We start from the raw sequence: 72,089 nt of genomic DNA on the forward strand, positions 1-72,089 counted from the left end.
CCACACCACTAGTCTAGTAGACTATCCACACCGCTAGTCTAGTAGCCTATCCACACCGCTAGTCTAGTAGCCTATCCACACCGCTAGTCTAGTAGCCTATCCACACCGCTAGTCTAGTAGCCTATCAACACAGCTAGTCTAGTAGCCTATCCACACCGCTAGTCTAGTAGCCTATCAACACCGCTAGTCTAGTAGCCTATCCACACCGCTAGTCTAGTAGCCTATCCACACCGCTAGTCTAGTAGCCTATCCACACCGCTAGTCTAGTAGCCTATCCACACCGCTAGTCTAGTAGCCTATCCACACCGCTAGTCTAGTAGCCTATCCACACCGCTAGTCTAGTAGCCTATCCACACCGCTAGTCTAGTAGCCTATCCACACCGCTAGTCTAGTAGCCTATCCACACCGCTAGTCTAGTAGCCTATCCACACCGCTAGTCTAGTAGCCTATCCACACCGCTAGTCTAGTAGCCTATCCACACCGCTAGTCTAGTAGCCTATCCACACCGCTAGTCTAGTAGCCTATCCACACCGCTAGTCTAGTAGCCTATCCACACCGCTAGTCTAGTAGCCTATCCACACCGCTAGTCTAGTAGCCTATCCACACCGCTAGTCTAGTAGCATATCCACACCGCTAGTCTAGTAGCCTATCCACACCGCTAGTCTAGTAGCCTATCCACACCGCTAGTCTAGTAACCTATCCACACCGCTAGTCTAGTAGCCTATCCACATGTCTAGTCTAGTAGCCTATCCACACCGCTAGTCTAGTAGCCTATCCACACCACTAGTCTAGTAGCCTATCCCACACCGCTAGTCTAGTAGCCTATCCACACCGCTAGTCTAGTAGCCTATCCACACCGCTAGTCTAGTAGCCTATCCACACCGCTAGTCTAGTAGCCTATCCACATGTCTAGTCTAGTAGCCTATCCACACCGCTAGTCTAGTAGCCTATCCCACACCGCTAGTCTATTAGCCTATCCCACACCGCTAGTCTAGTAGCCTATCCACATGTCTAGTCTAGTAGCCTATCCACACCGCTAGTCTAGTAGCCTATCCACACCGTTAGTCTAGTAGCCTATCCACACCGCTAGTCTAGTAGCCTATCCACACCGCTAGTCTAGTAGCCTATCCCACACCGCTAGTCTAGTAGCCTATCCCACACCGCTAGTCTAGTAGCCTATCCACACCGCTAGTCTAGTAGCCTATCCACACCGCTAGTATAGTAGCCTATCCACACCGCTAGTCTAGTAGCCTATCCACACCGCTAGTCTAGTAGCCTATCCACACCGCTAGTCTAGTAGCCTATCCACACCGCTAGTCTAGTAGCCTATCCACACCGCTAGTCTAGTAGCCTATCCACACCGCTAGTCTAGTAGCCTATCCACATGTCTAGTCTAGTAGCCTATCCACACCGCTAGTCTAGTAGCCTATCCACACCGCTAGTCTAGTAGCCTATCCACACCGCTAGTCTAGTAGCCTATCCACATGTCTAGTCTAGTAGCCTATCCACACCACTAGTCTAGTAGCCTATCCACACCGCTAATCTAGTAGCCTATCCACACCGCTAGTCTAGTAGCCTATCCACACCGCTAGTCTAGTAGCCTATCCACACCGCTAGTCTAGTAGCCTATCCACATGTCTAGTCTAGTAGCTTATCCACACCGCTAGTCTAGTAGCCTATCCACACCGCTAGTCTAGTAGCCTATCCACACCGCTAGTCTAGTAGCCTATCCACACCGCTAGTCTAGTAGCCTATCCACATGTCTAGTCTAGTAGCCTATCCACACCACTAGTCTAGTAGCCTATCCACACCGCTAATCTAGTAGCCTATCCACACCGCTAGTCTAGTAGCCTATCCACACCGCTAGTCTAGTAGCCTATCCACACCGCTAGTCTAGTAGCCTATCCACATGTCTAGTCTAGTAGCCTATCCACACCGCTAGTCTAGTAGCCTATCCACACCGCTAGTCTAGTAGCCTATCCACACCGCTAGTCTAGTAGCCTATCCACACCGCTAATCTAGTAGCCTATCCACACCGCTAGTCTAGTAGCCTATCCACACCGCTAGTCTAGTAGCCTATCCACACCGCTAGTCTAGTAGCCTATCCACACCGCTAGTCTAGTAGCCTATCCACACCGCTAGTCTAGTAGCCTATCCACACCGCTAGTCTAGTAGCCTATCCACACCGCTAGTCTAGTAGCCTATCCACACCGCTAGTCTAGTAGCCTATCCACATGTCTAGTCTAGTAGCCTATCCACACCGCTAGTCTAGTAGCCTATCCACACCGCTAATCTAGTAGCCTATCCACACCGCTAGTCTAGTAGCCTATCCACACCGCTAGTCTAGTAGCCTATCCACACCGCTAGTCTAGTAGCCTATCCACACGTCTAGTCTAGTAGCCTATCCACACCGCTAGTCTAGTAGCCTATCCACACCGCTAGTCTAGTAGCCTATCCACACCGCTAGTCTAGTAGCCTATCCACATGTCTAGTCTAGTAGCCTATCCACACCACTAGTCTAGTAGCCTATCCACACCGCTAATCTAGTAGCCTATCCACACCGCTAGTCTAGTAGCCTATCCACACCGCTAGTCTAGTAGCCTATCCACACCGCTAGTCTAGTAGCCTATCCACACCGCTAGTCTAGTAGCCTATCCACACCGCTAGTCTAGTAGCCTATCCACATGTCTAGTCTAGTAGCCTATCCACACCACTAGTCTAGTAGCCTATCCACACCGCTAATCTAGTAGCCTATCCACACCGCTAGTCTAGTAGCCTATCCACACCGCTAGTCTAGTAGCCTATCCACACCGCTAGTCTAGTAGCCTATCCACATGTCTAGTCTAGTAGCCTATCCACACCGCTAGTCTAGTAGCCTATCCACACCGCTAGTCTAGTAGCCTATCCACACCGCTAGTCTAGTAGCCTATCCACACCGCTAATCTAGTAGCCTATCCACACCGCTAGTCTAGTAGCCTATCCACACCGCTAGTCTAGTAGCCTATCCACACCGCTAGTCTAGTAGCCTATCCACACCGCTAGTCTAGTAGCCTATCCACACCGCTTGTCTAGTAGCCTATCCACACCGCTAGTCTAGTAGCCTATCCACACCGCTAGTCTAGTAGCCTATCCACACCGCTAGTCTAGTAGCCTATCCACATGTCTAGTCTAGTAGCCTATCCACACCGCTAGTCTAGTAGCCTATCCACACCGCTAATCTAGTAGCCTATCCACACCGCTAGTCTAGTAGCCTATCCACACCGCTAGTCTAGTAGCCTATCCACACCGCTAGTCTAGTAGCCTATCCACATGTCTAGTCTAGTAGCCTATCCACACCGCTAGTCTAGTAGCCTATCCACACCGCTAGTCTAGTAGCCTATCCACACCGCTAGTCTAGTAGCCTATCCACATGTCTAGTCTAGTAGCCTATCCACACCACTAGTCTAGTAGCCTATCCACACCGCTAATCTAGTAGCCTATCCACACCGCTAGTCTAGTAGCCTATCCACACCGCTAGTCTAGTAGCCTATCCACACCGCTAGTCTAGTAGCCTATCCACATGTCTAGTCTAGTAGCCTATCCACACCGCTAGTCTAGTAGCCTATCCACACCGCTAGTCTAGTAGCCTATCCACACCGCTAGTCTAGTAGCCTATCCACACCGCTAGTCTAGTAGCCTATCCACACCGCTAGTCTAGTAGCCTATCCACACCGCTAGTCTAGTAGCCTATACACACCGCTAGTCTAGTAGCCTATCCACATGTCTAGTCTAGTAGCCTATCCACACCGCTAGTCTAGTAGCCTATCCACACCGCTAGTCTAGTAGCCTATCCACACCGCTAGTCTAGACACCAGTCAAAGGAGAGAAAATTAGTGGGACCCTTTTTACTCCCCCAGGTAAAGTAGTCAAATCAAACTGTATTGAACCTTTTTCTGCAGTGGGCTAAATCAGGGTCACACAGTGTTTCTTGGTAGTCTAAAACCAAATCTACTTTGAAACAAAAGTATACACCTCACACACACGGTTATTAAGAAGAGCTCTACCAGGCCAGATATGACTTTCATTCCATTTAGAGTTTGCATCCCAATATTACACGTTATATACATCACAGAAGACTGAAATATAACAAAACTGTTTGACATAGAAACACCAGATTTTCGTCAGTTTTTATTTATTTTTTATTTATTTATTAATTATGAAATTATGAATAATATCAATAACATTCCACCCATGAGGCCAAAGAGGGCGCTTTTGGTCATTGATGCAGGAAAGGGCTACAGAGCATTATAGCAAGGTTTAAATACACTTCATAGGGAATAGATCAAATACGGACCGAGCAGACATAGTCACATAGTCAACAAATACATTTCTCCCACTTACATTTATAATGCCTCCATTAGGTTTGTTTTAGTTGGGTGCAGGGACGGCTTGTTCAATAGGGCGATATGGGCGACGCACTGCCAAACGGGAAAAGGAAGGGATTTTTTTTCTAATCAATTATAAAAATAAATAAATAAAAAAAAAATTATATATTTTTTTTATAAATTTATAAAAAAATTATATCACGGCAACAGCAGTTATCAGTGTTCACGTCTGATCTGCCAGCCACTAAATGTCAAATCAGGCTAAAGTCGTGCTTCAAATGGCCCGCCCGTTTTTTGGGCGATTTCAGTCAGGTTGAAAATCGCCCAGAAGTCTCTCATAGCCTGTCATGTAAAATCTATTTTTTTCACATTTCAAAGCTTTCAATACATTCTCTATGGGTGTCTGTGTGCATGCACTTACCGCTTTCGTCATACGTGACGTAACGTTGAACGTAACTAAGACAATGGCGGCTATCAGCGTCTATGTTGCGACCTGCAGTGTGGCGTTATTTTATGTTTTTAATTTGTAGACTTAGTTTACAAACATTCTGCAAACATTCTGCTTTGGACTGATCTTCGGTTTTGGACTGATCTTGTTGATCGTGTACATACCCGCTACGAACGGACTAAATAATGAAAACGCTGCTGGCAGAGAGGTGGAGCCGGCCACCTTCACCCTGGTCAGAGCGGACCGCGATCCTGGTAAGAGAGCGACTGTACCCCGACATTGAACTGCTTTCTGTGTCATTGAACCTTACTATTGTTGATAAAACAAGTTTACTGGAGAACGGAGAAAAAGTAGAGACTTTTGGACAAGGTGGATAATTGTATAATATAAGGCAGTTTATTCAGAGGTAAAGATATCTGCAATCGCGTTCACGGACCCGTTCGTCAAACTCTTAGGGAGCTATAAATCAAGCCCCATTACTTACCATATCAGATAAGAGAAATTGCTGCAGCTACATATATTTTACATCCTGGCCCTACATAGTTCACTATTTGCATCACTTACCAAAATATTACATGTGGTCATATATGCTTGGAAAGTGGAGATGCCATAGAACGTCAAAAAAGTAAACATTGCTGGAGACACATTGCGTTTGCTAGCGAAGAGATTTGTTGTGGCAAATGAACTTGGGCTGGGAATTGCCAGGAACCTCACGATAAGATATATGCATCAGCATTGCGAGTCTCATGATTCTATACGTATTGCGATTCGATACTGTGATTTTATTGCGCACCATATGTCTGTTGCAGAGGGATCAGAAAGCCATGAGAACGAGTTTTGATCAGTCATGGAAATAAAAGTGCTGAAAACAAATTGGCTCCCAATGTGAAAAGATTGAGAACAAGCTATGAAGGAACAATAATGGTGTTTTGGTGCAGGTACAGCCAACTAGCGCTAAAATATTGCGATATTGTCAATACAGTATATCGTAAAGTATCACTATGTAACTCGATTTCTTTCACCCCAATCCCTCAAATTAACGGTAAATAACTGAATTGTTTGCCCCACATTTAGCTAAGATGATTTGCTAGCCAGCTAAAATGTTTTATTTAGTTAGCAGTCGCATCTACAATAGTTTACTGTCAATAACATGTCTCCAAAAATGACGTGGTGTCTCCAATTGTGTTGACATTTTACAATTGCAATGCGCATCCATGAGTATCCACTTTCTGTAGCTCAGCTGGTAGAGCATGGTGCTTGTAACGCCAAGGTAGTGGGTTCGATCCCCGGGACCACCCATACACAAAAATGTATGCACGCATGACTGTAAGTCGCTTTGGATAAAAGCGTCTGCTAAATGGCTTATTATTATTATTATTATTATTATTATCTGAAGAGAGCCCCGAAACATTGTGTGCAGACATTTTATGCAATAAATGAAGTAGGTTCAATCTAGTAGTTCTGATCTTCTGATTGGTCCTGATGAGTTGGGCGAGGTCCCCTCCAGGCTACTGTCACTGTTGCATTGGCTCTGAGTCGGGTTCTCTGTCTTCAAATGTTCAGCCTAAGAGAGGGGATTTTTGTGTGTGTGTGTGTGTGTGTGTGTGTTTAACAGTGATGATGTGTGTGTGTGTGTGTGTTTAACAGTGATGATGTGTGTGTGTGTGTGTGTGTGTTTGTGTGTGTGTGTGTCCTCAGAGCAAGAACTCGTGAGTTGGAAGAACTGAGAGGCCTATGGCGTGGGTGTTGTCCTTGGCCACCTGCTGACAAGGCTGACAAGATAGGACCCTTTTGTCCATTGTTATTGGATAGGAACATAACTTATAACCAGCTCCTGACCTAAATAGATCTTAGCACAACATTTTACTCAACATATCATATTCCATATTCACTATAACAAATATATTTACTACGACATTAGCAAGAACCGCCACATCCTCAGCCGGCTAATCCAGTGTGTGAAGTTTTGCGGAGTGTTTGAGTTAGCTTTGCGAGGCAAAGATGAAACTGAGGGCTCCACCAACCCTGGTAAGCCAACACTTTTGAGATCAGTCAATAAATGCTTCTGGTATTGACTTATATGCTGCCCCTGTCTTCATGTTGTTGCTGGACATATCTTTTTTAAATGTGTGTAGGTCACCTAAATCATCAGAAAAATTGCCCCTCCTGAGAATTTTTTCAGGAGCCGCCACTGGTTGGGTGACTGTAAAGCACTTGGTGACAACATTTCCGTGTAAAAAATGCCTTGATTGATTATGCACAGACAAAATTAAATCTGTCAGACGAATCAATGTCCTTTGGGGAGGTTTGATGACTCGATTAGGGCTCCCAAGTGACGCAGCGGTCTAAGGCACTGCATCTCAGTGCTAGAGGCGTCACTACAGACCCTGGTTCGATTCCAGGCTGTATCACAATCCGGCCGTGATTGGAAGTCCCATAGGCGTCATTGTAAATAAGAATTTGTTCTTAACTGACTTGCCTAGTTAAATAAAAAATAATAAAAACAATCCGTGAACATTACTACATTACCAGGGCATAATCACAACATGTAAAGTCATCTTATGCTTGTCCCCCCCCTATTAACACAGGGATGGGCAGCTGTGGTCCTCAGGGTGCCATGGTTTGTGCTTCGGTCCCTCAAACTATCAACTGATTTAGACCAGGGAAATCAAATCTGAGCAATCAGGGACAGTTACGGATCAATTAAGCTTCAGGGAGTATTGTAAAGTCCTCATATTACCATGCTCAAGTAAAATAACCTGTTTGTAATGGAGCTGGGACGATAAACCGAAAATGGTCGACGCTGACAGTACCAACCATTTATAATGGACACTTGACTGATATTGATAATCAGAATAAGTAGCCTACACTAGAGAAATGTGAAGTTTTGAAATTAAATAAGTCTGCTAATATCGGCTGCTGCTAACGGTACAATTGATAGTTCCTACATTCAAGGTGGTAATAGTAGGTCAAAGGGTAAACTAGTGTACAAAAGTAGGCTAACCGGTGCTCATTCATGTTATAAACGTATCGTTCTATTTATCTTTATTGTGATAATTCAGTCAATTTATCGTGATATGGATTTTTCGTCCATATCGACCAGCTCTAGATTGTAACAAACATTATTACACCCAGTGTCCATTATTACACCCAGTGTCCATTATTACACCCAGTGTCCATTATTACACCCAGTGTCCATGTCCCCCTTCCCTACTCTGTCCCAGGGCCAGGTCCATTCCCAGGAGTGTTGGACCTGCCTGTGATGTTTAACGGGGTGTCAGAGGTCAGAGCCTGCCTCCTGTCTAACCAAGGCTTCGTGTTGCTCTGTTTGGCTATAAGGATCTGCCTAAGCAGGTCACATACTTTGACCTGGAATACTTTGAGGAAGCTGTGGAGTTCCTCAGTGGAAGACCTGAGGTAAGTGTTTGGAGAAATGTCTTGTTTTGGAAGACAGTTGACCAGTCTCTGAAACCAGCCCCTATCCCCAAACCTTTCCTGTCACATTGTCAGACATATGGCATCTGGGGTCGGGTATATGATACCCTGATACCCTTCTTGTAGCTCTGAAGAGATTGAATGAATTCAAGCGACGTGGTTGATTCTCACCAGGCTCTTTCCAGTTGGCTATAGGTGGGCCTGCATTTTTACAATATTGCTTATGTAATACTTTCAGATCTATGAGAAGTGTCTAAAGATATTAGATAGAGGTTGATTTTGGACGGGCCAAATTACTCCAATGGTAGGGAAAGCTCTTGTCCTCATGACTGTTTATTTCATGTCCGTACAGTTCCATGGTTCTGGTATTGGTGTACTATCTATATCCAAGAGTGGAGACTTATCCCTCTCTATGGGATCTCATCTACCGGGCATTTCAGCTACCATCTCCATTAACGGCTGTAACTCCAATGCCTGGCTTCCCGTGCACTACAAAGGTACTGTTTATCATACCTCCTCTGTTACCTGATACAGTGGGGAGAACAAGTATTTGATACACTGCCGATTTTGCAGGTTTTCCTACTTACAAAGCATGTAGAGGTCTGTACTTTTTATCATAGGTACACTTCAACTGTGAGAGACGGAATCTAAAACAAAAATCCAGAAAATCACATTGTATGATTTTTAAGTAATTAATTTGCATTTTATTGCATGACATAAGTATTTGATACATCAGAAAAGCAGAACTTAATATTTGGTACAGAAACCTTTGTTTGCAATTACAGAGATCATACGTTTCCTGTAGGTCTTGACCAGGTTTGCACACACTGCAGCAGGGATTTTGGCCCACTCCTCCATACAGACCTTCTCCAGATCCTTCAGGTTTCGGGGCTGTCGCTGGGCAATACGGACTTTCAGCTCCCTCCAAAGATTTTCTATTGGGTTCAGGTCTGGAGACTGGCTAGGCCACTCCAGGACCTTGAGATGCTTGTTACGGAGCCACTCCTTAGTTGCCCTGGCTGTGTGTTTCGGGTCGTTGTCATGCTGGAAGACCCAGCCACGACCCATCTTACTGAGGGAAGGAGGTTGTTGGCCAAGATCTCGCGATACATGGCCCCTTCCATCCTCCCCTCAATACGGTGCAGTCGTCCTGTCCCCTTTGCAGAAAAGCATCCCCAAATAATGATTTTTCCACCTCCATGCTTAACGGTTGGGATGGTGTTCTTGGGGTTGTACTCATCCTTCTTCTTCCTCCAAACACGGCGAGTGGAGTTTAGACCAAAAAGCTCTATTTTTGTCTCATCAGACCACATGACCTTCTCCCATTCCTCCTCTGGATCATCCAGATGGTCATTGGCAAACTTCAGACGGGCCTGGACATGCGCTGGCTTGAGCAGGGGGACCTTGCGTGCGCTGCAGGATTTTAATCCATGACGGCGTAGTGTGTTACTAATGGTTTTCTTTGAGACTGTGGTCCCAGCTCTCTTCAGGTCATTGACCAGGTCCTGCCGTGTAGTTCTGGGCTGATCCCTCACCTTCCTCATGATCATTGATGCCTCACGAGGTGAGATCTTGCATGGAGCCCCAGACCGAGGGTGATTGACCGTCATCTTGAACTTCTTCCATTTTCGAATAATTGCGCCAACAGTTGTTGCCTTCTCACCAAGCTGCTTGCCTATTGTCCTGTAGCCCATCCCAGCCTTGTGCAGGTCTACAATTTTAACCCTGATGTCCTTACACAGCGCTCTGGTCTTGGCCATTGTGGAGAGGTTGGAGTCTGTTTGATTGAGTGTGTGGACAGGTGTCTTTTATACAGGTAACGAGTTCAAACAGGTGCAGTTAATACAGGTAATGAGTGGAGAACAGGAGGGCTTCTTAAAGAAAAACTAACAGGTCTGTGAGAGCCGGAATTCTTACTGGTTGGTAGGTGATCAAATACTTATGTCATGCAATAAAATGCAAATTAATTACTTAAAAATCATACAATGTGATTTTCTGGATTTTTTAGATTCCGTCTCTCACAGTTGAAGTGTACCTATGATAAAAATTACAGACCTCTACATGCTTTGTAAGTAGGAAAACCTGCAAAATCGGCAGTGTATCAAATACTTGTTCTCCCCACTGTATGGGAAAGATAACCCTCACACCCTCCGGGCACCTTGATTGCCGTGAAGCTATGACGAGGGAAGGGAACCAGGGTTCCGTGATCCCAATAGAACGTTCCAGTTCTAGGTTCCTCTTCGCCGCCTCGGAGGACGACAGAAACTGGAACAGCTGTCTCTTTGCCCAGCGGGCCGCCGCCCGGCTGAGGCATCATGGGAAAGATAACTTTGAGGTTGTGACGTACCCCAGGGCGGGGCATTTCCTGGAGGTGCCCTACATGCCCCACTGTCCGTCAGGCTTCCACTCTGCTCTGGGTAAAGTGGTGGTGTTTGGGGGAGAGGCTAAAGCCCACCATGAGGCTCAGTTGGACCAGTGGAGGAGGGTCCAGGAAACACCTGAAGGACAGCAGCAACACTGTCCAGAAATCTATGTTATAAAGTAAAGGGTAAAACACACAGGGATGGACTTGAACCACTGGGCCTGTCTGGGCTAAAGATAAGAATATGTTTCGAAACACACATCTACATTCATGTGGATGCTAGCATGATTATGGATAGTCCTGAATGAATCATGAAAATGACACTACATTATTTGCCATTCATTTCTATTGGGCACAAAATAATCTGAAACACAACCCAAACAAACAGCAAATGCAGCCAACAAATGTGTAGAGTCACAAGCTTGAGGTAGTCATTGCGTGCTATGAATATGGGACCAAATATGTAACTTTCTACTAGTCCCCTAAAATGGGGGGACTAGGTACAAAAAGTGCTGTAATTTCTAAACGGTTTACCCGATATGGGTGAAAACACCCTAAAATTTGATCTGACAGTCTGCACTTTAACACGGTAGTCATTGTTTCATTTATAATCCAAAATGCTGGAGTACAGAGCCAAAACAACAAATGGGTCACTGTCCCAATACTGTTGGAGTTCACTGTGTGTGTGTTTTAGTGTTTTATTGCCAGGCTGTAGTCTATAATAAATAGAGGCGCTATACAAGCTCCCGGTAATTTATTAGATAAACCACCAACGGTTCGACATCTCAGTGCCTTCTTCACAGTGTAACACTGAGTGCACATACAGCAGAACACGTGATAATGTGCCTGTGCGCTGTGCTCTCTCTTCAGAAAGCTACAGTATAAGAGAAAAGGAAAGATCAACACATACCGTGTACTTCCTGTTTCTGCTAAGAGAAACTGAAACTGTTTAGAATCACCCACATGCAGTCCGCCTGCTGTCAATGAATACGCAGGAAAATCACAAGGATACACAATGTGAGCAGGATATTGATTAGATCCATAGATGTAAATCAATAGAGTGATGTATCTCTGTGAATTAGATAATTCAATATGTATTTTCCTTTCACAATAGTTAGATTTAAAACACTTTAATATTAAGAGACAGGAAATGTCCCACAAGGTGCAGCTGTGTAATGATCATGCTGTTTAATCAGCTTCTTGATATACCACACCTGTCAGGTGGATGGATTATCTTGGCAAAGGAGAAATGCTCACTAACAGGGATGTAAAAAAATTTGTGCACAACATTTTAGATAAATATGCTTTTTGTGCGAATGGAAAATGTCCGGGATCTTTTATTTCAGCTCATGAAACATAGGACCAACACTTTACATGTTGCGTTTATATTTTTGTTCAGTATACAGTGCATTCGGAAAGTATTCAGACCTTCCAAACCTTCCAAACTTCTTCCATTTAAGAATGATGGAGGCCACTGTGATCATGGGGACTTTCAATGCTGCAGAATGTTTCTGGTACACTTCCCCAGATCTGTGCCTCAACACAATCCTGTCTCGGAGCTGTACGGACAATTCCTTTTACCTCATGGCTTGGTTTTTGCTCTGACATGCACTGTCAACTGTGGGATCGTATATAGATAGGTGTGTGCCTTTCCAAATCATGTCCAATCAATTGAATGTATCACAGGTGGACTTCAATAATGTTGTAGAAACATCTCAAGGATCTCAATGGAAACAGGATGCACCTGAGCTCAATTTCGAGTCTCATAGCAAAGGGTCTGAATACTTATGTAAATAAGGTATTTCTGTTTTTTATTTTTAATACATTTGCAAAAAATTCAAAAAACCTGTTTTCGCATTGTCATTATGGGGTATTGTGTGTAGATTGATGAGGAATTTTTTTTATTTAATCCATTTTAGAATAAGGCTGTAACGTAACAAAATGTGGAAAAGGTCAAAGGGTCTGAATACTTTCCGAATGCACTGTAAAATACTAAAATGTAAATGGCAAGGTTAAATGGATCAAAAAACCCTTTTAAACGAATGAAAAACATGAACACGACCTTTGAATTATCACTATAGAAATATCTCTCAATACAACTGTATGACTCACAAGGCCTTGCTGGTGAGGTGCCACTTCACCTTAACAAAAGGCCTAAGATAAAAGAGCTATGGTGAGTTTGCGGTGAAGGTCTATTATTATTACTAGTATACAAGTGAATGGTGTTTGGATATTACATAATATAGTATTGAACGGTCAGGGGTTGGAACCAGTTCAGGGAACAGAATTGAAAACGTGAAAAGAACAAACTTTTTCGAGGAAAAGAATCAGAACTGGGAAAGGAAGTGATTTATACTGTTCCGGAACCGAACGGTTATTTTAAAAGCATGGGAACCGGTTAATAACGTTATTATACGTTCCAGACATTTTTTTCAGCCCCACAAAAAATGCAACAATGCACCTATGCAAAGTCCTCACTCTGTAACGCAGAAACATATTCTAGTGTCTGTCTGCCAGCTGAACATTTGCCAGTGTGTATGCATGTATAGGTCACCTGCCCCTCCCCCTCCGAAACATAGGCTACTGTAGCCTACTGACGTTACAAGAGTGATTCAGAAATTAGGGAGAGATTTTTAATTAGAGAAGAACGGATTAACTTTTTCAATGCTAGTTAAGGATGCTATAGTTATCACGTTTCACATTGCATTTATTAACTTTATTAAGACGTGTTATTAATTCTGGTGCCACTCTGCATACACACGTTTGTTAGCTAGCTAGCTAGCTAGCTAGATAGCTCTGGTCCAACCATAGAGAATGATAGAGGCCTCTAGCGGCCAAAAGGCCATTGAGGGTTTCCACCATGCTTCCGCCATTTTAAGAGTAGTCAAAGTAGTCGACTGGGTGGGGATTCCTATGGGTTGTAGCCTCAGTGGCGCTGCCCATGCTGTCACAGACGCTATAATGGCACAGATATAAAGACGAGTCCTGTATTTATCTCTATGGGTCCAACATTAAGCCAACTCTCAGAGGTTCCAAGACATCCAAAGTTCCGCCATAGAAGCCGCTCCTCCGTAGGTATAATTCAGTGGGCCTAATTCAGATAATGCATGTCATCACAAGATGCCCAGCACTTCAAGCCAAGCCTCCTCCTCCACCCTCGCTCGCTGTCTCCCCACCCGCAACATTTCCGTCGCATCTCGTGCCCTACATTTGTCTGTCTATCGCGCATGTAAACGACTATAGCTTGCCCGCTCCATAGCAAGCTGCTCTATCCGCACTGAATGGTGAAGTAATTAAATGTGGATATACAGTGCCTTCGGAAAATTATTCAGACTCCTTGACCTTTTCCACATTTTGTTACGTTACAGCCTTATTCCTAAAATTGATTAAATTATACACAATACCCCATAATGATAAAAGCGAAAACACGTTTTTTTTTTAAATGTTGGCATGAGACTCGAAATTGAGCTCAGGTGCATCCTGTTTCCATTTATCATCCTTGAGATGTTTCTACAACTTGATTGGAGGCCACCTGTGGTAAATTAAATTGATTGGACATGATTTGGAAAGGCACACCTGCCTATATAAGGTCCCACAGTTGACAGTGCATGTCAGAGCAAAGACCAAGCCATGAGGTTGAAGGAATTGTTCATAGAGCTCCGAGACAGGATTGTGTCGAGGCACAGATCTGGCGAAGGGTACCAACAATTCTGCAGCATTGAAGGTCCCCAAGAACACAGTGGCCTCCATCATTCTTAAATGGAAGAAGTTTGGAACCACCAAGACTCTTCCTAGAGCTGGCCGCCCGGCCAAACTGAGCAATCGGGGGAGAAGGCCCTTGGTCAGGGAGGTGACCAAGAACCCTATGGTCACTCTGACAGAGCTCCAGAGTTCCTCCGTGGAGATGGGAGAACCTTCCAGAAGGACAACCACTCCTCAGGACAAGGCACATGACAGACCTTTGCATTCTTGGGTACAGGAACAATGGTGATTGAATAAGTCCGTAAACACACCAGCCAGCTGGTCTGCGCATGCTCTGAGGACACGGCTAGGAATGCCGTCTGGGCCGGCAGCCTTGCGAGGGTTAACACGTTTAAACGTCTTACTCACGTCAGCCACGGAGAAGGAGAGCCCACAGTCCTTGGAAGCTGGCCGCGTTGGTGGCACTGTGTTATCCTCAAAGCGGGCAAAGAACTTGTTTAGCTTGTCTGGCAGCAAGATGTCGCATTGTCTGGCAGCTCAAATGCATTAAGAAAGAAATAAATTCCACAAATTAACTTTTAAGGAGGTACATTTGTTAATTTAAATGCATTCCAGTTGACTACCTCATGAAGCTGGTTGAGCAAATACCAAGAGTGTGCAAAGCTGTCATCAAGGCAAATGGTGGCTATTTGAATAATCTCAAATATAAAATATATTTTGATTTAACACTTTTTTTGGTTACTACATGATTCCATATGTGTTATTTCATAGTTTTGATGTCTTCACTATTATTCTACAATGTAGAAAATAGTAAAAATAAAGAAAAGCCCTTGAATGAGTAGGTGTGTCCAGACTTTTGACTGGTACTGTTTATACTCTACATAGAGCTACTTGAACAGAGGCAGAAGGTAATAAGCAGATGATTAGTTGACAATAAAATCATAAATTAAACCTGGATTGAAGTGATCTTTGTCTCTATGCAACTGTAAAATACATTATAAGGTTGTATGGAAGACAGGGTTGCAGGCCTGGTCCCAGTGTTTCCTATTTAAGTGTTCCTCCGAAAGAATTCAGTTAACCAGCTGCACAATTCAAACCACCCCAGTTTCACAGATTATTGTAAAATAGACACGGATTGCGTATTGGAAATTCGTGTTCAGTACACGATTTTGTATACAGTGAATTTCAATCACAGATAAAGACAGCAGGCGCTACAAATACGTTTTTTGAATTACATTTTTGCATTTTGTCATTTTAGAAAATGTCCATAATATATCAGGCGCTAATAGTGGAATGATAGTGTTTCACAGTATTAACCTACTTACCAGCTTAACCAGTGTTGTGAAATTCAGTTATTGATTTCTCCCGAGAAAATAACCCCTAACCTTAACCCATAACCCTAACCCCTAACCCTAACCCCTAGCCTAGCTAATGTTAGTGACCTAGGTAGCCTACTAAACGTTAGCCACAACAAATTTGGAAATCGTGTAGCCTAATGTACACGAATGCGTTACTAAGAAAGAAAATCGTGGAATACTATAAATTGTGCCTTCCTGTATCATACTTAGCTAAAAAATATATTATATTCTACTGAGCAATTTACTTTATGTTCCTATTCTTATCTTTTATTATTTCTTATTGTTATTGCATTGTCCAGAAGGAACCTGAAAGTAAGCATGTGTATGGTGTATATACCATGTGTACCTTGAACATACGACTAATAACTTGAAACTATTAAAGAGGAATCTCTCATCTGCATGTTATATCGGGAGATATGGCAACACTTTTGGCCTCTGGAGTTCCTTGTAGACCACAGTGACCTGCAACATTTCAGTACAACGATTAGGGAAAGAATTGCCTAGGCAACAGTAGCTATATGCTGCTATGAGTACATTGAAATGCATAGTGACATCCGTTGTTTTAAAGCTGAATTGAGTTTATTTAGGCGGCCTATAAATATGTATATCAACCAATTTCCCGCACTCTCGTTCTTTATTCGTCATTAACAAATGAGACTATAGATAAAGCCTATGATATTGCCACGAAGGGGAGGGGCTCTTGCCTCTGGTGTGCTGCCTGAGAAATATTAGTCAGTTCCCCCACCAGCACAGCGAGTCTACCGAAAATACTGACCGACAGACAGCGGCGGGCTGTCGGTGACGCGCACGGAGAGAATATTTTATCAATTGGACGGAGAGACGGATGAACGCGTTGTCTCTTTTATTCCCAATAGCCTACTGGACCAGACTGATCCAGCCCATACAGCTGACTGACCGCTTGCTGAGTGACGTGTTCGTGGTGTAGTCTAAAATACTGTCTGTAGGCTCAATAAGAAAATCCTTGAAGGTATGTAGCTAGGCTAAATCTCATATATATTTTAGGACAAATCACTGCTTTTCAGTTGAACAAAATCCTTGAAATGGAAACGTGCTTGATAGGCTAGAAATGGGCACATCCTCTCCTCATTCAGATGTGTGGATGTGGAATGTCAATGCGTATGACTGCAACCTAGTCAGTCAATAGCCTGTTTGTGTTTTCATGTAGGTTTAAGTATTTTTTTTTTTTTAAACATGAATGTTTGACAGAAGTTTACCTCCTTGAGGTAGCCTTTTTCATCACCATGGACAGCTCGCGCTCATCGGTTGTGGCATTGAGAGATGTCACCAGACATGTTTTGGGAAGACAAAAATTAACGTGATGTAATATTTGGGCAATCTGAACATATGGAATTGTGAATCTATATTCTGGCCGGTTTTTCCGAACCATTTTTTTTGACTGTGTGGACTTGAATGAATGCCATTCTGTCTTGAAATTGGCCCCAGTCTGTTTACCTGCTGGGCAGTGGACTATTCAACACCTCAGGGCAAATCCATTCTCATGTCTCATTTCTAAAATATCTCATTTTCCAAATCAAATCAATCTTGACTTCATTGCAGATACTAGTGTATAATAAGTGGGGGCAGTATTTACTTATGACGAATCTTCAGCCTATTCACCGGCTTGCTATTCAATGGTTCTTAAAGATGTTATTTAAAGTTAAATATAATCTTGGGGTGAACTAAAATGGATGTTGGGAGTTGGGTACCGACCGCAGGAGATGGGACCGCGAATTTCACCCCGGCCAACCTCCTGCTGGATTCCCATAACGGGTCCGGTCCGACACCGTGGGATAACGGTGTGTCCAACAAGGTGACTCGGTTGGATGGCCAGCAGCACTACATCACAGAGCAAGCCTACCGGGACTTCACCACTACCATCCAAGTGATCATCCTCATAGGATCCCTGTTGGGTAAGTAAAGTATCCTACACCATCTCTCTCTCTCTCTCTCTCTCTCTCTCTCTCTCTCTCTCTCTCTCTCTCGCACTCTCTCTCTCTCTCTCTCTCTCTCTCTCTCTCTCTCTCTCTCTCTCTCTCTCTCTCTCGCACTCTCTCTCTCTCTCTCTCTCTCTCTCTCTCTCTCTGTCGCTCTCTCTCTCTCTCTTCTGTCTCTCTCTCTCTTCTGTCTATCTCTGTCTCTCTCTCTCTCTGTCTTCTGTCTCTCTCACTGTCTTCTGTCTCTCTCGCTTCTGTCTCTCTCTTCTGTCTCTCTATCTCTCTCTGTCTCTCTCTCGCTCTCTCTCTCTCTCTCTCTCTCTCTCTCTCTCTCTCTCTCTCTCTCTCTCTCTCTCTCTCGCTCTCTCTCTCTCTCTCTCTCTCTCTCTCTCTCTCTCTCTCTCTCTCTCTCTCTCTCTCTCTCTCTCTCTCTCTCTCTCTCTCTCTCTCTCTCTCTCTCTCTCTCTCTCTCTCTCTCTCTCTCTCTCTCTCTCTCTCTCTCTGTCGCTCTCTCTCTCTCTCTCTCTCTCTCTCTCTTCTGTCTCTCTCTCTCTTCTGTCTATCTCTGTCTCTCTCTCTCTCTGTCTTCTGTCTCTCTCACTGTCTTCTGTCTCTCTCGCTTCTGTCTCTCTATCTCTCTCTGTCTCTCTCTCTCTCTCTCTCTCTCTCTCTCTCTCTCTCTCTCTCTCTCTCTCTGTCTCTGTCTCTGTCTCTGTCTCTGTCTCTGTCTCTGTCTCTGTCTCTGTCTCTGTCTCTCTCTCTCTCTCTCTCTCTCTCTCTCTCTCTGTCTCTGTCTCTGTCTCTGTCTCTGTGCCTGTTCTTAATCTGTTTTTCTCCAAACAAATACAGGAGCGTGTCAACCTCAGTCCCTCTGACTGTAGCTGTAGCTGCTATGCCAAATACACTACATATACAAAAGCACACAGCACACAGCCATGCAATCTCCATAGACAAACATTGGAAGTAGAATGGCCTTGCTGAAGAGCTCAGCGACTTTCAACGTGGTACTGTCATAGGGTGCCACCTTTCCAACAAGTCAGTTTGTAAGTTTTCTGCCCTGCTAGAGCTGCCCCGGTCAACTGTAAGTGCTGTTATTGTGAAGTGGAAACGTCTAGGAGCAACAACGGCTCAGCCGCGAAGTGGTAAGCCACACAAACACACAGAACGGAACTGCCAAGTGCTGAAGCGCGTAGCATGTAAAAACACTCACTACTGAGTTCCAAACGGCTTCTGGAAGCAACGTCAGCACAAGAACTGTTCGTCGGGAGCTTCATGAAAGGGGTTTCCATGGCCGAGCAGCCGCACACAAGCCTAAGGTCACCATGGGCAATGCCAAGTGTCGGCTGGAGTGGTGAAAATCTAGCCGCCATTGGACTCTGGAGCAGTGGAAATGCGTTCTCGGGAGTGATGAATCACGCTTCACTATCTGGCAATCCAACGGACAAATCTGGGTTTGGTGGATGCCAGGAGAACGCATTGTGCCAACGTTAAAGTTTGGTGGAGGAGGAATAATGGTCTGGGACTGTTTTTCGTGGTTCGGGATAGGCCCCTTAGTTCCAGTGAAGGGAAATCTTAACACTACAGCATACAATTACATTCTAGACGATTCTGTGCTTCAAACTTTGTGGCAACAGTTTGGGGAAGGCCCTTTCCTGTTTCAGCATGACAATGCCCCCGTGCACAAAGCGAGGTCCATACAGAAATGTTTTGTTGAGATCGGTGTGGAAGAACTTGACTGTCCTGCACAGAGCCCTGACCTTAACTCCATCGAAACACCTTTGGGATGAATTGGAATGCCGACTGCAAGCCAGGCCTAATCACTCAACATCAGTGCCCGACCTCACTAATGCTCTTGTGGCTGAATGGAAGCAAGTCCCCGCAGAAATGTTCCAACATCTAGTGGAAAGCCTTCCCAGAAGAGTGGAGGCTGTTATAGCAGAAAGGGGGGGGGGATCAACTTCATATTAATGCCCATGATTTTGGAATGAGCTGTTCGACGAGCAGGTGTCCACATACTTTTGGTCATGTAGTGTAGCATTATATCACCATTCCTGGAAGTGGAATCAGGAGTTTACTAGTACTTAAAGCCATAGTCTGTAAGATTTCCATCTTGGTCCATTGTTTACATTATTGTTGCTGGGCTCACTTTTTGATGGTGTGCAAATCTTGCAGAATAAGCCTTTTAATTAGCAAAAAATACGATTTTCTAGGGGATGCATATGGTTAGGTGTGAGGTTTATTCATTCCCAGTTTCTAATATCACACATGGAGAGGCAACAACAATGTATCTATATTTAGCTGTTAACACCTTTCCTTCTATTCAGACATACACTATTAAGTTTTAGAACACCTACTCTTTCAAGGGTTTTTCTTTATTTTGACTATTTTCTACATTGTAGAATAATAGTGAAGACATCAAAACTATGAAATAACACATATGGAATCATGTAGTAACCAAAAAAGTGTTAAATCAAAAATAAATTATATATTTGAGATTTTTCAAATGGCCACCCTTTGCCTTGATGACAGCTTTGCACACTATTGGCTTTCTCTCAACCAGCTTCATGAGGTAGTCACGTGGAATGCATTTCAATTAACAGGTATGCCTTGTTAAAAGTTAATTTCTGGAATTTCTTTCCTTCTAAATGCATTTGAGCCAATCAGTTGTGTTGTGACAAGGTAGGGGTGGTATACAGAAGATAGCCAAGAAAATCTCAAATAAGCGAAGAGAAATGACAGTCCATCATTACTTTAAGACATGAAGGTCTTTGAACTTTGAAAGTTTCTTCAGGTGCAGTCGCAAAAACCATGAAGCGCTATGATGAAACTGGCTCTCATGAGGACTGCCACAGGAATGGAAGACCCAGAGTTACCTCTGCTGCAGAGGATAAGTTAATTAGATACCAGCCTCAGAAATTGCAGCCCAAATAAATGCTTCACAGAGTTAAAGTAACAGACACATCTCAACATCAACGGTTCAGTGAAGACTGTGTGAATCAGGCCTTCATGGTCGAATTGCTGCAAAGAAACCACTACTAAAGAACACCAATAAGAAGAATAGACTTACTTGGGCCAAGAAAATCACGAGCAATGGACATTAGACCGGTGGAAAGTTGTCCTTTGGTCTGGAGTCCAAATTGGAGATTTTTGGTTCCAACCGCCATGTCTTTGTGAGACGCTGTGTGGGTGAACAGATTATCTCTGCATGTGTATTTCCCACCGTAAAGCATGGAGGAGGAGGTGTTATGGTGTGGGGGTGCTTTGCAGGTGACACTGTCTGTGATTTATTTAGAATTCAAGGCACGCTTAACCAGCATGGCTACCACAGCATTCTGCAATGATACACCATACCATCTGGTTTGGGCTTAGTGGGACTATCATTTGTACACCTCCAGGCTGAGTAAGGGCTATTGTACCAAGAAGGAGAGTGATGGAGTGCTGCATCAGATGACCAGGCCTCCACAATCACCCGACCTCAACCAAATTGAGATGGTTTGGGAGTCGGACTGCAGAGTGAAGGAAAAGCAGCCAACAAGTGCTCAGCATATGTGGGAACTCATTCAAGACTGTTGGAAAAGCATTCCAGTTGAAGCTGGTTGAGAGAATGCCAAGAGTGTGCAAAGCTGTCATCAAGGCAAAGGGTGGCTATTTGAAGAATATCAAATATCAAATATATTTTGATTTGTGGAACACTTTTTTTGGTTACTACATGATTCCATATGTGTTATTTCATAGTTTTAATGTCTTCACTATTATTCTACAATGTAGAACGTAGTAAAAATAAAGAAAAACACTTGAATGAGTAGGTGTGTCCAAACTTTTGACTGGTACTGTATATATATATATATATATATATATATATATATATATATATATATATATATATATATACTACCGTTCAAAACCTTTGACCGGTAGTGTATGCTCTATATACAGTATAAAAACACCTGAATGTATATAATCACAGGTATAAAAACATCCATCTGTGGAGGTGATCAGTACCACTGCCCATCCATTTTGATGTCATCAATGATACTCGTAGCTGACATCTGCTTTTGGCCTGGGCATTAGTGTTATAGATTATCAATGTTTGCTCTTCCTCTGTATAAAAGCCATTGAGTTTGGTAACCAGTAACCACGGTGCACCATTATTGCCCAGCAAGCATTTGAAAACACCGATGAGGCCTTGCGCCAGTGATCTTTACGAACAATAGAGAGAGGGATGAGGAGAGAGAGAGAAGATAAATAGTCCAATGACCTGTGTTTTTAAAGGTATCTCTATCCTCATCAATGACCTGTGTTTTAAAGTAGCCCGATGAGCAATGGCGTGCGTTGCTCCGATCATGTGCTATGCAACATCAATAAACTTGGTTGATACACATGGGGGGTAGATCAGCTTAATATTGCAGATAGATTGTAACTTCCATCAATGTAATTGTCTGCATCACTTCCAATCCCCCATGTTTTTAAAAAATATATATACAGTGGGGAGAACAAGTATTTGATACACTGCCGATTTTGCAGGTTTTCCTACTTACAAAGTATGTAGAGGTCTGTAATTTTTATCATAGGTACACTTCAACTGTGAGAGACGGAATCTAAAACAAAAATCCAGAAAATCACATTGTATGATTTTTAAGTAATTAATTTGCATTTTACTGCTTGACATAAGCATTTGATCACCTACCAACCAGTAAGAATTCCGGCTCTCACAGACCTGTTAGTTTTTCTTTAAGAAGCCCTCCTTCTCCACTCATTACCTGTATTAACTGCACCTGTTTGAACGTTACCTCCTGAACTTCTTCTACTCTCAACCTCTCCGATCATTTTCATGATGTCCATCCGGTTTGCTTCTATATGCCATATCTTTCTAACTGTGCTCCTTCACAAAAGCTCCCAACCTACAACCCATACACTTATTATGGACACAGCGTGCCTACATTATTAGTTATCTTGTTATTGTTTGTTGTTAGTTGTTATTAGTCCCATCCTTCAACTCCATTCAACACCTCCCATCTATCTTTTAACACCATCCATATAGGATTTCTATTTGCCATATATATTTCAACTGTACTGTGATGTCTTACAAAAGTTATGAACCTTTCTATTCTCATTGTTTCTACAGATTGTGAATTGAAAATATATTTTTTTGCTAATAGTATTATTATGTTATTGATCGATTGACTATGACTTTTCAGATCACCCAGTAGTGCTATCTGCAGAGTTAGCTCCAGGTAAATATTGTAATCCTTTAGCCATTCCTGGACCTGTGTCCAAAAACAAGCTACAAATGGACAGTACCAAAACAAACGATCTAATGATTCTGTCTCTTCGCAGCAAAATCTGCAGAGCTGGGAAGATTGTATCCCCCATATAAATAACATTCTATTGGTAGCAAGAATTTTATATAATAATTTAAATTGAAAGATTCTAAGTTTTGAATCCGGTGTCGTTTTGCATATCAGTTCATAAACACTATGCCATGGGATCGGTACGTCAGAAATCTCTTCCCAACTATTTTGCAATCTATATGGGATGGCTGTCAATCCTTTGGTCCTTAAATGAAACTGACATACCTTTCTATTTATCACAGTTTTCCTTAACCAATTATGTTCTTTAATGCAAGGCCGACAGACAAGTTCCTTACTTTCTCCTCCTTCCACTTTCCTCTTCCATTTTAGTTTTTTTGTCAATTAGTATATTTGAGTTTAACCACAATATTTGTTGCATTATTTGTTCTGTCGTTTCTGGAGGATTAAATTGAAATTGCAACCAACTTTCTATGGCTTGTTTTAGAAATAGTGATATCTGGGAGATGATTTCCTTTTCAAATAACTGAAAGTGAGTGGTTGTAATCTGAATAAATGGAAAAAGGCCATTCTTGAACATTGGGTGAGACAATCTTACTAATTTGCTAGGGAACCAGTTCGGATTTAAGTATAACTTTTGTATGACTGAAGCTTTTAGTGATAGGTCTAATGCTTTAATATTTAATAATTTCTGTCCTCCGAATTCATATTCATTATATAAATAGGCCCGTTTAATTTTGTCTGGCTTGCCGTTCCAAATAAAATTGAATATTTATTTCTCATATAATTTTTAAAAAACTGTTCGCTAGGCGTAGGCAAGACCATAAGCAAATAGGTAAACTGGGATAATACTAAAGAGTTAATCAGGGTGATTTTTCTACAAATTGACAGGCACCCACCTTTCCATGGTAGCAAGATCTTATCTATTGTACTAACTTTCTATTATGTTTGATACACTTGATAACCAGAAATCATCTGACATTTCTCGAATGTAGTGACTGATTTATATGCTCTGGTCTAGCCACTTATGAAAATCCAATTCACAGCAATCGTATGGTATACTAATCAATTGACACAGATATGACTGACTCGAGAACTCTGTGAATATAAGAGAAGATCTGGCTTTGAAAGTGTCCTTCAGTAGGCTAAAGTGATTTTTTCCAGGCTCAGGTTGGTGTGCATCTAAAATAATCTTATTCTGTCTATTATGATGGTTATCTCATTCACACCAGTTATACTGGACAGACAGCTGCTTTCATGTATCTGGCTGTCTGAGAGCTCGCTGTTGATCCATCAGTAGACAACATGGCAGTGTTTATTCAGTAGACAACGGAACGTAGAGTACATTCAGACCTGATTCACACATTGGCAGCTCATCCAAAGATAGCATATGTTGCCATTGGAAACACAGTGAGCTCAGTTACTTCACTTCACTTGAGCAGCGTAACAGAATTAAGAACATTAAAAACACCTGGGTCCGTATTTATCAAGAGTCTCAGAGTAGGAGTGCTGATCTAAGATCCTTTTTACCTTTTTAGATCATAACTAATCAGATTATTATGGACAGGGAGGACCTGATCCTAGATCAGCACTTCTATGCTAAAACACTTGATAACTACGGGCCCTGGTTAGGACCGACTGGGCTTTTTGACCTGACCATCAGTCACCCTGTAAATAGACTGTTTCTAGTATTAGTCACTACCAGTACCAGTGCTCTCTGCTACATGGCGTCATGGACTGAAGTTCCATATAGGTTAAATAGTATAGTAAACTGACTGGCTGACTGGCTGACTGACTGGCTGACTGGCTGAGTTTAACTGACTGGCTGACTGGCTGAGTTTAACTGACTGGCTGACTGGCTGACTGGCTGAGTTTAACTGACTGGCTGACTGGCTGAGAGACTGACTGGCTGACTGGCTGACTGGCTGAGAGACTGACTGGCTGACTGACTGGCTGACTGGCTGAGTTTAACTGACTGGCTGACTGGCTGACTGGCTGACTGACTGACTGGCTGACTGACTGGCTGACTGGCTGAGTTTAACTGACTGGCTGACTGGCTGACTGGCTGACTGACTGGCTGACTGGCTGAGAGACTGACTGGCTGACTGGCTGACTGGCTGAGAGACTGACTGGCTGACTGGCTGAGAGACTGACTGGCTGACTGGCTGAGTTTAACTGACTGGCTGAGTTTAACTGACTGGCTGAGTTTAACTGACTGGCTGAGAGACTGACTGGCTGCCTGACTGAATGACTGACTGTCAGAGGAGGCTCTGTCAGTCTGGAGTCAGAGGAGATGGGAGAGAGGGGGTGGAGGAGAAGATTACTGAGTTACTGAGTACTGAAGAGTCAATAGGGGAATGATCTTAGTGCGCATCCCAAATGGAACCCTATTCCCTATATAGTGCACTACTTTTGACCAGGGACGCAACCATAGTGTCCTTCAGCAGCACTCTAATCAAACTGAGCAAAAGTTTACTAGAAAACTGACTGACTGGCTTTTAAGGCAGAAACAATTTGAGGTTCCTGGAAGAAGAAGAAAAATAAATAATTTAATGCCTTTGAGGCCTTCAAAGTCTGTTAGTGAGGGCTTTTAAAAAATCGGAGTGCAGAGCTGTGCCTGTGAGGGCCTGAAAGACTTCTGTCAGCTTGGCGAAGAGAAGATCGTGTGTACCTGCTGTGAGGGCCTGAAAGCCTTCTCTGAGATGGGGAGAGAGTGAAGGAGAACTAGAGTTACTGAAGAGTCAGATAGTGAATGGGGGAAAGAAAGATGTCTGCTTATTTCAGTTGCACTCAGACCATACAGTCCACAGACCACTGTTCCGAGACTGAGAGGTGTCCCGCAGCTGCCAGCCTATTGAGACATCATGAGGATGATGCATAGAAAGGAAAGGTCCAGCTCATCGGCCCCATCCTCCTGCTCTCAGAGACATTTAAAGACATACCATACAGTAAAAGGTTATGTATGGATAGCCATTTTCAAGACAAGTCTCAATGCAACAGACCAGCAGTGCATATTGGAGCCGATTCTGACCCGAGTTGAGCGCACGTAAATGGAACGTAAATCCCTTTTTATGCACTTTTGTTTCTATGTGTATTAGTTTGGGGTGGAGAACTAATAAATGAAGGTGTCTACAGATACGCCGTGTTCTTACCTTGACTTACCGTGAAATGTCAATGAATAACCGTTTATTTGAGCCAGGCGTCTACTTCCTTAAAGCACACAGCTTTTGCTCATTTGTATAGTTAGCTTAATTCCAGCATTTGAATCGCTTTCTTCATTTCCTGCACTAATGTGTTATCATTTACAGACTGTGTCACGTTTCTTTTGTCGTAGTATGCCTCTATAAAAAAATCAATCAAAAAAATATATCTTTAAGTGTTCATTTTAGGCAGTTCTTCCTTTCGCCACTAGATGGCGATTGGCTGATTTTCTAGGGGTCTGTACTTTTTATTTATTTAACTAGGCAAGTCAGTTAAGAACAAATTCTTATTTACAATGACGGCCTACACCAGCCAAACCCAGACGACGCTGGGCCAATTGTGCGCTGCCCTATGGGACCCAATCACGGCCGGTTGTGATACAGCCTGGAATCGAAATTGGGGGTCTGTAGTGACGCCTCAAGCACTGAGATGCAGTGCCTTAGACCGCTGCGCCACTCGGGAGCCCAAGTTGATGACTGTTTCTTTTGCTTGCCAGTTAGCTAGCAGTTCTCAGCTGTTAGCAGACAATGGCTAGCAGTTTCTTACTAGCGATAAAAACTGAAGATTGCCATAATTATTTTGAGTCATTACTTAATTATTTATTGTAACAATATTTTTTTTTTGTCATTTAGCAGACGCTCTTATCCAGAGCGACTTACAGTTAGTGAGTTTTTTCTTTTTCATGCTGGCCCCACATGGGAATCGAACCCACAACCCTGGCGTTGCAAACACCATGCTCTACCAACTGAGCTACATCCCTGCCGGCCATTCCCTCCCCTACCCTGGACGACGCTGGGCAAATTGTGCGCCGCCCCATGGGTCTCCCGGTCGCGGCCAGCTACGACAGAGCCTGGATACGAACCAGGATCTCTAGTGGCACAGCTAGCACTGCGATGCAGTGCCTTAGACCACTGTGCCAGAAGCTTGTAAACAATTAATGGTAATTCATGGTAACCTTGTAAACAGTTCATTTAGACCCAGCGTTTATTTGAAACGGTGTTTATTTGCTGAAATGTGTTGCCCAGCTATTAAAAGGGACAGGCGGCTATTTGAGACTCTGCATTTAATTGAAGTTTTACGGTAATTCCCTAATAATTCCACCCCCTGAATAAGGTCTAGTGAACCTACCGGTTCCAAGTGGAAAAAGCATCTACTTTATTTTTTCCAATAGAAATAACACCATTCTCCATGCACTGTAATTTACAACTTGATAACAGCTATTGATAAGAGCTAGGTAAATGAGTAATCCGTTTGGATAAGGGAATTGTGAATATAAATGACACTTGTTTTAGATATATTTGACCTTATAATTGCTGGAGACATGTGAAATATGTCTTCAATTATATTTTCATCCTCTCCCTGACCAAGTTTGTAATGCCTACATGTTTCAAGCAGACCACCATAGTCCCTGTACCCAAGGAAGCCAAGGTAACCTGCCTACACGATTACCGCTCCATAGTATTCACGTTGATAGCCATGAAGTGCTTTGAAAGGCTGGTCATGGCTCACATCAACAGCATAATCCCGGATACCCTAGACCCACTCCAATTCACATATCGCCCCAACTATTCCCTTCACAGAACAGCGCAAACTGGCTCTAACCAGAATAGAAAGTGGAGTGGGAGGCCGCCGGTGCACAACTGAGCAAGAGGACAAATACATTAGAGTGTCTAGTTTGAGAAACAGGCACCTCACAGGTCCTCAACTGGCAGCTTCATTAAATAGTACCCGCAAAACACCAGTCTCAACGTCAACAGTGAAGAGGCGACTCCGGCATGCTGACCTTCTAGGCAGAGTTGCAAAGAAAAAGCCATATCTCAGACTGCCCATCTTAATCTTTTCTTTTTGTTAGCCTTTTAAAATTATAAACTTGGATTAGCAAACACAACGTGCCATTGGAACACAGGACTGATGGTTGCTGATAATGGGCCTCTGTACGCCTATGTAGATGTTCCATAAAAAATCAGCCGTATCCGGCTACAATAGCCATTTACAACATTAACAATGTCTACACTGTATTTCTGATCAATTTGATGTTATTTTAATGGACAAAAAAAATGATTTTCTTTCAAAAACAAGGACATTTCTAAATGACCCCAAACTTTTGAACCTGAGTGTGTGTGTGTGTGTGTGTATATATATATATTATATGTATATGTATTATATGTATATATATATATATATATATATATATATATATATATATATATATATATATATACATATAATACATATACATATAATACATATAGGCTAATTAAATCGTTATGGAGCAGAGCACAGACCAATCAGTATCAGTTTGAACCCGACACATGGTGCAATACTTGGCGGTGACATCCCACTGTTCCATGGTTAGTGCAGACACTAGATGAGGGTATAGTCTACTATTGTACACTATGCTCCCTATTATAATTCATTATAATCATCCAGCATTACCATGGGTTGAAGAACTGAATGTGGCAATTTCCAGAATGAATCAAGCTACCGTTTTCTTTCTTTCTTTCTTTCTTTCGTGTGTAAAGGCTCGCCAAACCTTTTTTATTTTTATTATTCATAAATACTTTCCTAACCCCAAATAATCTACAAGATCAGAATATTTTTAAATCTACCAATTGGTGCTGAAACAGAGACGAATATGGATATATTTAGATTGCTTTCTTTTATTGATCCCTAATATTATTCTAGTGAGTTTGTCGACCACATTTTTACTAAAACATACACCGTATTTAAAAGGGATGGCTTAAGATAAAACTACTGAAAACCCTATTGAATGAAAAGTCCACGAGACAATCTGTTGGCCAGCAAGTGGGAGGGTTTTCAGCAGTTGAATGAAATGTATTCAGAGCTGCAAGGTAGCCACACCTGCAGAGCGAGTTGTGCCACTGAATAACGTAAGTCTGATGACCAAATACTGAGAAGTGCATAGGAAAGACGTCCGTAGGAAATGCGTAAATTCCTAAGTCTGAATCGGCCCCGTAATAATTAAAATGCATGTCATTAATATAATGATTGTTTTTTTATGTGCGGTTTTCTATCATAGCAGCTCTAGGGGGACTCCTTCAACTATGGGCGTGCTGATTTATTGTTTTTCATTAGTCGGGATATTAGTGCACTAGACAGAGATCAGTGGCGGTCAGTGCCGTTTAAGATGAGGGAGGATTATCTTTTTTTTATGAGCATGGCCTTATTTCTATTACAGCATATCGGATTAATCTCATTGATATTCCATTCCCCCAGTTCAATGTAACAGCGATATGTTAGGGTACTACATGATACTCGCTCGAATTATCCCTATTCCCATCATGAGGTTGCTACAACCTATGAATGAACGTTTACAACGTAGGTGCACACAGGTCGAGATACAACTTTGAGGTGACAGACAGTGACATTCAATACCTTTCATCTAGCTGATATAGGGTGTTTCTATTGGACAAATTCAGGTATGTTTATCCCCGTTTTGTTCCGTTTGTTTCCGTTTAAGAAACGTTTTTCCAACAGAATCAGCCGAATGAATACACCCCTGATCACGCGTAAACAGAGTTCACTCTTGTAACAGCCATGTTGTATTCCTTCTCTTCCCTTCGCTTGTCGACTTCAATGCACAACACATCAGCTGTATGTGACCAGGCGAAAAAACCTTTCCAAGCCAAACCATGTCATAACCGCTACACACAGCCTACATCGTTGTCCCCATATTAGCTGAAGTAACGTCATAGTCAGCATAGCTAACAGAACTAACGCGTTAGTAAATCCGCTACAATCATGCAGTAACGTTACAGTGTATAGTTAGTAAGCAGTTACACCGGTGGGCCCCGGTGGCAATAAATTAGTAATACCAAAAGCTTACCTTGACTTGGAAGAGTTCCAGTGTTGTGTTGGAAAGTCATAGCCATCTAGCTAACATAGCATCCCTCTGTTTGAGCAGGGTGTTTCAGTAGTCTAAACTAGCTAGCTGCATTTGCTAGCTGTAAGTGAAACTTAAAGTGAAAAAAAGACAAACTCTCTATTTCTCTCATGCATCTCCTTCATTTTGGAAGAAATTAATTTGTTCAAAACTGTTCAACTATTGTCTTTCTCTCTCTTTGAGTCAACTACTCACCACCGTTTATGCAGTGCTAGCTAGCTATCGTTTATGCTTTCAGTACTAGATTAATTCTCTGATCCTTTGATTGGGTGGACAACATGTCAGTTCATGCTGCAAGAGCTCTGATAGGCTGGAGGATGTCCTCCGGAAGTTGTCATAATTACTGTGCAAGTCTATGGAAGGGGGTGAGAACAATGAGCCTCCTAGGTTTTGTATTGAAGTCAATGTACCCAGAGGAGGACGGAAGCTAGCTGTCCTCCGGCTACACCATGCTGCTACCCTACAGAGTGCTGTTGAGGCTACTGTAGACCTTCATTGCAAAATAGTGTTTTAATCAGTTATTTGGTAACGTGATTATATTTAGTATAGTTCTATCTAACAAATATAACTTTTTAAAATGTTTTACCATTTTAATTTTTATGAAATTCACTGAGGATTGTCCTCACCTTTCTCCTCAGAGGAGCCTCCACTGGCAGTGATGGAGTAGAAAGAGGAGTAGCGAGAGAAGGAGGGAGGGAGGGAAGGAGGGAAAGAGGATGGTGGGAGTAGGGAAGGAGCCAGGAGGGATGGTGGGTTGTGTGATGTTCAGTTCCAGTGTGTGTGTGATGAGTCACAAACTCTGGGATGTGTGTGGAATACCAGTGGCATGTCACACTTGTTGCTAAAATGTATCTGTCTTCTTGGCTCCCCTCAGGCCTGCCTCTGCCCACCAGTTTAAATGGATTGTTTTGACAAACTGAAAAGACTGGAAAAGACAGAAGGGGATATAAGATCGATAATTTTGTAAATGTTGTTTATTCCTGACTGTTTTTCAAAAGCACTTCACAAACTCTCACACCATAATATTACATTTTCTCACCTGCCCTTATGCTGTAAAACTCACCTGCCCTTATGCTCTCTCTCTCTCTCTCTCTCTCTCTCTCTCTCTCTCTCTCTCTCTCTCTCCCCTTCTCTCTCTCTCTCTCTCTCTCTCTCTCTCTCTCTCTCTCTCTCTCTCTCTCTCTCTCTCTCTCTCTCTCTCTCTCTCTCTCTCTCCCAGGCAATGCCACTGTTTTATGGTGTACCTGCTGTACCAGTGTCTTCAAGTCGGTGACCAGTTGCTTCATTAAGAACCTGGCGTGTTCTGGGATCTGTGCGGGTCTGGTGTGTGTTCCCTTCGACGTGGCTCTAGGGGCCAGTCCTCGCTGCTGCTGGTGGCTCCATACTCTGCTGCTCTGCAAGGCCCTGAAGTTCCTCCACAAACTCTTCTGCTCCGTCACCGTGCTCAGCTTCGCTGCTATCGCACTCGACAGGTGGGTGATTGCTGGAAAATCAAACTGCACTGCTGGTAGCTGCAACATATTGCTTACTGGTCCCATCTGTTCAGATCTGTCTGGGGGGGACTGCTAGCGGTTGATTCTTGCCTGACATTTAGGTGCAGTAATAAAGCATATGTCCTGTGTTCATGCTTTTATTTATTTATACATGTGGAAAGCCACACAGTCGGGAAACTGCTTGATCTTGTAAACACAGATCTTTAAAGGACCCCCCCCCTCCCTCCAGAGGAAGTTGGCGCCACTATTTCAATGTAATTTCCTGTCGCTTAGATTCCACATCCTCCAAAGAATGACGACTGCTACGTATACATATTCATGAACTAGGTCTGGGTTGATAAATGTCAACAAATAGTCTGACAGTTGTCAGTGTAGCTAGCGATCATGCTAACCTTGTCTTGCTAGCTAATCTGTTGTTGCTGTTTTTGTACTGGATTCAAAAGATTAGCCAGATGGTTCTATGACTGGTTCTGGAGCTGAATTTGTCATAAGCATTGATTTAGGGAAAACTTCACCACAGATGGAAACCACTGGCCTGTCTTTGACTTCACCTCATATGGAAACCACTAGACTTCACCACAGATGGAAATAGTTAGAAAGAATAAGATGATCTATGGCTGGTTCTGGAGCTGGGGTTCTGGAGCTGGGGTTCTGGAGCTGGATTTGTCATAAGCATTGTGTTTCTACATTGTAATGGACACGGTGCAACTTTTTGTAAGTAGGCTGCTGGCAGGCTTCGGCTCCGGTACAGCAACGCCAAGTCAGCCCGTGCTCATGGTTCTCACAGGGGAAGTGAAATGATAGGCTACAATGACTTTGCTCATGATCCTTGATTTTTTTTCTCACAGGTGCCTTTTCATTATCTGGATAGACACTTGTGGTTTCTAGCTAATGTTACACCAATCAAATCAGGGGTGCGTGTAGTGAAGCAAATCTTTAGTGGTCAAAACCATTCATCTTGGGAGGGGGGTCATATATATATGTATGTATGTATGTATGTATGTATGTATATATAGATATTGTGTGTGTGTATGTATATATGTTTTTATACAGACTAGCTAAAAGATAAGTGAAAATGGACAAATTATCCAACGGATTATGATAATTTTCGGGTATTTTTTTTTATTTGCTCCATGGCTCAGGCGGCCATGTTGACACAAGGCTGTTTGTCTTATCTCAGTCACCAAGAGGAAGACATTTGCAGCTGTTTTAATAAACAATGCCATGCTGGTGGGTGGTAACATTCAAATAAAACCCAGCCCTCCCTTATGGAAAAAACACATGAATGTGAAGTGTTACAAAAACGAATGTGATCACGTGATCTTATGTGAAGTTAATGTGATAACATGTGACAAAATGTAAAGCAACATGTGATAACATGAAACTTACACGTGAAAACGTGATCACATGTGAAGTGTTCCAAAAACACGTTTTCACATGATTTCAGATCTGAAATTTCACTTGAAATCATGTGATTTTCCACTTGTGAAATCATGTGGTTTTTCTGTAAGGGCTGAAACGAAACAGGCTGAAAATAATTTGTATGTCATATTCAGTGGCGGCTCCTGAAAAAATTCTCAGGAGGGGCAATTTTTCTGATGATTTAGGTGACCTACACACGTGCACGAGTCCGTGCACGCGATTCCAGATATCTTTACCTCTGAATAAACTGCCTTTATTATACCATATCCACCCTGTCCAAAGTCTCTACTTGGTCTCAGTTCTCCAGTAAACTTGTGATTATCAACAGTACACAACGGTAACAAACAATTGGGGGAACTCACGGGGCAGATAGTAACCACTTAAAAGGAAGCGATTCCCAAACCTTCCATAACAAAGCCATCACCTACAGAGAGATGAACTTGGAGAAGAGTCCCCTAAGTAAGCTTGTCCTGGGCCTCTGTTCACAAACACAAACAGACCCCACACAGCCCCAGGACAACAACAACAACACAATTAGACCCAACCAAATCATGAGAAAACAAAAAGAGAATTACTTGACACATTGGAAAGAACAAACAAAAAAACAGAGCAAACTAGAATGCTATTTGGCCCTAAACAGAGAGTACACAGTGGCAGAATACCTGACCACTGTGACTGACCCAAACTTAATGAAAGCTTTGACTATGTACAGACTCAGTGACCATAGCCTTGTTATTGAGAAAGGCCGCCGTAGGCAGACCTGGCTCTCAAGAGAAGACAGGCTATGTGCACACTGCCCACAAAATGAGGTGGAAACTGAGCTGCACTTCCTAACCTCCTGCCAAATGTATGACCATATTAGAGACACATATTTCCCTCAGATTACAGCGATCCACAAAGAATTCGAAAACAAACCCAATTTTGATAAACTCCCTTATCTACTGGGTGAAAAACCACAGTGTGCCATCACAGCTGCAAGATTTGTGACCTGTTGCCACAAGAAAAGGGCAACCAGTGAAGAACAAACACCATTGTAAATACAACCCATATTTATGTTTATTTATTTTCCCATTTGTACTTTAACTATTTGCACATTGTAACAACACTGTATATATACATAATATGACATTTGAAATGTCTTTATTCTTTTGAAACTTCTGAGTGTAATGTTTACTGTTAATATTTATTGTTTATTTCACTTTTGTTTACTATCTACTTCCCTTGCTTTGGCAATGTTAACACACGTTTCCCATGCCAATAAAGCCCTTAAATTGAATTGAATTGTTAGTAAGGTCGCAATGACACAGAAAGCAGTTCAATGTCGGGGTACAGAGTCGCTCTCTTACCAGGATCGCGGTCCGCTCTGACCAGGGTGAAGGTGGCCGGCTCCACTTCTCTGTCCGGGACTCATCCAGCCAAGTCTCCCAGCTGTATTGGGATTCAGCTGGCAGCAGCGTTTTCATTATTTAGTCCGTTCGTAGCGGGTATGTACACGATCAACAAGATCAGTCCAAAACCAACCACTGGAAATCCATGGTTGGCAGAATGTTTGTAAACTAAGTCTACAAATTAAAAACATAAAATAACGCCGCACTGCAGGTCGCAACAGAGACGCTTCTAGCCGCCATTGTCTTAGTTACGTTCAACGTTACGTCACGTATGACGAAAGCGCGTAAGTGCAAGCCCACAGACACCCATAGAGAATGTATTGAAAGCTTTGAAATGTGAAAAAAATAGATTTTACATGACAGGCTATGAGAGACTTCTGGGCGATTTTCAACTTGACTGAAATCGCCCCAAAAACGGGCGGGGCCATTTGAAGCACGACTTTAGCCTGATTTGACATTTAGTGGCTGGCAGATCAGACGTGAACACTGATAACTGCTGTTGCCGTGATATAATTGATTAGAAAAAAAATCCCTTCCTTTTCCCGTTTGGCAGTGCGTCGCCCATATCGCCCTATTGAACAAGCCGTCCCTGGTCATATTATAGGAAAAGACACCGCATTCACACGGATTTGCACGAAGTGGTCAGTTTGGATTTGTCTCTTCAAGCCCAAATATATCATACTTTGACTAAAACAATGACTTATTGACTTAAACCATTGTGCAACATCACGGGTAAGCTCTGGCTGTCGTCTTTCAGCTCGAAAAAGTGGATTTCTACTGGTATGGGCGTTTTTAAAATTGAAAACTGTATAATCTGTTTTTGTACCAGACAAAACCTCCCTCTATCTCTACTCACCCCCCATAGTGCGGAGACGGGCTGTAATTGATGCAGCATGTGTACTCCACTCTGCCTGGTGGTGTGTCTCTCCTGCAGAGATCCTTGTTCTGACCTGCAGCCAAAATAACTGACAGTCCACAGGGAGGGACTCTCTCCCTGACTCTACACACACTATTCTTTCCTCTCCACTTTTATTTTCCTTCACTGCTACATTCACTCACTCCCCTCTCTCTTCCTCCACTGCTATACTCACTCACTCACTTCTCTCCTCTTCCTTCACTGCTACACTCACTCACTCCCCTCTCTCTTCCTTCACTGCTACACTCACTCACTCACTCACTCACTTCTCTCCTCTTCCTTCACTGCTACACTGACTCACTCCCCTCTCTCTTCCTTCACTGCTACACTCACTCACTCCCCTCTCTCTTCCTTCACTGCTACACTCACTCACTCACTCACTTCTCTCCTCTTCCTTCACTGCTACACTGACTCACTCCCCTCTCTCTTCCTTCACTGCTACACTCACTCACTCACTCACTTCTCTCCTTTTCCTTCACTGCTACATTCACTCACTCACCTCTCTCTTCCTTCACTGCTACACTCACTCACTCACTTCTCTCCTCTTCCTTCACTGCTACACTGACTCACTCCCCTCTCTCTTCCTTCACTGCTACACTCACTCACTCACTCACTTCTCTCCTCTTCCTTCACTGCTACACTCACTCACTCCCCTCTCTCTTCCTTCACTGCTACACTCACTCACTCACCTCTCTCCTCTTCCTTCACTGCTACACTCACTCACTCCCCTCTCTCTTCCTTCACTGCTACACTCACTCACTCACTTCTCTCCTCTTCCTTCACTGCTACACTGACTCACTCACCTCTCTCTTCCTTCACTGCTACACTCACTCACTCACTCATTCACTCACCTCTCTCTTCCTCCACTGCTATACTCACTCACTCACTCAATCACTCACTCACCTCTCTCTTCCTTCACTGCTACACCCACTCACTCACTCATTCACTCACCTCTCTCTTCCTCCACTGCTATACTCACTCACTCACTCACTCAATCACTCACTCACCTCTCTCTTCCTTCACTGCTACACTCACTCACTCACCTCTCTCTTCCTTCACTGCTACACTCACTCACTCACTCACCTCTCTCCTCTTCCTTCACTGCTACATTCACTCACTCACCTCTCTCCTCTTCCTTCACTGCTACACTCACTCACTCACTCACCTCTCTCCTCTTCCTTCACTGCTACACTCACTCATTCACTCACCTCTCTCCTCTTCCTTCACTGCTACACTCACTCACCTCTCTCTTCCTTCACTGCAACACTCACTCACTCACCTCTCTCCTCTTCCTTCACTGCTACACTCACTCACTCACCTCTCTCCTCTTCCTTCACTGCTACACTCACTCACTCACTCACTCACTCACTCACTCACTCACTCACTCACTCACTCACTCACTCACTCACTCACCTCTCTCCTCTTCCTTCACTGCTACACTCACTAAATCACTCACTCACTCACCTCTCTCCCCTTCCTTCACTGCAACACTCACTCACTCACCTCTCTCTTCCTTCACTGCTACACTCACTCATTCACTGCTTTCCATGTCTGCTTCTCTCCTCTATACCATAATCTCTGTGTAATGCACACACACACACACACACACACACACACACACACACACACACACACACACACACACACACACACACACACACACACACACACACACACACACACCTATTCACCTACTCACACATACATAAGAAACTATCAAAATATGTGTATTCTGTGCACACAAGACTCTTCACACCTCAGTAAGATCTTTTCTCTCTCTCTCTCTCTCTGTCTTCCACTTGCTCCATTTAGCCACCCAAAACACCCACTTACACTCATTCATACTGGAGTATCTGTTCTCCTCAACCAGTGAAGGGTTCTGTGAATGAGAGAGGGAAACAATGATATATTTACTATTGTTGTTCTTCAGTCTATTTCCATATGTTCCTCCTCTCTTTCCTCTGCAGGGTAGTTTACATGTGTATTTGACCCACCTAGTTACAGTGAGGGAAAACAGTATTTGATCCCCTGCTGATTTTGTATGTTTGCCCACTGACAAAGACATGATCAGTCTATAATTTTAATGGTAGGTTTATTTGAACAGTAAGAGACAGAATAACAACAACAAAAATCTCACTCCCCTCTCTCTTCCTTCACTGCTACACTCACTCACTCCCCTCTCTCTTCCTTCACTGCTACACTCACTCACTCACCTCTCTCTTCCTTCACTGCTACACTCACTCACTCACCTCTCTCTTCCTTCACTGCTACACTCACTCACTCACTCACCTCTCTCTTCCTTCACTGCTACACTCACTCACTCACCTCTCTCTTCCTTCACTGCTACACTCACTCACTCACCTCTCTCTTCCTTCACTGCTACACTCACTCACTCCCCTCTCTCTTCCTTCACTGCTACACTCACTCACTCACTCACTCACTCACTCACTCACTCACTCACTCACTCACTCACTCACTCACTCACTCACTCACTCACTCACCTCTCTCTTCCTTCACTGCTACACTCACTCACTCACCTCTCTCCTCTTCCTTCACTGCTACACTCACTCACTCACCTCTCTCCTCTTCCTTCACTGCTACACTCACTCACTCACCTCTCTCCTCTTCCAAGAAAAGTTAAAACAGTTGCTTTCCATGTCTGCTTCTCTCCTCTATACCATAATCTCTGTGTAATGCACACACACACACACCCACACACACACACACACACACACACACACACACACACACACACACACACACACACACACACACACACACACACACACACACACACACACACACACACACACACACACCTATTCACCTACTCACACATACATAAGAAACGATCAAAATATGTGTATTCTGTGCACACAAGACTCTTCACACCTCAGTAAGATCTTTCTCTCTCTCTCTCTGTCTTCCACTTGCTCCATTTAGCCACCCAAAACACCCACTTACACTCATTCATACTGGAGTATCTGTTCTCCTCAACCAGTGAAGAGTTCTGTGAATGAGAGAGGGAAACAATGATATATTTACTATTGTCGTTCTTCAGTCTATTTCCATATGTTCCTCCTCTCTTTCCTCTGCAGGGTAGTTTACATGTGTATTTTACCCACCTAGTTAGTTAGATAGGTAGGTAGGTATAGCAAGGTTAGTTTAGATCAGGGGTGGGCAACTAGATTCAGCTGCAGGACGATTTTTGTCTGAGTGAATGGTCACGGGGCCAGAAAATAATTATAATAATTTGTACACTGCAAATTGACCACAACTAAGCCCAAAAAGAGACTGTATTTGAAAATAACAATAATTTAATAACTTGATTACATTGAGGCACGATCATGTCTCTTTTCTTTTTGTGGGAATACTTGGGAACAGATTTCTTAAATTAAACTTGTTTTTTTTCCCCCACAACAAAAAAAATATCTTGATCCGTGTTGCTGACCTCTGGTCTAGAGAGAAGGTCAAAAAGAGTCCTATATAATAATATGTGCCATTTAGCCGACTGACAGTCATGCATGCAACATTTTACGTATGGGTGGCCCCGGTAATTGAACCCACAATCCTGGTGTTGCAAGCGCCATACTCAAACCAACTGAGTCAATACAGAGAAAGAGGTCACTGGGGTCTGGCCACTCAGGATGTGTTTGCTGTGAAGCGACAACTAATTTACAATGGACTACTGGACTACAGAGTATTCATCCAACAGCAGCTGGACTACAGAGTATTCATCCAACAGCAGCTGGACTACAGAGTATTCGTCCAACAGCAGCTGGACTACAGAGTATTCGTCCAACAGCAGTACCCACTCCAGAGAGTCTTCCATCTACATCAGGGGTGTCAAACTCATTTTAGCTCAGGGGCCACATGGAGGAAAATCTATTCCCAAGTGGGCCGGACCGGTAAAATCATGGTATATATAACTTAAAAACAACAACTTCAGATTGTTTTCTTTGTTTTAATACTATCAACATAAAACATAAAGCCGGAGCCTGAGGACAGTGTGTCCAAAATAGTACAAGCACAACATCACTATTAATCATAAAACACCTGAAGTTTATTTGAAAATTCTAAAGAAAAAGAACACACAAACACACAATGCCTCAGTGATTCACATAACTGTTTCACAGATCACAGAACTATATCAGGGTGTCATTTCTCAGGCAGAAATGTAGATACAAATAATGAAATCCTGTTCCCCAAACAAGTGCAAGAACCACAGAGTCAAGAATAGGTTAAATATACAAATAAAATAAAATCAATTAAAAACAATAGCACATCAACATAAAAACATATAAACATAAAGCTGGAGCCTGAGGACAGTGTGTCCAAAAGCACAACATCACTATTAATCATAAAACACCTCAAGTTATTTGAAATTCTGAGGACAAACAACACACAAACACACAATGCCTCAGTGATTCACAGAAGTATATAACAGATCACAGAACTATATCAGGGTGTCTCATGCAGCACTTTAAGTGGGGTTGCATAGTTTATTTGACTCTTGATACCTGGCATCTTTTAGCTTTCACCAGCGCATCAATATCAGGCGTCACATCCTGAGTGGCAGCCAACTTCAGGATGTGATTCAAGTGCTTGTGCGTGAGCCTTGAGCGCAGCTTTGTTTTATTTATGCTCATTACAGAGAACTTGCTCACAAAGATATGTGGTTCCAAACATGCACAACAGTTTTGCAGCGAGGGCTGTCAAGTAGGGGTAACCTGGCAAGAGATTCTGATAAAATGTGTCCAAGCCAGCTGCGGCAAATTTGCCCTTCAAATCCGAGTCACACTGCAAGTCTATTATTTCAAGTTGGATGCTGACGGGCAGATCAGAGGGATTCACGGTGAATGGCGAACAAAAAACGTTGAAGTCTTTCTCCAGTTCACCAAAAATCTGAAAGCGTTGCTCAAACTCCCTTAACAGTCCCGTTATTTTATCTTTGAACCGCTTCATGTCTGCCACATGTTGGGTCGCGCACACATTTTTCAGACAGGGGAAGTGAGCTGCATCACCACCGGCGAGTTGCGTCTCCCACAATGACAACTACTGTCCTGTCTACGTCTAACACACAAAGCCTTGGTAACTAATACTGTCCTGTCTACGTCTAACACACAAAGCCTTGGTAACTACTACTGTCCTGTCTACGTCTAACACACAAAGCCTTGGTAACTACTACTGTCCTGTCTACTTCTAACACCAAAGCCTTGGTAACTACTACTGTCCTGTCTACGTCTAACACCAAAGCCTTGGTAACTACTACTGTCCTGTCTACGTCTAACACACAAAGCCTTGGTAACTACTACTGTCCTGTCTACGTCTAACACACAAAGCCTTGGTAACTACTACTGTCCTGTCTACTTCTAACACCAAAGCCTTGGTAACTACTACTGTCCTGTCTACGTCTAACACACAAAGCCTTGGTAACTACTACTGTCCTGTCTACGTCTAACACACAAAGCCTTGGTAACTACTACTGTCCTGTCTACGTCTAACACACAAAGCCTTGGTAACTACTACTGTCCTGTCTACGTCTAACACACAAAGCCTTGGTAACTACTACTGTCCTGTCTACGTCTAACACACAAAGCCTTGGTAACTACTACTGTCCTGTCTACGTCTAACACACAAAGCCTTGGTAACTAATACTGTCCTGTCTACGTCTAACACACAAAGCCTTGGTAACTACTACTGTCCTGTCTATGTTTAACACACAAAGCCTTGGTAACTAATACTGTCCTGTCTACGTCTAACACACAAAGCCTTGGTAACTACTGCTGTCCTGTCTACGTCTAACACACAAAGCCTTGGTAACTACTACTGTCCTGTCTACGTCTAACACACAAAGCCTTGGTAACTACTACTGTCCTGTCTACTTCTAACACCAAAGCCTTGGTAACTAATACTGTCCTGTCTACGTCTAACACACAAAGCCTTGGTAACTACTACTGTCCTGTCTACGTCTAACACACAAAGCCTTGGTAACTAATACTGTCCTGTCTACGTCTAACACACAAAGCCTTGGTAACTACTACTGTCCTGTCTACGTCTAACACACAAAGCCTTGGTAACTACTACTGTCCTGTCTACGTCTAACACCAAAGCCTTGGTAACTACTACTGTCCTGTCTACGTCTAACACACAAAGCCTTGGTAACTACTACTGTCCTGTCTACGTCTAACACCAAAGCCTTGGTAACTACTACTGTCCTGTCTACGTCTAACACACAAAGCCTTGGTAACTACTACTGTCCTGTCTACGTCTAACACACAAAGCCTTGGTAACTACTGCTGTCCTGTCTACTTCTAACATGCAAAAGAAATTAGCACAAGAAAAATAACAGAATGCTTTCAGGATATACCTTTTCTTCTTCTGTTCTCTGTTGCTTTTGTTTAGAAGAAGTATCTAAAGGTTAATGACCTGTCCTCTGTTCTCCTCTCTAGGTACTACTCTGTCCTCTACCCTCTGGAGAGGAAGATCTCGGACGCCAGATCACGTGACCTTGTCATCTACATTTGGATCCACGCCACCATCGCCAGCGTGCCCGTGTTCGCCGTAACCAACGTTACGGACGTGTACGTAACCTCGTCATGTTCCGACGCCCGCGCCCGCTCCCTGGGTCACATGGTCTACGTGGTGACATACAACGTAACCACGGTGATCCTCCCGCTCGTCATCGTCTTCCTGCTAATGGTCCTGATTCGCCGAGCCCTCAGCGCCAGCCAGAAGAAGAAGGTGATCATCGCGGCGTTGAGAACCCCTCAGAACTCCATCTCCATCCCTTATGTCTCTCAACGCGAGGCTGAGCTACATGCTACGTTACTGGCTGTGGTGTTAGCCTTCTCAGCCTGTAGCGCCCCCTATGGGGCGTTGGTGGTATACCGCACTCTTCTCGGGGACAGGGAGGACTTGTCCCCTTTTCTCCATCTCACGGCCATCTGGCTGCCCAAGGTGTCTCTCCTTACCAACCCTCTGCTGTTTCTGACAGTGAACCGCTCGGCCAGGCGCTGCCTGTGTGATGTTCTAGTCCGGGTACACAGATGCTACAGCCGGCGTAACGTAGTCAGCACTGGGGCCCTGGGGCTGGGGCTGAGGGGCGAGGGGGGCCCTGGGGCCCTGGAGGGGTCTGCTCGGGCCGGGAGCCAGCTCCTGGAGATGTTTAATATCGGGCAGCAGCAGATCTTTAGGCCGACCGATGAAGAGGAGGAGGTGGAGAATGAGATACCTTCGTCAGTGGTGGGGGGCTGTTCTTGTCCCAAAGAGAACTACCACCAGGGAGGAGGAGGAGGGAGACAAGGGGGACATGGAGGGAAGGTGGTTCTTCAGAAAGAGACCGAACCAACCAGAGAGAGCGTCCTGGTAACTAAAGAACAACCTCCTCTCATATTGCCCGAGCTCTCCCCTGTCCACGCCTGTGCTTACACCTCCTCGTCACAGGTGGCGCCAGCGACCCCCACGGAGCCCGAGGATGCCACCCAGTTTGGGTTCGGGCCGTTCGAGCTGCCGCCCCAGTGGCTGCCGGAGACCAGGAACAGTAAAAAGAGGCTCCTCCCACCTCTAGGGAACACCCCCGAGGAACTGATCCAGACCAAACAGCCACGCCCAAGGCCAGAACGACGAATCAGCAGGAACAACAAGGTCAGCACCTTCCCTACGTCGACCCCTGAACTATGAACCCTGGCCATTGACCTTTGAACTGATGACCCCTGATGACAGCTATGGCTGGAGATCAGTATGTGGATGATTTTTGATCCATTTTGTGTCAATGACTGGATACAAAGTCAGTGGAGGAAACCCCACCTGACCAGCCACCTGACCAGCCACCTGTCCAGCCACCTGTCCAGCCACCTGACCAGCCACCTGTCCAGCCACCTGACCAGCCACCTGACCAGCCACCTGTCCAGCCACCTGACCAGTCACCTGACCAGCCACCTGACCAGTCACCTGACCAGCCACCTGACCAGCCACCTGACCAGCCACCTGTCCAGCCACCTGACCAGTCACCTGACCAGCCACCTGACCAGTCACCTGACCAGTCACATGACCAGCCACATGACCAGCCACATGACCAGTCACATGACCAGCCACATGACCAGTCACCTGACCAAGGGCCCCCTGTAAGAGAGAACAGGGATGTACAACTCCAGAGCTCGATGAGTCTGCCTCATTGTTGATTCTCCCTGCCGTGTAATGGATACATTTTATGTCAATGACTGGCAAGATTCTAAAAGGCTGCACACCGACGCCTAAGAGCCAAGGTTGTTTTTTCTGGAGACGTTGGTCGACCCAGATTTCATTGTGGTCCTTTGTAGCTCAGTTGGTAGAGCATGGTGTTTGTAACGCCAGGGTAGTGAGTTTGATTCCTGGGATCATCCATACAAAAAAATGTGTGCATGCCTGACTGTATGTCACTTTGGATAATTGGCATATATATTACATTATTATTATTATCCCCAATGTCCTGGATTGGATGTTCTCGCTTAAAAAATAAATAATTATTATCTTTCCAAGAAACAGTTGATTTGTACTGGCACTGCTAACAGAGCAGCGGGGGTTAAAACCTTTTCTATATCTCTGTTTTATTCAACATAATTAGCCCAATCAATTCAATCTAGTTGATTTCTAAGAAAAGTTTGGACTTCAGGCAATGATGTATTGAACATACACATGGATAATTGAGTCACACAAATACTGGATGATTCATAGATCCTGGGTGAGACATTTGAAGTTAAATAAGAGTGTTTCCCAAGGTGTTTTTCCAAAACATCTTCTAACATGATTAAACTATCATCATCAAGTCTGAAATAATGAGTGAGTTTCTGTATCAAACCTTTCACTTTTATGGCAATATCGTGTCTCCATAGCTATTGTATTTTCTGTGAGTTGTTTTTCATCAAAAGGAACCAGCTATATTTCATTTTTTTTTTACATCTGTAAAGCCTTTAACCATAGCTGTTCCCTATGTGGGTTTAATCTGCATTATATGTTATCTTGAATTCCTTCTCTAGGGTAGAACATTTGTCTTCAGATGTGTTGAATATCATTCCTTTCCAATGCCAACCCTTTGTACCGCAGATGCAGTGACTTCAATGAAATGAATGACATGATAAGTGCAATTGTACAGTATGCAAATATAGTATAAAATAACTTTGAATTAACTGAATTTTATGATCCTTGTGTTTTGCTCATATTCTATTATGAAACTCTTCTAAAACAGTGTTCGTCAACCTCCGGTTGGTTCCTAGATCGGCCCCGGGCAGTGGAATATTGCTTTCAGGTCCCTGAGATGCTAGAGATTTAGTTTTGATGTAAACTGTACCCCAGGAGGGGGAAAAAAAACATAGCTTCCAAATCCTAGCCTGGTCCCAGATCTGTTTCTGCACTTGCCAACTCCATTGCTCAAACCAATGAGTGCACAAGGAGTTGGCATTATAGCACAAATCAAATTCCATTGGTCACATACACATATTTAGCAGATGTTATTGCGGGTGTAGCGAAATGCTTGTGTTCCTGGCTCCAGCAGTGCAGTAGTATCTAACAATTCACAACAATACGCACAAATCTAAAAGTAAAAAACAAAAAAATGGAATTAAGAAATCTGCCAGTCCCTGTTATGAAACGGATTGAGAAACACTGCTCTATTGGGTCATCCGTAGTAGAGGGTCGGTCCAAAATGGCCTATTTTCTATATAGTCTACTGCTTTTTACCTATGGGCCTGGTCAAAAGTAATACACTATGAAGGGAATAAGGTGCTATTTAAGACGCAGCTGTTGAAGAGAAGCTGGAGTGAGTAAGTGAGGGGGAAGGGTTCCGTGTGATTAGATCTACCTACCAAGTCTCCGTGGATCAATTATATTGACTCTGCAGAGGAGCTGCAGATCAATACTCTGACTGCTCCATTTACAACACACTCTGCATGGTATAAATGAAATGAACCTCTGACGAATGAGAAATTCATATAGGCCTAACGAAAGTCTCTCGATCAATAGTCAGATTTAATTTATAACCCTTATATAAAGATCTTTTTTTTTTGTAGCGCTCAAGCCACAAGGTCGGAATCATGTACTTTGTCATTCAGTTTAAAAAAATCTAACAAAAAACGATGGTGGTCACTGACTGAGATTTATATGCTATCTAGTATGTCAACATAACAAAAGGATAGTCATGTTTTGGCTATAATGTTTTGGATACAGCACCAACTGTTAATACTAAATTGTAATTATTTTTGCACTATGGCCTATTTATTGCCTTACCTCCATAACTTACTACATTTGCACACACTGTATATAGATGTTCTATTGTGTTATTGACTGTACGTTTTGTTTACCCCATATGTAACTCTGTGTTGTTGTTGTTGTTTTTACCGCACTGCTTTGCTTTATCTTGGCCAGGTCGCAGTTGTAAATGAGAACTTGTTCTCAACTGGCTTACCTGGTTAAATAAAGGTTAAATAAAAAAGAAAAATAAAAAAGAATCCCACGTCATAACAGAAAAATCATCCATCGTATTTTCCCTTCCTTGATATCGAAGGTGAAAGCCCAGGAGTGACAGACCCTTGTCTTTCAATTACCTTCTGACGCTGAGAGAGTCGTCTTTAAATATACGGAACTAAATATAAATGCAACATGCAACAATTTCTAAAGATTTTGCTGAGCTACAGTTCATATAAGGAAAGCAGTCAATTGAACTAAATTAATTAGGCCCTAATCTATGGATTTCACATGACTGGGAATACAGTTATGCATCTGTTGGTCACAGACACCTTAAAAAAAAAGTTGGGGTGTGGATCAGAATACCAGTAAGTACAGTGGGGAAAAAAAGCATTTAGTCAGCCACCAATTGTGCAAGTTCTCCCACTTAAAAAGATGAGAGAGGCCTGAACACGTCAACTATGACAGACAAATTGACGGCTGATCAACTCAACAATTTTGTTTCTGGTGTCCTTTGACAGCTCTTTGGTCTTGGCCAGGGTGGAGTTTGGAGTGTGACTGTTTGAGGTTGTGGACAGGTGTCTTTTCTTTTATACTGATAACAAGTTCAAACAGGTGCCATTAATACAGGTAACGAGTGGAGGACAGAGGAGCCTCTTAAAGAAGAAGTTACAGGTCTGTGAGAGCCAGAAATCTTGCTTGTTTGTAGGTGACCAAATACTTATTTTCCACCATAATTTGCAAATAAATTCATTAAAAATCCTACAATGTGAATTTCTGGATTTTTTTTCCTCATTTTGTCTGTCATAGTTGACGTGTACCGATGATGAAAATTACAGGCCTCTCTCATCTTTTTAAGAGGGAGAACTTGCACAATTGGTGGCTGACTAAATACTTTTTTCCCCCACTGTATCTGGTGTGACTACCATTTGCCTCACGTAGAGCGACAGATCTCCTTCGGATAGAGTTGATCAGCCGTTTGATTGTGGCCTATGGAATGTTGTCTCATTCCTCTTCAATGGCTGTGCGAAGTTGATGGATATTGGCGGGAACTGGAACACAATGTCGTACATGTCGATCCAGAGCATCCCAAACATGCTCAATGGGTGACATGTCAGAGTATGCATGCCATGGAAGAACTGGGACATTTTCAGCTTCCAGGAATTGTGTATAGATCCTTGTGACATGGGGCCGTGCATTATCATGCTGAAACATGAGGTGATGGCGGTGGATGAATGGCTTGACAATGGGCCTCAGGATCTCGTCACGGTATCTCTGTGCATTCAAATTGCCATCGATAAAATGAAATTGTCTTTGTTGTCCGTAGCTTATGCCTGCCCATACCATAACCTCACCTCCACCATGGGGCACTCTGTTCACAATGTTGACATCAGCAAACCGCTCACCAACATGACGCCATACACGTGGTCTGCTGTTGTGAGGCCGGTTGGACGTACTGCCAAATTCTCTGTAATGACGTTGGAGAGCTTATGGTTGAGAAATGAACATTCAATTCTCTGGCAACAGTTCAGCCAGACATCACTCAATCAGCTTACACCTGAGGTTCGGCCAGACATCACTCAATCAGCTTACACCTGAGGTTCGGCCAGACATCACTCAATCAGCTTACACCTGAGGTTCGGCCAGACATCACTCAATCAGCTTACACCTGAGGTTCGGCCAGACATCACTCAATCAGCTTACACCTGAGGTTCGGCCAGACATCACTCAATCAGCTTACACCTGAGGTTCGGCCAGACATCACTCAATCAGCTTACACCTGAGGTTCGGCCAGACATCACTCGATCAGCTTACACCTGAGGTTCAGCCATGCCTTATGTAATATTGTGGCAGATTGCATTTCATTTCACACTCTGCAGTTTAGAGATCACCTCTATACTGTATGTTAATTATAATTATTACCACGAAGATGATGCTGCTCCTTGCTGTCAACAAATGTGTTGTAACTAGAGCCATATCTTTAACATTGTATATGCAGGTAGCTGCCAAAATAAAGGAAACGCTTGAGTAAATGAGGGATACAAAGTAAATTGAAAGCAGGTGCTTCCACACAGGTGTGGTTTCTGAGTTAATAATTAAGCAATTAACATCCCATCATGCTTAGGGTCATGTATAAAAATGCCCAGTTGCCATTATTTTGGCTACCAATGGCTAGAAGAAGAGAGCTCAGTGACTTTGAAAGAGGAGTCTCAAAGGTGCGTAGGGGGTTTAAAGGGTGTGTGTGTGTGTGTGTGTGTGTGTGTGTGTGTGTGTGTGTGTGTGTGTGTGTGGTATATGTTGCGTGTGTGTGTGTGTGTGTCTCTCAGTCAACAGATCTCAACCCAATTGAACACTTTCTGGAGCGGCGCCTTAGAAAGCGTTTTCCACCACCACCAACAAAACACCAAATTATTTATTGTGTAAGAATGTTGTCGCATCCCTCCAATAGAGTTCCAGACACTTGGAGAATCTATGCCAAGGTGCATTGAAGCTGTTCTGGCTCGTGGTGGCCCAACACTCTATTAAGACGCTTTATGTTGGGGTTTCCTTTATTTTGGCAGTTACCCATATATAGGGACTGAATGTAAGCATTGTTAAAGGCTTAACATAGTTTGATATATTTCTATAAGCAGGTAATTCATTTTTGCCAGAATGTATAGGCCTATTTAATCCTGTGGGTTCGTGGAATGCAGTGGTATCAACCCACTGCTGTTAATTCCCTAATGAGGTTAACCAATAAATCAACGGAGCCTGTGGGAATCTCCCTTTACTATGGCCTCCTTATGCTAGACCCTGCATGTAGAGCAGTGGCATCTGTCGTTGAATCAAACGATTGCTTCTCTTCTCCAGGAGTAGAGAGAATATTCCAAGACCTCCCGAGTGGCGCAGTGGTCTGAGGCTCTGTCGTAGCCGGCTGCGACCGGGAGACCCATGGGGCGGCGCACAATTGGCCCAGCGTCGTCCAGGGTTGGCGGAGGGAATGGCCTGCAGGGATGTAGCTCAGTTGGTAGAGCATGGCGTTTGCAACGCCAGGGTTGTGGGTTCGTTTCCCACGGCGGGCCAGTATGAAAAATACAAAATAATGTGTGCACTCACTAACTGTAAGTCGCACTGGATAAGAGCATCTGCTAAATGACGTAAATGTAATTGGATGAAAGAATTTTGGAAATCTTAAAGAATTACAAGATTTGCTTCCACTTCCAAGAGTAAAGGAAATGTACAATATGTTGCACCTAATAGGATTTCCATGTTTTCTGTGCGATAAATGACCTCCATATGGTATTCAGTCTAGACAAAGTTTATGACTAATGTGAAGCTTACTGCGTGCGTAAGGACTCCTAATGTACTATCCTAGGAGCATAACTAGGAATGTACCTCTTAAGGCCTTTACTTAAGAGGTGTTTTGACTTTTAGTATTCATGTTTTAAGACCTGTTAACAACAACATCATGTTTTGACTTTAGTATTCATGTTTTAAGACCTGTTAACAACAACATCATGTTTTGACTTTTAGTATTCATGTTTTAAGACCTGTTAACAACAACATCATGTTTTGACTTTAGTATTCATGTTTTAAGACCTGTTAACAACAACATCATGTTTTGACTTTTAGTATTCATGTTTTAAGACCTGTTAACAACAACATCATGTTTTGACTTTAGTATTCATGTTTTAAGACCTGTTAACAACAACATCATGTTTTCACTTTAGTATTCATGTTTTAAGACCTGTTAACAACAACATCATGTTTTCACTTTAGTATTCATGTTTTAAGACCTGTTAACATCAACATAATGTTTTCACTTTAGGCCTTATAACTTGTTAGGATGAATTTTGAAGACTCAAGCTATGGGCTTCTGTAGCCATGTGCAAATGACACTATAGCTCCAAACCTGTTTTAAATACTTTCCTAACTCTAAATAATATACAAGATCAGAGTATTTTTTTAATCTACCAACTGGTGCTGAAAAGGAGACGAATTTACATGACTTTCTTTCATTGATCCCTAATATTCTGAACCATTCTCTCCATATATTCTAGTGAGTCTGTCGAGAAAATTCGAATTAGGGTGCACAACATTTAAAGGGATGGCTTTAGATAAATGTACTGAATATTCTATTGAATGAAAACTCCAAGAGAAAATCTGTTGGACAGCAAATGGCAGTGTTTTCAGCGGTTTAACAAAATGTATTCAGCTTGTGCAAATGAACCACACCTGCAAAGCCCATTACGCACCTGCATAAGGTAAGTCTGAATACCATCTACTGAGAAGTGCGTATGAAATGCTTGCATAGGAAAGATGTACATTTCCTAAATCTGCAGAGAATTATGTTTTTTCCATAAGCATACCTTGAATAGTTTTGCTGCTGAATGATTGGATGTTATTTGATCATTTATGTTTTGTTTTTTTACAATACAAAACATACAAACGACAACATTTACATTTTTAGTCATTTAGCAGACGCTCTTATCCAGAGCGACTTACCTGAGCAATTAGGGTTAAGTGCCTTGCTTAAGGGCACATCGACAAATTTTTCACCTGGTCGGCTTGGGGATTAGAACCAGCGACCTTTCGGTTACTGGCACAACGCTCTTACCCACTTAGCTACCTGCCGCCCCATCACACAAGCATCCTCAACATCACCCCAGCCCCACCTGCTCACACCCCCATCTCCAGCGCCAGCGTCACTCTCAGCCACATGGCCTCAAACGGCACCATTTAGTTTCTCTCTGTCGCCCACGCACTTTCAACACTTAGATAATCAATCATTTGGCCTTTCCATTGTGTTAACGATGGAACCTTTCCATTGTGTTAACGATGGAGGATTGATTGATTTCCAGTTTTTAAGTAGACGTTTTTTCAAGTTGATTGACGAGAGAAGTATTGTCCAACCCACTGCACCCTCATATGCCATGTCTTGAAATATGCAGATAGATGGATTAAAAGTCAATTTACATTGTAAAACTTCTGACAGCCGACTTTCTAACTCTGTCCATAACTTTTGGACTTTATAACATTCCCAGAAAGCATTAATTATTGAGTCCAGGTTATATTTACACTTAAGACATGACTCTGTCGTTGTGCTGTAGAATTTGTGAATGTTGTATCTTGTGCAATAAATTCTATACATTAGTTTATACTGGATTAAGTGTAGATTTTGTTAACTGTAATTTCATTAGTTATGTTCCCACAATCTTGTGCCAATATCAGTTCTTTTTAAGGCTTGGTTTCAGTGGTTTATATTTCTAAGAGATTGTCAGTTGGATAGGCTCTCTGCAAGGTTGTGTATATCTTACCTACAATATGAATATCCTTTTCTGACTCAAATAGAGTTCCCTCAATATTACTCTGATGTCCAAAATATTTAGTTGTCCATGTGGGTCAAATGTATCCATGAATTCTGAAAAGCGATCACAGGATTGGTCCATAGGGTTGTGTTTTATAGGGAGTGATATTGGTTATTGTAGAATACGTTTTATTTTCTTCCATATTGTTATGGTGTTCTTAACTATGAAGTTGTTCATGTTCTTAGCTTTATCCTTAGAAAATAGACATGTAAAAAGATTCTGGGGATGAGCGAATCTTCAACATGTACCTTTTGTTCCTCTTTAGTGCATTTAACTATATGTCGCAGGAAAAAAGCCCTGGGTGGCGAGTTGATACAATTCCAAATCTGCAAGATGAAAACCACCCTCTGATTTAGGAAGATGTAAAACTTTCCTCTATATTCCAGTTTTATTTATAAAATCTGTTTTAAAGAATACTTTTTTAAAGAATATTTTCGGTGGGATAATTGGTATTACCGAGAATAAGTATAAAAACGTTGGGAGCCATGTCATTCTGAAGAGGTTTATTCTACCTGTATGGGAAGATTGTTCCATTCCATTCTGATTTCATGTTGTTGAGTAATGGGCTAAAGTTATGTTTATATATTAGTTGTTTGTTGTCACTTATTAAGCATCCTAAGTATTTGATATTTTTTGTGGTCCACTTCAAGGATTGCTGTAGATCGTCAGTTATTCATTTTCCTATTGCCATTATTTCGTATTCCGAAAATATTTTTTAGCAAGGGGGGCATTGAGTTTTCAATATGGTAAAATAAAGTTGAAAGCTTCCAAAGTTTTGAGTAGAAAAGGCCATTCAAGATGGCCGAAAGCCTTTTTGGAATCAACAGCCATTTATTGATAAATCTATATGTCACAGTTCCCTCAGCCAGAACCCAAAAGCAGACCAGGACAAGGAGAGTTGAACGAAAGTGAGGGTTTATTCGGATAACAACAAAAGGTGCAGAGTAATCCAGGGACAGAGCGGGCGGCGTGGATGAGTAGTTGGGGGTGCAGCACTAGGTCCAGTGATGGCTCGGCAGCCGCCGACCATCAGGCAGAGGTGGGGGTGAAGGTTCCGGACGTGTGACTGCAGGTGGAACAAAAACGGAGGTAAGGACACAAAAACTCAACAAAGTACAAAACAACAAACTCACGCAAGATACTCTGAACTGATACACAGTACACCTACTGTTCATGGCTAACGATCCGGCAGGAACTGGATGTTTGGCCAGAGCCTAAAAAGGGGTGATGATGAGGGCCAGGTGTGCAGATTGCTGACGGGATGCAGGTGCGGAAAACAAGAGAGCTCCCCGGAGCGTTCCCGAACCCTCGGGAAACTGGAGACTACGAAACACAAAAACTAGTCACCAGACAGGACCCGACTCAGACTGCCGGGATCGTTACAGTACCCCCCTCCGACTGAACGCCACCGGGCGGACCTCCCGGAGCGCCAGGATGGAGGCGGTAGAAATCCCTGATGAGGTCAGCATCAAGGACCTGTCGCCGAGGAATCCAACTCCTCTCTTCAGGACCATACCCCTCCCAGTCCACGAGATACTGGAAACCCCGGCCCCGCCGTCTGGAATCCATGATCGACGCACCGTGTAGGCAGGACCACCTCCGATCATCCGAGGAGGAGGAGGAGGAGGCGGAGGAGGCAACAGAGGACTGAGGAAGACAGGCTTGAGGCAGGAGACATGAAAGGTGGGATGGACTCTGAGCGTCCTCGGTAGTTTGAGTCGAACTGCCACCGGATTGATCACCTTCTCCACCACAAACGGACCAATGAACTTCGGTAACAACTTCCTAGACTCAGTCCGTAACGGAAGATCCCGTGTGGCCAACCAAACCCTATCTCCAATGGTATAGGTGGGAGCGGGGATCCGGCGACGTTCGCCTGGAGCTGATACCGATCCGAACCTCTAAGGAGTGCCTTTCTGGCCCGATGCCAGGTCCGGTGGCAACGACGAATATGAGCCTGAACAGAAGGCACTGAGAGCTCCTTCTCCTGAGAAGGGAACAGGGGAGGTTGGTAGCCATACAGGCACTGGAAGGGAGACATCCCAGTGGCAGATGTAGGGAGAGAGTATTGTGGGCATACTCAACCCAAGGCAACTGAGAGGCCCAGGAGGTGGGGTTGGAAGAGACCAGACAGCGTAGCGTGGATTCCATCTTCTGGTTGGCTCTCTCCGCCTGACCATTGGATTGGGGGTGAAAACCAGATGTGAGACTGACTGTAGCTCCAATGGCCAAACAGAAGGACTTCCAGACAGCAGAGGTAAACTGAGGGCCACGGTCGGAAACGATATCACTGGGCAAACCGTGGACCCTGAAAACCTCCCCTAACCAGGATCTCGGACGTCTCCGAGGCAGAGGGAAGCTTGGCAATAGGCACAAAGTGGGAACTTGCTGAATCTGTCCACGATAGTCAGAACGACCGTGTTCCCCTCAGAAGCGGGCAACCCCGTGGCGAAGTCCAGGGCCAGATGCGACCATGGACGCGGGGAATAGGAAGGGGGTGAAGTAGTCCAGAGCTGGGCCGATTGGTACTCTTATTCTGCGCACACACTGGACAGGCAGCAACAAAACCCCGAGTATCCTCGGCCATGGCAGGCCACCAAAAACGTCTGCGAAGAAACGCCATTGTCCGAGCCACGCCAGGGTGACAAGCCATCTTGCTGGCGTGGGACCATTTGAGGACAGCAGGACGAACCGACTCAGGCACAAACAACCGACCGGGTGGACCGTTACCGGGACCGGGCTGAGTCCGAAGGGCCGCCAGCACCTCCTCCTCAATCTTCCACATCACTGCTCCCACGACGCAGTTCCGGGGAGAATAGTCTCGGTCTTGGACCCACTCTCCTCCGTCTTGGAGAACATCCGGGACAAGGCGTCCGCCTTGCCGTTCTTAGATCCAGGTCGGAACGTCAGGGCAAACTTGAATCGTCCGAAAAACAACGCCACCTGGCCTGACGGGAGTTGAGACGTTTAGCCGATTGCACGTAAGCAAGATTCTTGTGGTCAGTCCAGACAATAAACGGTTGCTCCGCCCCCTCCAACCAGTGGCGCCACTCCTCCAAGGCAAGTTTCACCGCGAGAAGCTCCCGGTTACCCACATCGTAATTCCTCTCTGCAGGCGAAAGGCGACGAGAGTAGTAGGCGCAGGGATGGAGCTTACTGTCCGTGGAGCATCGCTGCGACAGGATGGCGCCAACTCCCACATCAGACGCGTCCACTTCAACGACGAACTGACGGGCCGTGTCCGGTTGAGAGAGAATCGGTGCGTTGGTGAATCGCCTCTTCAAATCCAGAAACGCTCGATCCGCCTCCGGATTCCACTTGAAGGTCCTGATACTGGAAGTCAAGGCAGTTAATGGAGCGGCCACACGGCTGTAATCCCGGATGAATCTGCGGTAGAAATTCGCAAACCCCAAAAATCTCTGGAGTTGCAATCTCGTACCGGGCTGGGCCCATTCCAGAACCGCTCTAACCTTCTCCTGATCCATCCTAATCTCACCCCTGGAGATGATGTACCCGAGAAAGGATGTAGTGTGGGCGTGAAACTCGCACTTCTCGGCCTTCACGAACAGGCGATTCTCCAACAATCGCTGCAGAACCTGCCGGACATGCTGGACGTGGTCGGAAGGTTCCTTCGAGAAGATCAGAATGTCATCCAGGTAAACAAACACGAAGAGACCGATCATATCTCTCAGGACGTCGTTTCACCATACTCTGGAATACCGCTGGAGCATTGGTCAGTCCAAACGGCATCACCTGATACTCGAAGTGACCCATCGGTGTATTGAAACCCGTCAACCACTCGTCCCCCTCTCTGATCCGGACCAGGTGATACGCATTGCGTAGGTCTAGCTTGGTGAACACCGTAGCACCCTGTAAGGAGTCGAAGGCAGAACTCATCAAGGGCAGGGGATACTTGTTCTTGACCGTGATGTCATTCAACCCCCGATAATCAATACACGGTCGAAGAGAGCCATCCTTCTTTCCCACAAAGAAGAATCCTGCCCCCAGGGGTGATGACGAGGGACGAACGAGACCAGCAGCTAGGGACTCCTTGATGTAGGTCTCCAACGCCTCACGTTCAGGTCGGGAGATACTGTATAACCTTCCCCTTGGGGTAGACAGCTCCAGGAACCAGGTTGATGGCACAATCATATGGTCGGTGGGGAGGGAGTGACAGAGCCTTCTGCTTACTGAAAACTTCCCCCAAATCGTGATATGTCTCGGGAACCAGGGACAAATCTGGAGGTTTAGCCTCAATCACCTGACTGGGAACCGAATGGGGGCAGGCAGTCTTGAGACAGTTAGCATGACAATCCAGGCTCCAACTCGTTACCTTGCCCGTCACCCAATCGAACGTGGGATTGTGTTCCTTCAGCCAGGGGTAACCAAGGACCAGAGGAACATGGGAAGACGGCAGAATGAAAAATGAAATCATCTCAGAATGATTCCCTGACAACCGCATCTTAACCGGTTCAGTCCTCATCGTGATACGTGCCAGACTACTGCCGTTCAGAGTGGTCGCTTCAATGGCTTCCGGCAATTGCTCCTTGGAAAGCCCCAGCTGTTCCACCAACTCGGCATCAAGAAAGCTTCCATCGGCACCTGAATCGATAAAAGCGTTAAGCGCTAAGCTCTGATTCCTGTTCACAAGGGTAGCCGGGAAGCGGGGTCTGACAGAGGTACTGAGAGGTTGAAACTGGCTCGCTAAAAGTCCTCCCAACTTTAGCGAGCCGGGCAGTTTGACGACCGCCGGGAGCAAGTGGAGATGTAATGTCCCGAGCGACCACAGTAGAGGCAGCAGTTGGTCCTACGTCTATGTTGACGCTCCTCCTTGGTTAACCCGTGCCGCCCCACTTGCATGGGTTCAGAATCGGGAGTGAGGTCCTCTCCACTAATCCTTTGTGGTGGAGAATGATCGACGTGTTCTGGTCCACCACCCGACCCGACTGGGAACTGAGAAGCTGATCGATTGGACGGACCCCATTGCTTCTCCCTCCTTCGCTCTCGGACTCGATTATCCACCCGAATAGACAAGGCTACCAAGCTGTCCAGGTCACTAGGCTCCGGATAGGAGATCAACTCATCCTTGAGCTGCTCCGACAGACCCTGGTAAAAGGCCGCTTGCAAAGACTCCTCGTTCCACCCACTCTCCACAGCCAACGTCTTGAACTCGATCACGAAGTCGGCCACGCTGCGAGTTCCTTGGTGAAGAGAAAACAGGCGCCTAGCTGCGTCCCTCCCTCGGACGGAATGGTCGAAGAGCTTCCTCATCTCGGCCGTGAACCCCTGGTATGAAGCCATGCAGGGATCCTGTCGTTCCCAAACGGCTGAAGCCCACTCCAGCGCTCGACCACGCAGCAACTCAATCACAAAGGCTATCCTAGCCTTGTCTGTGGCATAAGAGTAGGGCTGTAGATCGAACACTAATCCACACTGCATAAGGAAGGAACGGCATCCTCCCAGCTCCCCCTCATATTTATCCGGCGTCGGAACCTTGGGCTCACGGAGGGACACAACTTCAGAAGCGGCAGGCGAGATGGGTGAAACCGGTAGTGGATCCTCCACCGGACACTGGCGTTGGTTCTGGACCTCCATCAGGCCGGTAGAAAGGTTCCGAACTGACAACGCGATCTCCTGTAGTACCGTGCTATGATGGCCCAACATCTTCTCCTGCTGGGTAATGGCATGGCGAACTGAGTCCAGGTCCGCTGGGTTCATAATTGGCCGGATCGTTCTGTCACAGTTCCCTCAGCCAGAACCCAAAAGCAGACCAGGACAAGGAGAGTTGAACGAAAGTGAGGGTTTATTCGGATAACAACAAAAGGTGCAGAGTAATCCAGGGACAGAGCGGGCGGCGTGGATGAGTAGTTGGGGGTGCAGCACTAGGTCCAGTGATGGCTCGGCAGCCGCCGACCATCAGGCAGAGGTGGGGTGAAGGTTCCGGACGTGTGACTGCAGGTGGAACAAAAACGGAGGTAAGGACACAAAAACTCAACAAAGTACAAAACAACAAACTCACGCAAGATACTCTGAACTGATACACAGTACACCTACTGTTCATGGCTAACGATCCGGCAGGAACTGGATGTTTGGCCAGAGCCTAAAAAGGGTGATGATGAGGGCCAGGTGTGCAGATTGCTGACGGGATGCAGGTGCGGAAAACAAGAGAGCTCCCCGGAGCGTTCCCGAACCCTCGGGGAAACTGGAGACTACGAAACACAAAAACTAGTCACCAGACAGGACCCGACTCAGACTGCCGGGATCGTTACACTATATCTTATTTTTTAGAGTATTATTTTAAACAGAAACATGTTCTTGTATTTTTTTGTAAGTGTCTAATTTTAATAAACCCTGTTTGATTGATATGTATCAAGTCTGGTAAGACTTTTGCCATTATATTGCGTATGAGCTTTGCTATTATTTTATTGTCACAATTTATCAAATAAAATAAATAAAAATGTTTTGATCGTGTAGTACTTCCACAGCCATATTGCTTTGTGTCTTGGGGGAAAAGTTAACTACATGTTATATGATCATATTTCTTCAGCCATTGGTTGGTATATTGCTGCCTACTGCTCACGTGTCTGTGGTGGCCAAATCCCCAAATCCCCCAGCACCACTAACTCCAGAGCAGCGGAGAAGGATTTCCAGTTATCGAACTGAGTTGAGAAACTGTACTGACAAAAACACTGCAGCAGACTGCAGTCACCACGGCCCTTAAAGCAGACTGCAGTCACCACGGCCCTTAAAGCAGACTGCAGTCACCACGGCCCTTAAAGCAGCCTGCTTCCTCACGGCCCTTAAAGCAGCCTGCTTCCTCACGGCCCTTAAAGCAGCCTGCTTCCTCACGGCCCTTAAAGCAGCCTGCTTCCTCACGGCCCTTAAAGCTAGGGCCACAATTAATTTAGTTCACACAGCAAAGAAAGGAAGTTGGCTCGTTGGGAAGGCGTGCGTTGGGACATCATGAAGCTATCATTATATAGTTTATTCTGTTCAATTTTCTTTTCAAGGACAAAATTTGCCAGCCATTCTTAACTGCGGTGACCATGGCCCTAAAGCTAGATCACAAAGAAAGAAAGAAAGAAAGAAAGAAAGAAAGAAAGAAAGAAAGAAAGAAAGAAAGAAAGAAAGAAAGAAAGAAAGAAAGAAAGAAAGAAAGAAAGAAAGAAAGAAAGAAAGAAAGAAAAAAAAAAATAAAAAAAATAAATAGAGTATCTACGCCAGGCTACCTCCAGAGGTCTGCCAATCCCTTCAGATATGATGAAGACATTATGGTAGTTAGTTCTCTTTCATTATCAAAGGACTACAGTACAGTGCCTTTCTGTCATTCTTTATCATCTTCCAACAGTTCATTCACTCCCTTCTGACTGGTGGGAACACAATGTCCTCTGGGATATATAAGTGAGAGCAGGAAGTCAGTAATAAGAATCACACTCCATAAGTGGTACCCGTCTGTTTGTGCTTGGCCAGCATGTGTCATCCAGTTAGAATGTCCCCAATCCACATTGAGAGCCATAGCTACCATTCACATACATTAGCGTCACTTCATTCAATTCCCCAGGATTATGAATAGTATTATGATGAACTCACCTGTGTGAGGACAAATGATATAGGATACGTCCCAAATGGCACCCTATTCCCTTTGTAGTGCACCACCTTTGACTAGGGCCAATAGGGCTCTGGTCAAAAGTAGTGCACTATCTAGGGAATAGGGTTTCATTTGGGACGCAGGCTTCCCTCCCATTATGTCAACTGCATGGAACTAGCTTTGAAGCAGCTGGGATATACATGTTGCTAAGCAACGCTCCAGTTAATTTGATAAGCCTCCACATCCTGTCCCGGGGAATATAGTTGCCATACACTACAGCACCAACATAAACAAGGCCACAGCAACTTTGCTTGCATCCTAAATGGCACCCTATTAGCTATTTAGTGCACTACTTTTGACCAGAGCCATAGGACCCAAAAGTAGTGCACAATAAATAGGGAATAGGTTGCCATTTGGGGCACATCCGGAGAGTTTTCATTGGCCCCCTTGTTGCTGGGGCGTGAAATGTGATGTAGGGTAAGGACATGTAATGTAAAATGATGGGTTGGAAATACAATCATGGCCCTGTCGTGTACAGTGTCGTCACGTCTCCTCCCGTTGCTCCCTTCCGGCGCTCTGATTCGCCGGTCTACTGAGCCACCGGTCTGAGCGCACCAGCCTCGGCTACACCGGAATGGAAACCCAACGCACCCTAATCACCTCCAGCGCACCTGCACCTCATCATCTCATCACCACCCCTATTTAGCCCTGGACTGTTCTGGGTGATGGTGTGTGTGATTGTTTAGCTTCGTGTCGTTTACGCTATCGGTGTTATTTCTCTTTGTCATTGTTAAGTAAACCTTGACCTTGTTCATTCCTGCGTCTGCCTCTTCGTATACTCAGTACGCGTCACAAATATGCTAGAGGCAGACAACACTGTTTGTGCTTTTCCTTTGTACACAGAAACTCTTCCTCTTCCTGTTTCTTTCTCTCTCAGTCTTTATCTGCCTCTCTCTGCCCTTTCCATATCCACCCCTCACTCTCTCTCTCTCCCCTCTCTCGCTATACCTCTCCTTTTCCATCTATTTCTCCCTCCCTCCCTTTCTTTCTTTCTTTCTTTCTTTCTTTCTTTCTTTCTTTCTTTCTTTCTTTCTTTCTTTCTTTCTTTCTTTCTTTCTTTCTTTCTTTCTTTCTTTCTTTCTTTCTTTCTTTCTTTCTTTCTTTCTTTCTTTCTTTCTTTCTTTCTTTCTTTCTTTCTCTCTCTCCGCCCTCTCTCACGGCTCCTCTTCACGTAGTTTAAACGACTAACCAGGTTGCCATAGAGAGTTGCGTGTTCTTCCTCAGTGCTGTCTACCATTGTGCTATAACCTGTGGCTGTGTTCTAAATGAATATCTTGTTATTATGTTGTCAGGAGGCTGACAGGTGCTGCAGAGGGCCTATGGCCTACAGTCTGTGTCCCAAATTGCACCCTATTCTCTAGAAAGCGCACCACTTTTGACCAGAGCCATATGGGCACTAATGATCAAAATCAGTGCCCTATGCAGGTGCCTAGGCTGAGGGCCTAAGGTTACAAAGAGAAGGGAAGGTTAACACCATGGAAACATGATTGTTCAAAAAGAGAAAGAGAACACATTAATACAGGGTGTGTGTGTGTGTGTGTGTGTGTGCGGATACGTGCGTGTTTGTGCACTTCGCTGCATGCGTGTGATGCTGTGGTCTGTCATGTGGGTCCGTATTTGGTTTTGGTGCTTAGCTCTTGCAGGTTCATTTACTGTATATGGAATGTATCTAGACATTCTATCATAATGATTTAGAGAGCCGGTATTGGTGAAACATTGTAAAATGAAACATTCAATTCCATTGTCTCCACAGTGAGGAAACATCTTTGTACTACCACCACAGACTCTCAATTTTATCTGATGTGTTTTATCCATCCAACCAACAGGACTCAAGTTCCAGACCTTCATGTATTAATGTATGAGATCACACTGAAACAGGCAGGAAGACAAATATCTGACAGCTACTATTCCCTGTTCTCTCCCTTCTCCTCTCCTCTTCTCTCCTTCCTCTCTTCTCTTCTCTTCTCCCCTCCCTCTCTTCTCCCTCTTCTTCTAACTTCCATGGTCAATAGAAGTTTTGAAAAGGGTTTTTAAAAACTACAAAGTGTTTGTTAGGTGTTAAGCCTGTCTTAAAAGATGCTTAAAATGATTAGAATACAAAAAAAGTGATTGTGATTGTGTTAAATTGTGTTTGAGAAATAAAGACATGCGTGGTTTTAAAAAGGTAGTGGTCATATTTAATTCAGTACAGAAGTTTAAAGGCGGCTTAACTTACCTTGTCCCGGGCTCAACTTACCCCAAACCCAGGCTAAGTTGTGCCAAGAGACCACTTTTTTTGGACAAGCTATGTTTTCAAAAATGAAATGTTTGCATGATTATTTTCAGGGATACAAAACATCCTGAAAGATATGTAGATATCTTTGTTAGAAAGAATACTAAATTGAACAAAAATCTAAACGCAACATGTAAACTGTTGGTCCCATGTTTCATGAGCTGAAATAAAAGATCCCAGAAATGTTCCATACGCACAAAAATCGTATTTCTCTCAAATTTTGTGCGGAAATGTGTTTACATCCATGTTAGTGAGCATTTCTCCTTTGCCAAGATAATCCATCCACTTGACAGGTGTGGCATATCAAGAAGCTGATTAAACAGCATGGTCATTACACAGGTGCACCTTGTGCTGGGGACAATAAAAGGCTACAGTTTTGTCACACAACACAATGCCACAGATGTCTCTAGTTTTGTGGGAGCGTGCAATTGGCATGCTGACTGCAGGAATGTCCACCAGAGCTGTTGCCAGAGAATTTAATGTTAATTTCTCTACAATGTCGTTTTAGAGAATTTGGCAGTACGTCCAACTAGCCTCACAACCGCAGTCCTCGTGTAACCACGCCAGCCCAGGACCTCCACATCCGGCTTCTTCCCCTGCGGGATTGTCTGAGACCAGCCACCTGGACAGCTGATGCACTGAGGAGTATTTCTGTCTGTAATAAGGCCCTTTTGTGGGGAAAAACTCATTTTCATTGGCTGGGCCTGGCTCCCCAGTGTCTGCGCCCCTGCCCAGTCATGTGAAATCCATAGATTAGGGCCTAATTTATTTATTTCAATTGACTGATTTCCTAAAATCGTTGAAATTGTTGCATGTTGTGTTTATATTTTTGTTCAGTATATATATTTCTCATGACAGAGTGATGCTGAATGTAAAATATGTGTCAACTTACCCCGCTCTCCCCTACATTTACTAATAAATGTATGTTTTACATGTATTAACCTGTCCTGCATCTGTCCATGTGAGTCCCATTGAGGTACAGTACATTGTGAAGGACAGGACAATCTGTTCCTGTGAAGAGCTACAGCCATTCAATGGAAGAAAAAACTAGGTTTCAAATCGTAGTGAGAAGTTGTGTAAAACTGAACTAAAAAGAGAAAACCGGATATTAACACTCACTTATCTATCCGAACGTGCTGTGAAGGGTTTGAGGGAAAGATTGACGCCAGGATTTGGGGAGTTTTTATAAGGAGAACAAGCTGCTAGCGATTAGGCTAGCTAATCTATTGCTAGCATTTTGTGCCTGTTCATACTGAACCAAGCATCCGCACAAGCCGTTAACATTTAGGCTAGCTAAGCTATCGATCAATTGAAATAGCAAACGTTAGTGATCATGCTAATCATGCATGGCGAACTAGTTTAGTTTTCATACTTTTATAAAATGTGATCAGCTGTTATCATAATCCATTTTGGTACACAGTTATGTTTTAGATTACTTTACAAGAAATGGTGTACAGGTGTAAGCACTAGTACTTTGCATTGGCCAGGCTAGTGTATTGTTTAGTTCATGTGAGCCTGGTGCTGTAGTTAAAGTGTAAAGCATTTTGACTAAGTTTTATTTTCTTATTCCTGTAAGAGATTAAAGCTAAGAGCTATATTAATGTTTATATGAAAGGTATTCATGGTATATATATTGTGTGATCCTGTTTGTAAAACAGGTCAGGACTTTTTAATATGGATTCAGTTCCACCAAGGATGGCGAGCCGCCCGAACCCAGGACATCCACTTTTCCTTGGAGGACACTGAATTTGCACTGCCATACAACAGGGTGTGGTAGGATTCTTTGTTGCAAGACATCATAGCACCATACCTTGCAGTGGGACTGTCATAAGCACATACCACATTTAAACACCGTACAGTGTTTATTGATATGCACACTCACTCACATTTGATTCCATCTCATAGTGGGTTTATAAGTCAGTATTTGTGAATATTTGTGTTTTTCTGTGGATTCATGTGTATTGTATTTGTATTGAACATTGAAAGCTGAGATACCCTCAGATTAAAATAGAGTTGGGTGCACCCTAGTAAACTATAGGTGGGATATATGGCCGATATCTGAGTTCATTGTACTGTTGATGTATTGAATTCATACTGAGTTCATTGTACACCTTTCACATATCAATATTTACTCAAGGTGATTATTTTATGTAATAATTTTTATTTCCAAAATACAAGCCGGCATTCTTTTCCTAAATGATTCAGTTGTGCAGTCTTCATTTCTCCCTACTGCTCCAGTAGCGAACCTAACTGGTCCAATAGAGTTTAAGCTTAAACATACAGTAGCCCATAGTGTTAAGCAATTGTTAAAAACGCAACGTTCACCGTTTTTTCACTTTGCTTAGTAGAGTCTGGATTTACCAGGCTGTACATCATCAACCATAAAACAACAAGTTTTAAAGTAATGTTTTGTTGTGTGGAAAATGATGTTTATTGGTTTTTACAGTAATGATTTTACAGAGATTAGCATGCTACTGGAGTTCACTGGGTTCCACGACCAGTCTCTGCATGAAGGAGGGAAAAGAGGGGGGGAAGAAAAGAGAGAAATGATATGACAGAGAGGCAAAGAAAAAGATGGATACAGAGAACAGACAGGATCGAGCCAGATATCCCTCAGGCATCCTTCTCTTGATATCAAATATGGACGATATTATTGACGATATCTAATATATATATATTTTTTTAGTCATTTAGCAGACGCTCTTGTCCAGAGCGACTTACAGGAGCAATTAGGGTTTAGGCCTTGCTCAAGGGCACATCGACAGATTTTTCACCTAGTTGGCTTGGAACCAGCGACCTTTCGGTTACTGGCACAACGCTCTTAACCACTAAGCTACCTGCCACCCCTAACATGTAGGTGTGCAGGATGGAAGAGACAGAGATTGAAGGGTGCACTGCACAGCAACAAGGTGTTTCACCTCTATCCCCTTCCTAGTGATGCACTTTCATCAGAATTTCTCTTTCAAGTTGTCAAATCGAAAATGGCTCTGGTCCAGTCGGGCTTGGAATGGCATCATACTGTATATCATACACCATCAGTCTTATACAGACTGAACAGGCCAAGAATATTCAGGATGTTCAAGACAACCTTTCAAATGTTATCTATTATTTAGCCTTTTGAGGGCTGTAAGGAGAGGTAGCTTACAGTAACTATGTAAAGACACCAACGACAACCAAGTGTACTGTACATGCATGTCTAAAATTAATACGATACCATTTTTGTAGGGAATTCAGTAATGTATATTTATGGAGTAATGGTTTTGGTCAAACCTCAATCAAGTTTAATCCAATTTCTTAAACAATTGTGGAAGGAACATTACCCCAGAGTCAAGGCCTAATTTGGAAATATGTATTTGACTGTGAGAGAGTGGTACCGAACGAACTAGGTAATCATGGTAATCATTACACAGCCTAAGATAACAAGAAGTAATCAAGAACCCACTAAAGTGTCTCCGAGGACCAAGAGAGAGAGAGGGAGAGAGAGAGTGGAGGGAGAGGGGGAGTGAGGGAGGGAGAGAGAGAGGGAGAGAGAGAGAGACAGTGAATAAGGGTGGGTTGTTGGAAAGAGAGAGAGAGAGAGAGAAGGAGGAAGAGAGTGTGTAAGAGAGAAAATAAGAATCACTTTTACCAGTGAATGGGAACTGAGATATCACCATGGCAACAAGGCATCCCCTGGCTCAATCAGTTGTGACTCTAGGATGTGATATTGTCTCGTGACTCAGATTACACTGCAGACTTCTAAGACGCTGACACAATGTAGAGTCTACTGTATAATCTCCATTCTTAGAAAAACTTTCACATCCATATGTAGGGTTGGAGGTTTACGGATTGCCTGCTTACCAGTATTCCCTTCTGCTTTCCGGGAATCATCCAATCAGAATTTCTGGAAAACCTGGGAATATTGCCGCCTTATTCATATGTAGTGAGTCAGTTTGTGTTCTATGGGGACACTGCAGGACTGTTTGATTGACAGCTTATAATGTAGCATCGACGAGCTAACCACCTCCGTCACCTGCTTCATTAGGAAATGCATCGGTGACGTTGTACCCACAGTGAAGGTTCGCTGCTTCCTTCATCAAAAGCCCTGGATTAACACCGCGGTTGACGCTAAGCTAAAGGACAGGGCTACCGCACAGAGGGCTATCACAGCCAATCCCGAGGCTACGGCTGAGGTCACAAACTAAGTACAGGAAGTCCCGCTACGACCTCCGCAGAGCCACCAAACAGGCAAAAGGACAATATAGGAACAAGGTGGAATCATATTACACAGCCTGACTCACGTGGGAGGGGCTACAGTGCATTATGGATTACAAAGGAAGACCCAGCCGTGATCTGCCCAACAATGCCTCTCCATGAGACGAACTCAATGCGTTTTTATGCACACTTCAACAAAAGCAACACCAAGCCGTGCATAAGGGCCAGAGGACTGGGTGATCTCACTGTCAGAGGCCGACGTGAATTAGGTTTTTAATCAGGTCAACACTTGCGAGGCCGGACGGGATTCTCAGAGCATGCGTAGAACAGCTGTCAGACATATTCAGGGTCATTTTCAACCTCTCCTTGTCCCAGTCTGTAACCCCTACATGTCTCAAGCTGACCACCATCATTCCTGTTCCCACGAACTGTAAGGCTTCATGCCACAATGACTACCGCCCTGTAGCACTCACATCTGTAATCATGAAGTGCTTTGAAAGGCTGGTTATGGCACACATCAACTCCACCATCCCAGACACCCTAGACCCACTCTAATTTGCATACAGCCCCAACAGATCCATAAATGACGCAATCTCAATTGCACTCCACACTGCCCTCACCCACATAGATAAGAGGAATACCTAGGTGAGAATGCTGTTAATTGGGGCGGCAGGTAGCTTAGTGGTTAAGAGCGTTGTGCCAGTAACCGAAAGGTCGCTGGTTCTAATCCCTGAGCCGACTAGGTGAAAAGTCTGTCGATGTGTCCTTGCTACAGCTCAGCAATTAACACCACAGTCCCCTCCAAACACATCACCAAGCTCGGGACCCTGGGACTGAACACCTCCCTTTGCAACTGGATCCTGGACTTCCTGATGGGCCGACCCCAGGTGGTAAGGGTAGGCAACATCACCTCGGCCACGTGGGCCTCTTGTACTCCCTGTTCACCCATGACTGCATGGCCACACATAACTCAAACTTGATCACCGGCGACGATGAAACAGCCTACAGGGAGTAGGTCAGTGACCTAGCATTGTGGTGCCAAGACAACAACCTCAGCAAGACAAAGGAGCTGATCATGGACTACAGGTCGATGTATATCCACATCGACAGTGGAGCAGGTCGAGAGCTACAAGTTCCTCGGTGTCCAAATCACTAAAGACTTAAAATGGTCCAAACAGTGGTGAAGAAAGTATGGCCACGCCTCTTCCCCCTCAGGAGGCTGAAAAGATTTGGCATTAAATCCCCAAAGAGTTCTACAACTGCACCATCGAGAGCATTCTGACTGGCTGCATCACTGCTCAGTATGGCAACTGCGCTAGCCCTCGATCGCATGGCGCTAGAGAGGGTTGTGCGGACAGCCCAGTACGTCACTGGGGCCGAGCTCCCTGCCATCCAGGACCTCTGGAGGCCCGGAAAACTGTTCAATACTCCAGCCACCCAAACCATAGACTGTCGTCTCTGCTTCCGCACGATAAACTGTACCGGAGCAAAAACACCAACAGGCTCCTGAACAGCTTCTAGACACAAGCCATAAAACTGCTAAATAGCTAACAAAATGGATACATGGACTATCTGCATTGACCCTTTAATTATTCTAGTTTTTATTTATTAAAGTTGTTCTTTATTTTGACTATTTTCTACATTGTAGAATAATAGGGAAGGCATCAAAACTATTGTCATGAGCGACGTGAAAGCGGTAGGCGAGGTCAAACGCAGGACACCAAGCTACTGGAAACGTACTTTACTAATAAAGTAACCAGAGTACAAAACAACCTCCAAACAGGGAGGAAAAATAACCCGCACAATAAGCTACTGCCGAAATGACGAAAACAATCACACACAATACACAATGAAAGACAGAGGGTTATATAGGGAATACAATACAACATCATTGGGAACAGGTGTACACAATTAAGACCAAACAAGACAAACACCGAAACATAGATCGGTAGCAGCTAGTACTCCGGGGACGACGAACGCCGAAGCCTGCCCGAGCAAGGAGGAGGAGCAGCCTCGGCTGAATCCGTGACAGTACCCCCCCCCCCCCTTGACGCGCGGCTCCAGCCATGCGCCGACCCTGGCCTCAGGACGGCCAGGAGGACGCGGAGCAGGGCGAGTCGGATGATTCTGGTGGAAATCCCTCAACATGGAGGGATCTAGGATGTCCCTCCTAGGGACCCAGCACCGTTCCTCCGGACCGTACCCCTCCCACTCCACGAGATACTGCAGGCCCCCCATCCGACGCCTCGATTCCAAGATGGAACGGACTGAGTACGCCGGAGCCCCCTCGATGTCCAGTGGGGGCGGAGGAACTTCTCATACCTCACTCTCCTGGAGTGGACCAGCTACTACCGGCCTGAGGAGAGACACATGGAACGAGGGGTTAATGCGGTAATTAATGGGCAGTTGTAACCTATAACATACCTTGTTCAATCTCCTCAGCTTCCATCAGGGCAGGCGAAGGGGCAGGTTTCGGGTCGAGAGCCAGACCCGATCTCCCGGTGCATACACCGGAGCCTCACTGCGGTGGCGATCGGCACTCGCCTTTTGTCGCCTGATAGCCCACTGCAGATGGACATGCGCAGCGTTCCAGGTTTCTTCCGAGCACCGAAACCACTCGTCCACCGCAGGAGCTTCGATCTGGCTCTGATGCCAAGGTGCCAGGACCGGCTGATAACCTAGCACACACTGAATGAGACGGCAGGCCTTCGAAAACCGATCCACAACGACCAAGATCGTAGTGTTCCCCTGTGAGGGGGGAAGGTCCGTAACAAAATCCACTGATAGATGAGACCACGGCCGTTGTGGAACGGGTAGGGGTTGTAATTTCCCTCTGGGCAGGTGTCTAGGCGCCTTACACTGGGCGCACACCGAGCAGGAGGAAACATAAAACCTCACATCCTTAGCTAATGTGGGCCACCAGTACTTCCCACTAAGGCAGTGAACTGTCCGACCAATACCAGGATGACCAGAGGAGGGTAACATGTGAGCCCAATGTATCAATCGATCACGAACCTCGAGCGGCACGTACTTCCGACCCTCTGGACACTGTGGGGGAGTAGGATCAATACGTAACGCCCGCTTGATGTCCGCATCAACCTCCCATACCACCGGTGCCACCAGACAAGACTCCGGAAGTATGGGAGTGGGCTCAATGGACCTCTCCTCTGTGTCATATAGTCGGGACAGGGCGTCTGCCTTAGCGTTCTGGGAACCTGGTCTGTAGGTGAGCGTAAACACGAATCGGGTGAAAAACATAGTCCACCTTGCCTGGCGAGGGTTCAGTCTCCTCGCCGCCCGGATGTACTCCAGGTTACGATGATCAGTCAAAATGAGAAAAGGGTGTTTAGCCCCCTCAAGCCAATGCCTCCACACTTTCAGAGCTTGAACCACAGCTAACAGCTCCCTGTCCCCCACATCATAATTGCACTCCGCCGGACTGAGCTTCTTAGAAAAGAAAGCACAGGGACAGAGTTTTGGTGGCGTACCCGAGCGCTGAGACAGTACAGCACCGATCTCAGCCTCGGACGCATCCACCTGAACTTGGAAGGCCAAAGAGGGATCCGGATGTGCCAGCACCGGAGCCGAGGTAAACAGGTCCTTCAGATGCCTAAAAGCCCTGTCCGCCTCAGCCGACCACTGCAGACGTACCGGACCCCCCTTTAGCAGGGAAGTAATGGGAGCTGCTACCTGCCCAAAGCCCCGGATAAACCTCCGGTAGTAATTGGCAAAACCCAAGAACCGCTGCACCTCCTTCACCGTGGTGGGAGTCTGCCAATTACGCACAGCCGAAACGCGGTCAATTTCCATCTCTACACCTGACACGGACAACCGGTGTCCTAGGAAGGAGATGGACTCCTGGAAGAACAGACATTTCTCTGCCTTCACATACAGGTCATGTTCCAACAGTCTACCAAGCACCCGACGAACCAGAGACACATGCTCGGCTCGTGTAGCGGAGTATATTAGAATGTCATCAATATACACCACTACACCCTGTCCATGCAAGTCCCGGGAAAATCTCATCCACAAACGATTGGAAGACTGAAGGAGCATTCATTAAACCGTATGGCATGACGAGGTACTCATAGTGACCCGAGGTGGTACTAAATGCTGTCTTCCACTCATCTCCCTCCCTAATACGCACCAGGTTGTACGCGCTCCTGAGATCCAATTTTGTGAAGAATCGCGCCCCGTGTAATGACTCCGTCATACTAGCAATCAGAGGGAGAGGATAGCTGTATTTGATTGTGATCTGATTGAGACCACAGTAGTCAATACACGGGCGTAAACCCCCATCCTTCTTCTTCACAAAAAAGAAACTCGATGACGCAGGGGAAGTGGACGGCCGTATGTATCCCTGTCTCAGAGATTCGGTGACGTATGTCTCCATAGCCGCCGTCTCCTCCTGAGACAGAGGATACACATGACCTCGGGGAAGCGCAGTGCCTACTTGGAGGTTTATCGCACAATCCCCCTGTCGATGGGGTGGCAATTGAGTCGCCTTCTTTTTACAGAAGGCGAGAGCCAAATCGGCATATTCAGGTGGAATGTGTATGGTGGGGTCATGAGAAGTTAACCAGGGAAGCCCCAACACCACGGGAAACGCAGGATAATCAATCAAATACAAACGAATTATCTCCTCATGGCCCTCCTGCGTTTTCATCCTGAGAGGCGCTGTGACCTCCCTAATCAACCCTGACCCCAAAGGGCGGCTATCTAGGACATGGATAGGGAAGGGCACATCGACTGGCACAATAGGAATCCCTAACTTATAGGTAAACTGGCGATCAATAAAATTCCCAGCTGCGCCTGAATCTATTAGCGCCTTATGCTGGGAATGAGGAGAAACCTTGGGAAACACAACTTTAATACACATATGCGCAACAGGGAGCTCTGGGTGAGTTGGGTGCCTACTCACCTGGAATGACTCATCAGTGCGCGGCCTACTGCCTCGATTCCGAGGAGACCCTCCCCAGCACTGACCAGCAGTGTGTCCTCTGCGGCCACAGTTGGTGCAGGGGACGGCCCCTCTCCTGGTCTCCCTGGTACCAGCACCTCCGAGCTCCATAGGGGTCGGCTCGGAAGTGCTGGAATGGACAGCCCCGAATCCAGACGTCCGCGGGTAGCCAACAGGGTATCCAGGCGAATCGACATGTCCACCAGTTGGTCGAAGCTTAGGTTGGTGTCCCTGCAGGCCAATTCCCGACGCACGTCCTCCCTCAGGCTACATCGGTAGTGGTCGATGAGGGCCCTCTCATTCCATCCCGCGTTGGCAGCCAGCGTCCGGAAGTCCAGTGCGAACTCTTGCGCGCTCCTCCTCCCCTGTCTGAGGTGGAATAGACGCTCAGCCGCCGCTTTACCCTCTGGTGGATGATCGAATACTGCCCTGAAGCGGCGGGTGAACTCCGCATAGTTGACAGTAGCGGCGTCTATTCCCCCCCACTCGGCGTTGGCCCACTCCAGCGCCTTGCCGGACAGATAGGAGATGAGGGCGGACACGCTCTCGTATCCCGAGGGGACCGGGTGGATGGTTGCCAGGTAGAGTTCGACCTGGAGCAGGAAACCCTGACACCCGGCAGCTGTGCCATCATAAGCCCTCGGGAGCGAGAGCCGAATCCCACTGGACCCCGGAGGTGAAGCGATGGGCATCGCTGATGGTGGTGGTATAGTCGGAGGAGGTGTAGGCAGACCTCCTCTCTCATCGCTCCATGGTGTTTACTACCCGTTCCATGGCGGTGCCGAGAGCCTGGATCATGGCCGCTTGTTGTTGTACGCGTTCTTCCATTGATCCAGCTGCCCTTTGCCTTGATGACAGCTTTGCACACTCTTGGCATTCTCTCAAAGGTAATCGAGGAGAGGTGGCGAGGAGAGGGAACTTATGCCATGTTCAAGACAACTGGGAACTGGGAAATCTTCAGACTACAGTGCGTTCAAGACAACTGGGAACACGAAAAAGAAAAATCTGGCATCTTTCTACAGCTCCGACTTTCCGACCTGAAGATCACTGACGTCATGATTTGACCTAGTTTCTAGTTGTGTTGAAAGCACCATGAGACTCTCCTTCTCCACTCGCGTGTCATCAGGCAAATGACGTTTACAGCGGTGGAATCCCAAAAGAAAGTGTAAATTGTTAAAAACAGATTTAGATAGCTGTGCAATACATTTTATAGATAGAAAGATAAGTAGCATATCATTTTAAAATGTGTGCCGCCAGGAGGATGCTCTTGGGAGGATGCTCTTGGGAGGATGCTCTTGGGAGGATGCTCTTGGGAGAATGCTCTTGGGAGGATGCTCTTGGGAGGATGCTCTTGGGAGGATGCTCTTAGGAGGATGCTCTTGGGAGAATGCTCTTGGGAGGATGCTCTTAGGAGGATGCTCTTGGGAGAATGCTCTTGGGAGGATGCTCTTGGGAGGATGCTCTTGGGAGGATGCTCTTAGGAGGATGCTCTTGGGAGGATGCTCTTGGGAGGATGCTCTTGGGAGAATGCTCTTGGGAGGATGCTCTTGGGAGAATGCTCTTGGGAGGATGCTCTTGGGAGAATGCTCTTGGGAGGATGCTCTTGCGAGGATGCTCTTGGGAGGATGCTCTTGGGAGGATGCTCTTGGGAGGATGCTCTTGGGAGGATGCTCTTGGGAGGATGCTCTTGGGAGGATGCTCTTGGGAGGATGCTCTTGGGCATCCTCTGCTGCAGTAGGCAACAGAGGAGAGGAGGACACTTCATTCGCCTACTAAGAAACTGACACTCTCTTCAATCACTTATCGGTTTCCGGGTCAAGGAGGAGAGGAGGACGGAGGAGTCTAGGAGAGGACGGACTTTTGTCCAATTGAGAATCTACCTTAGTCCGGTGTATTCCTACGTGTTATGTATCTATTGACATAGTCCGGTGTAGTCTGACAGGGCCAGGCCAAATGATGTTTTGACTGCT

At 44.7% G+C, this 72,089-nt stretch overlaps 1 protein-coding gene and 1 pseudogene across 1 annotated transcript; both read left to right on the plus strand.

Annotated features, from left to right (window-relative positions):
- The first annotated feature begins 7,605 nt into the window (after positions 1-7,605).
- LOC123482689 lies at positions 7,606-10,792 on the plus strand (annotated as a pseudogene).
- A 5,290-nt stretch (positions 10,793-16,082) lies between these two features.
- On the plus strand, positions 16,083-43,136 carry LOC121552812 (G-protein coupled receptor 176). The gene is made up of 3 exons (XM_041865863.2): positions 16,083-17,600; positions 31,258-31,510; positions 41,710-43,136. Exons 1-3 carry the CDS (start codon positions 17,375-17,377, stop codon positions 42,938-42,940), a joined length of 1,710 nt encoding a protein of 569 aa, XP_041721797.1. The 5' UTR covers positions 16,083-17,374; the 3' UTR covers positions 42,941-43,136.
- The last annotated feature ends 28,953 nt before the right edge of the window (positions 43,137-72,089 follow it).

The sequence above is a fragment of the Coregonus clupeaformis genome, chromosome 36 (assembly GCF_020615455.1).
Source record: "Coregonus clupeaformis isolate EN_2021a chromosome 36, ASM2061545v1, whole genome shotgun sequence".
NCBI classification, from domain to species: domain Eukaryota; kingdom Metazoa; phylum Chordata; class Actinopteri; order Salmoniformes; family Salmonidae; genus Coregonus; species Coregonus clupeaformis.

Excerpts from the sequence above, each read along its gene's own strand:
- LOC121552812 (XM_041865863.2), top strand. The coding sequence starts at position 17,375 with ATGGATGTTGGGAGTTGGGTACCGACCGCAGGAGATGGGACCGCGAAT. Across the intron at positions 17,601-31,257 it reads CCTCATAGGATCCCTGTTGG|GCAATGCCACTGTTTTATGG; the intron begins GTAAGTAAAGTA and ends TCTCTCTCCCAG. Across the intron at positions 31,511-41,709 it reads GCTGCTATCGCACTCGACAG|GTACTACTCTGTCCTCTACC; the intron begins GTGGGTGATTGC and ends TCTCCTCTCTAG.